At 34.8% G+C, this 72,089-nt stretch overlaps 2 protein-coding genes across 2 annotated transcripts; both read right to left on the bottom strand.

Moving 5' to 3' along the window:
- Positions 1 to 22,472: 22,472 nt before the first annotated feature.
- Positions 22,473 to 23,822, bottom strand: LOC131632517 (ribonucleoside-diphosphate reductase small chain-like). Its single transcript, XM_058903263.1, has one exon. The coding sequence runs from the start codon at positions 23,669 to 23,671 to the stop codon at positions 22,679 to 22,681; it is 993 nt and encodes a 330-aa protein (XP_058759246.1). The 5' UTR covers positions 23,672 to 23,822; the 3' UTR covers positions 22,473 to 22,678.
- A 1,749-nt stretch (positions 23,823 to 25,571) lies between these two features.
- Positions 25,572 to 31,680, bottom strand: LOC131632518 (lycopene epsilon cyclase, chloroplastic-like). Its single transcript, XM_058903264.1, has 11 exons — positions 31,195 to 31,680; positions 29,337 to 29,508; positions 28,818 to 28,953; positions 28,590 to 28,700; positions 28,343 to 28,445; positions 27,676 to 27,819; positions 27,484 to 27,591; positions 26,782 to 26,878; positions 26,579 to 26,707; positions 26,204 to 26,336; positions 25,572 to 25,894 (listed from the first exon to the last, which is right to left on the bottom strand). The coding sequence occupies exons 1-11, from the start codon at positions 31,504 to 31,506 to the stop codon at positions 25,729 to 25,731; spliced, it is 1,611 nt and encodes a 536-aa protein (XP_058759247.1). The 5' UTR covers positions 31,507 to 31,680; the 3' UTR covers positions 25,572 to 25,728.
- Between the last annotated feature and the right edge of the window lie 40,409 nt (positions 31,681 to 72,089).

Genomic DNA, 72,089 nt, shown 5'->3' with positions numbered 1-72,089 from the left:
CCTTCCATACAAAATAACCATTTGTAAAGGTGTCTTAGAGGCTATATATTTCAGATTTTTCAGATTTTATTCTTTACCTCTTTCATTCAAATAATTCAAACAATTCAAGTGTCCATATCTTTCACAAAAATCATCAAGTGTCCATACTTCATTTTTATTTGAAACTTTGTTTATACAACTTTCACTCAAATACCAAAGTTTCATATCATACATCCATTGAACACTTGTTTATCATTAAAAGGAATTGTATGCTTGAAAGGGAAGATCAATCCAAGATTGATATATTATTCATCTTCATAAATTCTTGTATCATTCAAAAATTATTTCTCCTTACTATCCAGGATTGTTGGAAGTAAGTGTTGTGTTTGAAGAGGATTGTTCTTCATTCACATTAGTGTTGTTTTGATCTTAAAGGTGTTAAGAACCTTTGATCACCCTATAGGTTAGATAGTAGGCATAGGCTTGTACAATAATTCTAACTATAGTGAAATCTCTTTCGTGTTTGAAAGGGGACTGGAGTACTCTCGGATTGTGAGGGGAACCAGTATATATCGTTGCGTTCTTTACTTTTCCGCACTTTATCGCTTTCATCACCATTACCAAAGAAAAGAAAAGAACCTTACAAAAACCTTCAAACACTTAACCAAAAATTATTAGAAGTATTCTCATAAAACCGATTAAATTTTTGAAAACCTAATTCACCCCCCTCTTAGGCACACTCTTATACTTACATTTGGCATCAGAGCAAGTTATAGGTAACTTGTTCCTAAAGATCCAGAATGGCTTCCGCAAACCAAAGACCGGTTTTCAAAGATGGTGGTTCTAACAACAAGCCTCCATTGTTTTGTGGTGAATATTTTGACTTTTGGAAAATCCAAATGAAGGCTCATCTAGAAGCACAAGGAGAAGAAGTTTGGGAGACTGTCCTACAAGGTCCTCATGTTCCTACAACGGTCGTTAATGGTGTTGGATCGGAGAAACCTAAAGCGTCATGGGATGATAATGATAGAAAAAGGGTTCTTGCTGACAAAAAGGCGATCAGTCTTCTTCATGGTGCTCTTAGTATGGATGAATTCTTCCGAGTATCAACATGTACAACATCAAAGGAAATTTGGGATACTCTTGTAGAAACTCATGAAGGTACCGCTGAAGTTAAAAGATCAAGGTTGAATACTTTAAGCCAAGAGTACGAACTGTTTAGAATGAAGCCCGGAGAAACTATTCTCGATTTGCAAAAACGATTCGTACATTTGACAAATCACTTGAAGGCACTTGGTAAGACTCTTACTACCGAAGAACTTAATCTTAAAGTGCTCAGATCTTTGACAAGGGAGTGGCAACCAAAAGTGACGGCGATATCCGAAAAGAAGAATTTATCAAAACTTACTTCCGCAACACTATTTGGAAAACTTCAAGAATATGAGACAGAACTTGGAAGATTGGAAAAGCATGAGAACTTAGAGAAGAAATCCAAAGGCATTGCATTAAAAGTAGATTCAATAGAAAGCAAAATGAAAGATGCATCGGATGAAGATGAAAACTTCTTGCTTCTTGTAAAAAGGTTAGGTAAATTTTTTGGTAATAAAAATAATATTGATAATACTAACTATGTCAAAAGAAAGAAATTCTCAAAGCATAAAGATAAAGAAGCATCCACTTCATCACAAGAAGTTACATGCTATGAATGTGGGAAACAAGGACACATAAAGCCGGAATGTCCAAAGCTTTCGAAGAAGAATGGATTCAAAGGAAAAAGGGAGTTCAAAAATAAAAAGGCCTACATAGCATGGGAAGATAATGAAGTAAGTTCCTCATCGGACTCTGATAGTGACGAAAGTGCAAATCTAGCATTGATGGCATCACACCACTCCGATGATGAAGAAGGCGAGGTTAGTTACGATGATTCTCTTTTTAATAATGGTGCACAAGATGCAATAAATGAATTGTTAAATGAGTGTAAAATTCTCTATAAAACTATCTCATCTCAAAAGAAGATAATATCATCTTTAGAAGAGAAGGTTAAGATAATTGAAGAAGAACATAAAGATAACAAAGAAAAAATGATTAGTGTTCAAGAAGATAATGTTGCATGCAAGAATTGTGAATCACTTTCCTTCCAAATTGTCCAATTAAAACGTGTTTTAGAAAGATATGAAAAAGGGCAAATTGGATTGGAAAATGTTCTTAGCACACAAAGATACTCCAATGATAAGAGCGGACTTGGTTTCTCTAAATTTGATAAACCAACATCCAACAAGACTATCTTTGTCAAAGCTAGTAACCAACCAATTCAAGAGAAAGTGGTCAAGCCTAAAGTAATGCAACATTATCCTAAAAGGAAGAACTTTATTAAGAAGAAATCTTATCCTCCTAGATATAGAAGTAACTTTGAACCTACTTGTTTTTATTGTGGTATTATTGGTCACACACCCAATGCTTGTTATGTAAGGAACTTTAGTGTTCCTAGTGGACATTATGTATGGGTGAAGAAAGGAACTAACTATGATGGACCCAAAGCCATTTGGGTACCTAACAAAACTTAATTTGTTTTGTAGGTATGCTTGAAGACCACTTCAAACCTATGGTATCTAGATAGTGGTTGTTCAAAGCATATGACGGGTGACTTAAACCAATTTTCAGATCTAAGGTTAAAGGCCAAGGGTTTTGTCACTTATGGAGACAACAATAAGGGAAGAATTCTTGGCAAAGGCAAAGTTGGTGCACCACCTTTCACATCCATTGAAGATGTTCTTTATGTTGAAGGACTAAAGCATAATCTTCTAAGCATTAGCCAACTTTGTGACAAAGGCTTCAAGATCAAATTCACTAAGGAAGAATGCTTGATCATCGATGAAGTCACCAATGAGGTAAAACTCAAAGGTACAAGAATTAATAACATTTTTATGATTTCTTTAAATGATTTATCTTTGAAAGTAAAATGTCTTTTGGTAAACAATAATGAATCATGGTTATGGCATAAAAAAGCAGCCCATATTCATATGGATCATTTAAATAAGTTAACCAAACATGATCTTGTTATTGGCTTACCTAAGATAAAGTTTGTCAAAGATAAATTATGTGATGCATGTCAAAAGGGAAAGCAAACCAAATCATCTTTCAAACCAAAGAATGTGGTGACTACAACAAGACCACTTCAATTGTTGCATATGGATCTATTTGGTCCATCAAGGACAAGAAGCTTCGGAGGTAATGTATACGCTTTAGTTATTGTTGATGATTATTCTAGATATTCTTGGACTTTGTTTCTTGTGCAGAAAAGTGATGCTTTTAGAGCCTTTAAGAAGTATGCAAAACAAATCCAAAATGAAAAATCATTAAAGATTGTATCCATAAGAAGTGATCATGGTGGAGAGTTTCAAAATGCATCGTTTGAAGAATTTTGTGAAGAACATGGTATCTCTCATAATTTTTCAGCACCTAGAACTCCACAACAAAATGGAGTAGTCGAAAGGAAAATTAGGTTTCTAGTGGAACTTGCAAGAACAATGCTTAGTGATGCAAATCTTCCTAAATATTTTTGGGCGGATGCGGTTAGTACGGCATGTTATGTTGGAAATCGAGTAATCATTAGACCTATCTTAAAGAAGACTCCATATGAACTCTTCAAAGGAAGAAAGCCAAACATTGCTCACTTTCACATCTTTGGATGCAAGTGCTTTGTTCTAAACAATGACAAAGACAATCTTGGTAAGTTTGATGAGAAATCCGACGAAGGTATATTTCTTGGTTATTCTCTTTCTAGTAAAGCATATAGAATTTATAATAAAAGAACTTTAACTGTTGAAGAATCCATGCATGTATCTTTTGATGAGACTAACACTTCCAAAGAGGAAATAGTTGTTTGTGATGATGATGATCCTTTAGATTTACCCCCGGAAGAACCTTCAAATGATACAATTGTGAAGGCACCGGAAGAACTTTCAAATGATATAATTGTGAAGGCACCGGAAGTACAACAAGAAAGTGTTCAACAAGAAAGTGTACAACAAGAATCAAACACCAATGATCTACCAAAAGAATGGAGAACTCATAGAGATCATCCTATTGATAAAGTTATTGGTGATATTAGTCAAGGAGTTGCAACGAGATTAAATCTCAAAGATGCTTGCTTACACATGGCTTTTGTTTCTCAAATTGAACCTTCCAAAGTTGATGAAGCCTTAGGAGACGATCAATGGATAAATGCAATGCAAGAAGAATTGAATCAATTCGAGAGAAATCAAGTTTGGGAACTTGTGCCTAGACCAAGTAATAAACACATCATAGGTACTCGATGGGTGTTTAAGAACAAACTTGATGAGAATGGTATAATTGTTCGAAACAAAGCAAGATTGGTGGCCCAAGGTTACAATCAAGAAGAAGGAATCGACTTTGAAGAAACATTTGCTCTGGTTGCAAGGTTAGAAGCTATTCGTCTTTTACTTGCTTATGCATGTTCATTAAATTTTCAGCTTTATCAAATGGACGTCAAGAGCGCATTCTTGAATGGCTACATCAATGAAGAAGTCTATGTCAAACAACCCCCGGGATTTGAAGACTTCAAGAATCCTTCACATGTCTTTAAGTTGAGAAAGGCTCTTTATGGATTAAAGCAAGCACCTAGAGCATGGTATGATAGACTTAGCAATTTTTTGTGTGAAAAAGGTTTTGAAAAGGGTAAGGTTGATAAAACTTTGTTCATTAAGAAAATCAAAAGTAACACTTTATTGGTTCAAGTCTATGTTGATGATATCATTTTTGGATCAACTAACAAAGAAATGTGTGAGGAATTCTCATTAATGATGCAAGGAGAATTCGAGATGTCTATGATGGGAAAGATGAACTACTTTCTTGGACTACAAATTAAGCAACTCAAAGATGGAATCTTTATCAATCAATCCAAATACTGTAAAGAATTATTGAAGAAGTTTGATATGGATAATTGTAAAGCAATGAATACTCCAATGGGCTCCGGTACATATGTTGATCAAGATGAATCCGGTACTCCAATTGATATTACTAAGTATCGAGGTATGATTGGTTCTTTATTATATTTGACGGCAAGCCGTCCTGACATAATGTTTAGTGTTTGTCTTTGTGCTCGCTTCCAAGCAAATCCAAAGGAATCACATCTTATGGCGGTTAAAAGGATCATGAAGTATCTCAAAGGAACGACCAATGTTGGCCTATGGTATCCTAAAGGTAGTATTTGCAATTTAATTGGTTATTCTGACGCGGATTATGCAGGTTGTAAAACTGATCGTAAAAGCACAAGTGGTACCTGTCACATTCTTGGAAATGCATTAGTATCATGGGCTTGTAAAAAGCAAGCATGTGTTGCTCTTAGCACGGCCGAAGCGGAATACATAGCCGCGGGTAGTTGTTGTGCACAAATTCTTTGGCTTAAGCAACAACTTCGTGACTACGGACTTGATCTCGGATGCATTCCTCTTCGATGCGACAACACAAGTGCAATTAATATTACAAAAAATCCGGTCATGCATTCTAGAACCAAACACATAGACATTCGACATCACTTTCTCAGAGACCATGTCCTTCAACGAGATGTCGAAGTAACATTTGTGGATACTCATAACCAACTTGCGGATATCTTCACCAAGCCACTCGCAAAAGAACCTTTTTACAAAATTCGGCGAGAACTTGGAATTTTAGATGAAAAAGATATATGATTCTTCATTTGGTAAAACAAAGGTACACATATGATTAATATTTTTTATATATATACTAGCAATAATGTCTATGATTTTCTATGTGTAAAATGCTTCTTTTTATGCATTTTTTTAGCTTTTTTGGTTAAGGAACCCGGGTTCCCAAAAGGGGGAACCGGTTCCTAGGTTCGTCTGCCAATTTTTATTCCTTGTTAAGGGCTGGAACCCGGGTTCCCAAAAGGAGGAACCGGTTCCTGCGCAACATCCTCATTTCTTTTACTTTTTTATTTTTGTTTTATTCAAACATGTTATTTTTTTTTGTTTCCTCTTTTATGATACATTGTTCAAACATGTGACATTTTCTCTCTTTTCTATATGTCATAACTCTACTTTTATGTTCCCTTCTCTTTTCTCTATGTGTCATAACTTGTCTTTTATTTGAATTTATTCACTCCATCTCATAACTCATTCTCATTCATTTCATTCAAACTCTCTCCAACAACTTTGACCAACTCATTCATCTCTTTCTTAACTACAATATTCATCCTCTTAAAACCTTCATCCACTACCATTAAAACTCCACTAAATCAAGCTTTTGTTCCACCAAAATTAAAACCCACTCATCCAAACCCTTATATATACTCTCACACATCCAAAACTCATATCACAAAACTCTCCACAACATCAAATCCGAAAATCCCCTTCTCAAACCCTAACTTTCAAAAAGCTTCATCCATGGCTTCTTCATCAAGAGCATCAAAGGGAAAGAAAAAGGCTAGGAATGATTTTGATGAGCAACCTCTTCCAAAGAATCCAAAGCTTAACATTCGGAATAGGCCTCTCTTGATTTCAAAATATGGTAACCTTGAATCCTTTCCTTCTCATAGTTTTATATTTCCGGAAAAACTAAGATATCAAGGGGTTTATGATTTTGTTAGTGATTATGGAAAAATATATCCGGATTTGGTTAAGGAGTTCTATGATAATTTGACTATTGTGTTTGGTAATGATCTTTCTAACCTAGAAGAAATTAAGCTCACCTCTTCGGTTCGTAACAAAACTATTAGGATGGATGCTGCTTCGTTTGGTAATTGCTTAGGACTCCCTACTACCGGCCAAGTTTTGGTTGCCGGATATACACCCGAATGGGAAGGATTTAGCAAAACACAAAGCTTTTTAGATATGATCCGACCATCCCAAGCCGCTACCGTAACTCAACAAAACCCTCTCCCCTCAAAGTTTAACATGTTTGGATCAAACTTTCCGGTTAATGAGAGAATGCTCCATTTCATCATTGCTTATGTTTTGCTCCCAAAACATTCTAATCATTCTCGTGTCAATGAGGTGGAACTTCAAGTGCTTTATGGTGTCAAGAATAACATTCATATCAATTGGGCTGTCACAATGTTGCTCCACATGCATAGGCTTCAACACTTGAGTGGTGGTTTACCTTATAGTAGACCCATTACACATATCATGAAAGCTGCCGGTGTGAACCTTAAGAATCAACCTTCTTTACCTATGACTCCAAGGGAATGTGAGATCAATGATAAAACCGCTCTCAAGAATACCGGTATTGTCTTAGCTTTGGACGGAACTTTTGTTTACAAGGATGATGATGTTCCACCACCCATTCCGGAAGGAGGAGCTACTTTGGATATAGTCTTCAACAAATTGTGCTCTATTGAAACCACAATTGCTAATCACTATCAAGAACAACAAGCGGAAAATGCCTTCTTTCGCCAACAATTTGCTCAAATCCTCCAATACCATAACCAACCCAATCAAGAGGATAATGGTGGCCAAGGCCAAGATGATGAAGGGATTGATGGCATGGATGATGAATGAGCATTATGTGTTTCATTTGTTTCCTTTCAATTTACATGTATTTTCCGTTTAATGTCCTATTTCGTTTATGCATTTCTAGTTTGTACTATGGTTTAATTTCTATGTTATGTTTCATTAAATTTCAATTCCTATATTGTAAGACTTATGGTATGCTATCTTTATCATTATTTCTATGTGTTAACTTTTATCATACATGATATTGTCTATCTTTTATCTTCTTTCCCATTCCTTTTTGCTAATGACAAAGGGGGAGAAGAATTATATATATAAACTATATATATGCACATGTATGTTTGTATGTTTCTCTAACAATTTGTAGCAAGCAAATCTTCAATAAAAATTGGACTCAAGCAAAGCATCAATTATCATATGCAAATCTTCAATAAAAGAATGGACTTAAGCAAAAGCATCAATTATCATATTAAGGGGGAGCTTTGTCTTAGGGGGAGGAGATCCAAATGTTAAAGAAACATCATCATTCTACCAATTTCAAGTAATTTGTCATCATCAAAAAGGGGGAGAATGTGAAGACAATCTTTTTACAATTTGGTTTTGATGAAGACAAGATTTCAATTGCAAAAGGAATGGATCAATTCATATAAAAGCATAAAGATTCAAGTATTTCAAAAGAGCTTAAACTTCATTGATCAAAAATATTAAGGTATATGATATACAACTCTCTTAATGCATAAACAAGTGTTCTCAAACATTCATACATGTTCCATAATATTTGCAAAACATTAGAAAATCATTCAAGCTTTTAAAAATAAGTTTTTAGTGTTTTTTGCATGTGGGAACCGAGTTCCAGTTTGGAGGAACCGGTTCCCAGTTCCCTCTGCCCAGCATATTTTCATTCATCAAGTCCAGGAACCGAGTTCCACTTTTTAGGAACCGGTTCCCCAGTTCATTTTTTCAAATTTTTGTAACGTTACATATAGGGAACCCGGGTTCTGGTTTAAGGGAACCGGTTCCCACGTGAATTTTTTCAAAAATTCAGATTTCTTTTGGTTTTTCAAAAGGTACCTCTTCATTTTTTATTCTTGCATCCTTCCATACAAAATAACCATTTGTAAAGGTGTCTTAGAGGCTATATATTTCAGATTTTTCAGATTTTATTCTTTACCTCTTTCATTCAAATAATTCAAACAATTCAAGTGTCCATATCTTTCACAAAATTCATCAAGTGTCCATACTTCATTTTTATTTGAAACTTTGTTCATACAACTTTCACTCAAATATCAAAGTTTCATATCATACATCCATTGAACACTTGTTTATCATTAAAAGAATTGTATGCTTGAAAGGGAAGATCAATCCAAGATTGATATATTATTCATCTTCATAAATTCTTGTATCATTCAAAAATTATTTCTCCTTACTATCCAGGATTGTTGGAAGTAAGTGTTGTGTTTGAAGAGGATTGTTCTTCATTCACATTAGTGTTGTTTTGGTCTTAAAGGTGTTAAGAACCTTTGATCACCCTATAGGTTAGATAGTAGGCATAGGCTTGTACAATAATTCTAACTATAGTGAAATCTCTTTCGTGTTTGAAAGGGGACTGGAGTACTCTCGGATTGTGAGGGGAACCAGTATATATCGTTGCGTTCTTTACTTTTCCGCACTTTATCGCTTTCATCACCATTACCAAATAAAAGAAAAGAACCTTACAAAAACCTTCAAACACTTAACCAAAAATTATTAGAAGTATTCTCATAAAACCGATTAAATTTTTGAAAACCTAATTCACCCCCCCCCCCCCCCCCCTCTTAGGCGCACTCTTATACTTACAAGGAACACAAAGAACAACAACAATCACCACAAAGTCATAGTTTAAGTTTATATTTTTTTGCAAAAGTTTCAAGAAACTTGTAAAAATCAAGGCTCATTCAAATAGTCACTTTCAATAAATTTCAATCACTCTATTCCACTCTTGGGACATCATAGAGTAAGTACAATGTAATTTTTAATATGTAGTAGTGTTAGGAGTTCATGAATTAAAAACTCCATATTTATGCATATTTTCAATTTCTCAAAAAAAAATGTTTTAATTTTAGTTTTAAGTTGATAAAATGTTTATTTAATTTTTAACATAAAAATATTTTATTTCTTTTCATAATTAATTTATTTTGCTTAATTAATTAGTAATTATGTAAATATTGCTTTTTTTTAATTATTTTCAACCAATAAAAAAACTCCAAAAATATTTTCCTTTTAGATTTAGGTTTATATTTTTTTTATAATCTAATTTTTGACATATAAAATAATATTTTTCTTGTTAAGTTTGATTATTTGTTTAATTAGCTTGTTAATTAACTTAAAATCAATTCCAAAAAAAAATCACAAAAAGAATGAATTAAGTTTAATTTGTTTTATATTTATTTTTGTATATTATTTAATATTATTTCTTATCTTTTTCCTTTGTCCCGAATCAGAATAAAAGATCAAATATGGCAGAGATTGTATGCAGTTGATTTAAGACTTTTTTTGGAAATTTATCGTGTAGTCGCTATGATTCTATCAAGCTTCTGATAAATTTTCATTAACTTTAAATCCGAGATCATCATTCACTCACCATCGATCTTCACTAACATCGTGAATATACTTGACTAGCTTCAAGATGATTCACGTGCTAACATACTAACAATTGACTTTAATTTCCGCATTTTATTATATTGTTCTTTATATTTCTTGCTTTATGCTTTATTTTATTATTTATTATTTATGTTTCTGTTATTTTTTCTTTGTCCATTTGGACATATTATTTATGTTTCTGTTATTTTTTCTTTGTCCACTTGGACATATTATTTATATTTCTGTTATTTTTTCTTTGTCCATTTGGACATATTATTTATGTTTCTGTTATTTTTTCTTTGTCCATTTGGACATATTATTTATGTTTCTGTTATTTTTTCTTTGTCCACTTGGACATATTATTTATATTTCTGTTATTTTTTCTTTGTCCATTTGGACATATTATTTATGTTTCTGTTATTTTTTCTTTGTCCATTTGGACATATTATTTATGTCATTTTTTCTTTGTCCATTTGGACATATTATTTATATTTCTGCTATTTTTTCTTTGTCCATTTGGACATATTATTTATATTTCTGCTATTTTTTCTTTGTCCATTTGGACATATTATTTATATTTCTGCTATTTTTCTTTGTCCACTTGGACATATTATTTATGTTTCCGCTATTTTCTCTTTCCATTTGGACATATTATTTATGCTTCCGCTATTTTTTCTTTGTCCATTTGGACGCATTGTTTATGTTTCCGTCATCTTCCTTTTGTCCACTTGAACCATATTTTTACCTTTGAGCTAAAACATTAATAATCAAGATAAAACTTAAAAAAAAAGCACTTTGCACACTTGCACCTCTATGGTTTTCCCTCTTATTACTTTTTTTAATCATACCATCATTTAAGAAAAGTGTTAAATGCATAGGAAAGATCTTATAAATTGAGAGTAGATAACTCCTAATTGCGTGCTCAAACACTTTCATTTTTCAATCAACGTATTTTCAAAACTTCTCATCTATTTTCAAAATTTTCATCTGGTATTTGAAGGGCATTATTCCCGGTGAAACTCTTCAGAGACCTATGTGACCTATTGTCCATCTTCACTTCTTCTATTTTCAAATCAATAAAGCATTTAAAAAGTGAGCTAAGCAATTAAGAGCCCATGGATAACCATGGATACAAAGGGTGCTTAAAACCTTCCCTTTGTATAACCAACCCCCCGAACCCAAAATCTGTCAAAAGGTCTTTCTTGTTCTTTTATGCCTTTCCTAAATGTTGGATAAAATAAAAGTCGGTGGCGACTCTTGCAATAATAAAAAAAAAAAAAAAAAAAGAGAGCAAGGAGTCAGTTCGCCTCAAAAAACCGAGTTACAGAACTGGCGACTCTGCTGGGGATTTGAAAAATCTTTTTAAAAGAGGGGTTACCTTAGAGTTTTTGATCACTTTAATATTTGCTTATACTTGTTTATTTTATTATTTTTTGCTATTCTGGATATATGTGTGGTTCCTTCACTTGAGATACATTATGGACAAATCCTAACCCGGATTAAGTACACATAAGAATTAGGTGGAGGGTATAGTCATGTATGGCATACAAGGAGTTCAGTCCTTAAAAAGCTGGCATGAGAATCCTTCCGCTCAGTGGAGGTTCCTTGTTGGTAATATATGTTTAGCATGTTTCGTAGCGAAGACATTATTGCTTTCATTGAACTGTAGAAGCTGAGTTGGCCGTAGAACCCCAACCCATCCTGACCTTATTAGGTTGTGGCGCAGAAACTATTCAGGTGAAGACTTGGATTAGTTGTCATGCGGAGAGCCACACTCAGACGAGTTTTTCTTGAGAATATTATTGGCTCACAAGTTCAGTTGTGCAAGCCGGTAATATCCGAAAGAAGAATGTGGACTCTGACGTATCAGTAGAACATGTTGTGCAGGTGATTAACCCTTAGTACTATCCCATGTTTGGTTCTTTGACCTCATGCTCGTGACGTTGAAATTTGGAACCTACCTTATGTGCACCATGTTTGTGTTACCATTTCTGTATATGTGGCATTCATGCATTCATACATTCATAAAAATCTTTTCCTTTGATTTCCAATGAACTCAGAGGTCTTTTTTTGTAAACATCGTAAGTTTCATCAAACTCAATGGATCTTGGGTGTTGATGGGGTGAAAAATCTAATCCACCAAAATGGATGATTGATTTTGACGATAACTTGATCAATGCTTTAATCCAATGCTTGAATGTTTGCAAATTAATATCTTAAGTTCTTTGAAACTCAAAAAAAATAATATGAACAACAATTGCATCATTTGCATACATACATCCAGGTTATCCATGAAACTTATCCTTGTCTGTCTCCATCTTCAAAGTTATCTGTCTACCGTCAAGCTGATTCTTCCTCCTCGAAACCCTCTCCCTGATGGTTTCAGATCTGATCTTCATTGTCCTTTCCATCAAGGGGCAGCGGGCCATGATTTAGAAAGATGTTTCCCTTTGAAGGCCAGAGTTCAAGAGTTGGTTAGATCAAAGTTGTTATCTTTTAAGAATGTTGGTCCCAATGTTGTCACTAATCCTTTGCCGAATCAGAGTGGCTGAAAACGGGTCAGAGACAATTACCTCCCTAAAGCCAGTGTATCAAGGCAGGACAACTCATCCTCGTCATTGATTAGTCACTAGGCCATGTTTCCTTACTGTTTGCATTTCCTTAGTGGTATTTGTTTGCTTTTAAACTTTGTTTATTCCTGAATGTTAGTTTTAATGAAATGAGCATCGTATGTTTGAATTCATTTTCATCTACTATGTCTATGTTTATGCTTCTTTTACAAAAAAAAAAAAAATCTATTTTGCTTTCTCTATCAAACTTGTGTTTTATGCAAAGATTGGAGGGAGGTTGATGACAACGAAGTACCCAGGTTGTTGAACTGTATGCTTTCAAATAAAACTTTGCTGACGATGTACAGGCATTGTTTCAATTCCCAAACACTGGAGAAATAAGGAAGTTAATCCCTCGTCAACCCCTTTGAGCCTAGAAGTTGGTGTTTCTTTCTATACGAAATAACCCACATTTTAACCCGGGGCAGGGTAGTTCCCAGTTAATTTGGTTGTGCATTCTATTTTAAGAGAATCATTCAGTACACCTTTTAACAAGTGTTTTAATCACAAGCTTTCCTCCGCTTACATCAAAGAAATGTTGGAAACGCCGAGCAAAAGTCGATGATGGTTCATTATAATCATTAAGCAAGGTAGTCACTATCTTTCAGGAAAAAAAGTATCAAAAAAGAAAATCAACGAAAAGCCTGCTAAGTCAAAATCAAAAAATGGCTTAGGCAAAATTAAGGCATCCCGCTGACTGTAAGTTTCAAAATAAACAGTTCAGGCAAAAGTTAGGGATATCAAAAGAAAGAAAATAGAGAGAAGTCAATAAATTCTTGAACCACAAAATGTTGTGACTATCAAAAGGAAGAAGTGACTGCCATCACTAAGTTTTCTTGGCTTGTGAGCTATCATCATTACAACAAGTAAAATTCCAGAAGTCTCTTAGAACCTGAATGCATATTTTGAATTAACTGAGTTTAGGACTGAAGATCATCACGAAGATGGGGTGGGTTACAAATTTTTTGAGCCTATACCTTTTGTTTTTTAAACCGTGAACCTGACCACGTTACAAACTTCAAAAGCCCTAATTGAAGCAAGGTTTATTTTGAAAGCATACTACAACAAGGTTGCGTAAGCTGACTCCCAAGAGATTTACCAATAATTTATGTTGATACCATATCTTTGATTTATCTTTTACGTTGATTGTTTTAACCTTTATGTTTTGAACAGTGATTCCATTTTCTTTACAAAGTGACTTTGATTTCAAAAATATGTTTTGAGCATTGCATTAAAATTACCATTCTTGAATGAACACTTTATTTGCAAGTAAGCACTCATCTTCTAGGAAGTTCAAACAGTCGAGAAACTTGGTCAGTGATCCTATCAGGGGCACGTTACTTCAAGATCCTGTTTTTCAGATGTTTAATCAAGATTGTTGATCAGAATATCCTCTTCAAGATGTATACTATGGCAAGTCTTCCCAACATTCATTTCAAGAGTTGAATATGTGATCAGTTCATCCCCAACATAGTTCAACTGAAGCCATGATCAGTTAACTTGCAACAATTATTCAATCAGGGGCAATCTTCTTCAGCAATCCTCAAGCATAGTTTATCAGTCCTTCTCAAAGGATCATTTGTTTAATACAGTTATCAGTGTGACAAGAAGTTTATTCAAGCATCTTCCGAAGCAGAGTTGGTAGAATTTCCGTGTTGAGGAATCAAAGCTCCAATCTTGCCTCACAAAAGAGTCAATCCCAATTGTCATAAATAACTACATTGCATTGAGCATTCATCATGCATAGAAAAAATTCAACATCATGCATAGAAACAAATTCATGCTCATTTATATTTTTCCAAGTCTTGTTGTTATCAACATCTTACCTTGAGATCAAAGTCCAACTTACTTGGCATTGACCTTTAATAGTATTCAATCACGCTTTACTCTTGATTGATCTTTATTTATATTCAATCATGTTTTACTCTTGATGTTGTTTGATCGTGCTTTACTCTCGGTTGGTGTCTCAATCATGTTTTACTCTTGATGGCCTTTGATATTGTCCAATCATGTTTTACTCTTGATTGCTTTTGATACTATTCAATCATGTTTTAGTCTTGATTGCCTATGATGTTATCCAATCATGGTTTACTCTTGATTGCTTTTGATACTATTCAATCATGTTTTAGTCTTGATTGCCTATGGTGATGTTCAATCATGTTTTACTCTTGAATGCCTCTGTCAATTTATACTCCTTTCCAAATTTATTCATGTTTTACTCTTGAATTATTTTTGATATGGGTTCCAGAGATTTTTCTTTCTGAACGTCTCTATTGATTTCCTGTCCAGAGTTCCTTTCACGTTTTATTCCTGAAAGCTTCTGTCGACTGTTTATTTCTTTTGTGAAGTCCGATTCTATTCCTGGATGACTTATACCCTTTCCCCAACGGAGTCTGTTTACTTCTCCCCTGTGGTGTCCTGTTTCCATCTCGTGGAAATCATATGCATTCATAATCATAAGCATATTACATTGCATCTCAGGTTCAAAAATTGTGTTTCTATATATATTTAAGTCTCTTCAATCACGTCGAAACGAAGATTTCCAATCTTCACATCTCCGGATATAAGAAACTTAAATAGGGGCATCTGTTGCACCCCAATTTTTGACCTCTGAGATCCTATCATTTTCTAAGTGTTATGATCATTATTGTTATACCCCAAAATTTGCCCGCGTCTTTTTTTTCAAAGAGAAGTCAAAAGACTTCTGTCTAAAAATTTGGAGTTTTATACAATCTTGGATTTTTATTTCATAAATATCCTGATTTTATAAATACTCAATTTTTAGAATTTTTTATACAGTATTTTGGCTCGCTGTTAAATTTATTCTTACATAAACGCCAAATACTGTTTATCACTTCATACACTGTTTATTTCAGATTTATTTTCAGATAAATAATGCTGACGCAGTTGGTACAGAATTAAAATTTGCAGGCGCGGAGTCCGGGTTTCAGATTATACTGCTAGTTACCAGTCAAACCCGCTATCAGCGCAATTCTCCGTGTTTGTACCATCAGTCAAATCAATTTTTCGCACTTCAAATTTCAAGATTTTGTTCTAGAAGTCTTCTGATAATCACGTGATCAACAGAGACTCAACACTGCACAAAAATCAGGTACGCCTAACTGTCTCCTACACAAACAGTCCCTAACTAGGATTTTTTGTTTTTTTTTCAGGAGAACGAGTTTTTGAGACCTCAAATGGATTTCATGGATCTCCATATATCTCAAAGTACCACCAGGCAATTTTTTAAACTTCGATTCGCTCGGACGCACAGTCAACAGCTCAAACAGTCAATAGACGACCAGTTTGACCAAAAAGTCAACAGACAGTCAAAAATCCAATTTTTTGTCAACATCCATATTTTGTCAAAAGATTCATCATGTGATCAATGGTTGATCATAATTCATCAAGAAAAGTTCAGAAATCAACAAAACTCAAAATTGCAAAATTAGAGTTTTTTACCTAAAAGTCAACTGAACTTTGACCGACCATAACTCTCTCATAATTTATCAGAAAAATTCCAACCAAAGCTCATTCTCAAGGAAATTCAATTCTCTACAACTTTGATGTTGGGACCAAGGTCAAGAAATGCTTCCGCCTAAGAGATATAAGCCAAAACATTACAGGTCATTTTCAAAGTCAACAAAAAGCAGTTTTTTGTCAAAGCCCATATCATCAAGTTAACTTCTCCAAATGCAAAAACACTTCCAAAGTGGATTGTAGAGGACATCTTGGGCTTTCCAAAAAGTACAAGAACACTTTCATAGGATCAAAATTGAGGGATATATGCCTTGATGAAGTTGACCTTTTTTGGGAAAATGCATAAAACAAGTAATGACCAAAACTTGATTCTTTTTCAAAAAGGCCAATTCTTTTGTGATTCAATCTTGATTCCCATATGTCTAAAGGGCATCCACGACCTATCCATGATTCATGACACTTTTATTTCATTTTAATTAAATTTTATTCATTTAAAGTTTAATTAAAGTGAGATAATTCAAAGATATTATCCAAGATGCTCATGTGATGCAAGCAATGACCATTCAAGATGCTTAAATATATTATTGCAAGATTGAAGAGAATAATACTTGAGTGTTTTAACCATGGTTAAGAAATGCACTCATTGAAAATATTCCATTATCATATTTTTTCCACAAAATCAATCATGAAAATTCCAACTTGCAAGGGTTCAAGATCAAATCATTTGCCTATAAATAGAGCTTCATTTTCTTCATTCAAGAGAAGGAAAAAAAAGGGGAGGAACACAAAGAACAACAACAATCACCACAAAGTCATAGTTTAAGTTTATATTTTTTTGCAAAAGTTTCAAGAAACTTGTAAAAATCAAGGCTCATTCAAATAGTCACTTTCAATAAATTTCAATCACTCTATTCCACTCTTGGGACATCATAGAGTAAGTACAATGTAATTTTTAATATGTAGTAGTGTTAGGAGTTCATGAATTAAAAACTCCATATTTATGCATATTTTCAATTTCTCAAAAAAAAAATGTTTTAATTTTAGTTTTAAGTTGATAAAATGTTTATTTAATTTTTAACATAAAAATATTTTATTTCTTTTCATAATTAATTTATTTTGCTTAATTAATTAGTAATTATGTAAATATTGCTTTTTTTAATTATTTTCAACCAATCAAAAAACTCCAAAAATATTTTCCTTTTAGATTTAGGTTTATATTTTTTTTATAATCTAATTTTTGACATATAAAATAATATTTTTCTTGTTAAGTTTAATTATTTGTTTAATTATCTTGTTAATTAACTTAAAATCAATTCCAAAAAAAAAAATCACAAAAAGAATGAATTAAGTTTAATTTGTTTTATATTTATTTTTGTATATTATTTAATATTATTTCTTATCTTTTTCCTTTGTCCCGAATCAGAATAAAAGATCAAATATGGCAGAGATTGTATGCAGTTGATTTAAGACTTTTTTTGGAAATTTATCGTGTAGTCGCTATGATTCTATCAAGCATCTGATAAATTTTCATTAACTTTAAATCCGAGATCATCATTCACTCACCATCGATCTTCACTAACATCGTGAATATACTTGACTAGCTTCAAGATGATTCACGTGCTAACATACTAACAATTGACTTTAATTTCCGCATTTTATTATATTGTTCTTTATATTTCTTGCTTTATGCTTTATTTTATTATTTATTATTTATGTTTCTGTTATTTTTTCTTTGTCCATTTGGACATATTATTTATGTTTCTGTTATTTTTTCTTTGTCCACTTGGACATATTATTTATATTTCTGTTATTTTTTCTTTGTCCATTTGGACATATTATTTATGTTTCTGTTATTTTTTCTTTGTCCATTTGGACATATTATTTATGTTTCTGTTATTTTTTCTTTGTCCATTTGGACATATTATTTATGTTTCTGTTATTTTTTCTTTGTCCATTTGGACATATTATTTATATTTCTGCTATTTTTTCTTTGTCCATTTGGACATATTATTTATATTTCTGCTATTTTTTCTTTGTCCATTTGGACATATTATTTATATTTCTGCTATTTTTCTTTGTCCACTTGGACATATTATTTTTGTTTCCGCTATTTTCTCTTTGTCCATTTGGACATATTATTTATGCTTCCGCTATTTTTTCTTTGTCCATTTGGACGCATTGTTTATGTTTCCGTCATCTTCCTTTTGTCCACTTGAACCATATTTTTACCTTTGAGCTAAAACATTAATAATCAAGATAAAACTTTAAAAAAAAGCACTTTGCACACTTGCACCTCTATGGTTTTCCCTCTTATTATTTTTTTTAATCATACCATCATTTAAGAAAAGTGTTAAATGCATAGGAAAGATCTTATAAATTGAGAGTAGATAACTCCTAATTGCTTGCTCAAACACTTTCATTTTTCAAACAACGTATTTTCAAAACTTCTCATCTATTTTCAAAACTTTCATCTGGTATTTGAAGGGCATTATTCCCGGTGAAACTCTTCAGAGACCTATGTGACCTATTGTCCATCTTCACTTCTTCTATTTTCAAATCAATAAAGCATTTAAAAAGTGAGCTAAGCAATTAAGAGCCCATGGATAACCATGGATACAAAGGGTGCTTAAAACCTTCCCTTTGTATAACCAACCCCCCGAACCCAAAATCTGTCAAAAGGTCTTTCCTGTTCTTTTATGCCTTTCCTAAATGTTGGATAAAATAAAAGTCGGTGGCGACTCTTGCAATAATAAAAAAATTAAAAAAAAGAGAGCAAGGAGTCAGTTCGCCTCAAAAAACCGAGTTACAATATTCAACCTCTTGCATCATACATTGTCATTTGGATCAAGCTCTCATACTAGGGTGTGTGATATGTGAAGAGGATCATAATTGTGGTTAAATTTTTCTTTGAATATTTCTTGAGGACTTTAGAGGGTTTGCATCTGTGTGTATCGTTGGGGCTAGGATTGACAAATCCAATGGAAAAGAAGGAGGTTCTTCTCGCCATAATTACTTAATTTGGTAGATTTGTGTGGAAGCCAAGATACAAAGTTGGATTTTTTTCTCATCTTCAGATAGACCAAGGCTCAAGATACCAAAATAATTGAGTAAAGATCATTGCAGAATAGAGACATAAAACAGGATCCTTGGAGTTGGAATATCTTAAGATAAAGTTAAGTGAAGATTTTACAAGAGCTTAATGCCAGAAACTGTGTAGAAGTCAACGGGGATTCAGATCAAAGAGTTTTATTTTTAGCGTTATTAAAATTATGATTGTACATAACCATTATGTATAAATTTGTCAAAATCATAGTGGAAGAACAATAAATTTTGAATGGGAAACTATTGGAGACTGGATTAAGCGCAAGTGAGCACAAAAGCGTTGAACCAATATAAATCCTAGCGTAATCTTCTCTATCCCTATCTTTTTTAATTTTATGTATAGCTAAATGTTTATGTTTATCGCTTTCTAAGAATCACATGTGGTTAGAATTTATTGCATAATAGGGATTTCGTTCATAAGTGTAGGTTTTGTTAGATTGGGACTTCAAATTATTCTTGTTGTTGATTAAAACTCGAGATTGTGATAATAGATATCTTTGTTGTATTTAAATTATTCGATTACACACTTTGTGTAATTCGATTCTAATTCAATAAATACATTGATTGATTTTGGTTACTTGTTTCATCTAATTTCTATTTTGTATACCAATTGAGTGTTGTGTATATTTCGTCTAAAAGGATATATGTTATACGCACATTTTTCCGCCGCATTAATACTTTTCAATATCTGATTAATAAAAATAAACAATTTTTTAACAGGTCAATTTTTTATCACATTGATGCAGATCTTAATGTAAAAGGGAAGAGAGGTCTTGTAGCTATATTCAAAGATGAAAATAGGGAAATAATGACAACAATATTTTATTGCATGGATGGTAACAAGATCCTCTAAGAATTTCCTATCAAGACTATAAAACTAGGATTCCTAAATTAAAAGGGAAAGAGCATTAAAAATGACAAAACTTTATAAGCATTATGAAGTAATTAGAATTTGATTATGAACTAATTAGAATTAGTTTGATGTAAATTAATTTATATTTAAGTGACATTTAACTAAATAGCTCATTTAAATTATTTTAAATGTAACCGGTTACGTGAAGGATGTAACCGGTTACATGGTTACGTTATGCTCAAAAATTTCAAAATCATGAGCATGTAACCGGTTACCTAAATGGTGTAACCGGTTACATCATGTTGAAAAAGACCAATAACAAAGAGGAAAAGCTACTGTCAGCAATGTAACCGGGTTACATGGTTTTGGTAACTGGTTACATCAACCTAAAAACTCTAAAAACATGATTTTTCAAGGAGAGTGTTTATGATATGCTTTTGTTTGAAACTTTGATAATGCATTTAAATGAAAGTGTATCTTTTGAGCACTAAAACATATCAATGTAAAAGAGTTTTAACTTGTACCCATATTTGAAGATCAATCAAACCAAGACTTTAATCTTCGTGAAAGTTGCAACCTTTGATTCTTATCCATGACTTTTGCTCATCCTTTTTGAAATATGTTGTCTTCATCAAAACTAAGTCTTCAAGTAATTTTGGAGAAGCTTGAAAATACAATTCTTTCCATAATTACTTTCGTAGATTTGTATGGAAGCCTGCACACAAAGTATGAGTTTTTATCATCTTCGGACAGACTAACGCTTAGGATACCAGAAGGATTGAGCAAAGATCGTTGTAGAACAAAGACTTGAAACAATATTCTTGAAGTTGGAAGATCTTAAGATAAAGTCGAGTGAATATTTTGCAAGAGCTTAGTGTCAGATACTGTGTACAATTTAACGAGGACTCAGATCAAAGAGTTTTATTTCTAGCATTATTAAAATTGTGATTGTACATAACAACTATGTATAAATTTGTCAAAATCATAGTGGAAGAACAATACATTTTCAATGGGAAACTATTGGAGACTTGATTAAGCGCAAGTGGGCATAAAAGGGTTGAACCGATATAAATCCTAGCGCAATCTTATCTATCCCTATCTTTTTTTTTTTTTTTGTATAGTTAAATGTTGAAAAGATACATCAATATTGAAAAGAAATACAACGTGAAACATAATGAAGAAAAATGAGGAAAAACATAACTGAAAACAATTCGAGCAAATAAGCAGAGATCAAAGACATCAAAAATCCAAATGGAAGTCTCCTAAGCAAGGTTAGATAAAATAACATTGATGCAAACCTTAACGTAAAATGAAAACGAGGTCTTGTCGCGATATTCAAAGATGAACATAGGGGAATAATAACAATCATCTCTTATTGCATGGATGGTAGCAAGGATCCTCACATGGAGTAAATTATGGCTTTGAAGAAAACTAATGAGACAGTTACGGATTGTTGTTTCTTAGATATGAAATTCAAAACAGATAACCTTAGTCTTGCAAAGACGATGAAAGGCAACAATAAACCTATAATTAATTGGGGAATGGTTTGTAACTCTATTACTAAGAAGATGAAAAGTTTCAGGAGAGTTAAATTTCCCATTTAAAGAGAGAAAACAACAATGCAGCTCACACAGTTGCAAATTTGGCTTGAAAAAAACCCTAATTATACCAAAACTCAAATCAATTATGAGTTAAGGCCCAATAAATAAAATTCCTTTGTTTTTTGTCCAAAAAAAAAACTTATTTACAAAAGTACGTTATGAAAAAATACAAATTATTATCGTCAGTAGTTAAACTCTAAAACAACAACTCGTATTTATTTAGGTCAACCAGCAAATATCATTTTAGCTATCTTATCCATCTAAAGATATTACTAATTAAAAATATAATAAATTTAATAAAAATATTATAAAAAGTAGTATTACAAAATTAGCACTAACGTTTACACTTTTTTTAATTCATCATTCAATATTCAATATAAATTTTCATTAATACATTAATTTATAGAACTACTCAAACAAAATTTTAATTTTTGATGGAGAGCTCTATTTTTTTTCTTTTTACTCTTATCTTTAACAATCCAAATCCTATCCTCTCTTCAAATCCAAATCCAAACTATTGGCCATTGATATAACTTCTAGTTTTTATGGTGTGACGTCCATCAGGCCACTCAACCATTAACCTCCATTGAGGTTGGAGAGTTGTCAGTTGCCTCAGTGATCTCTTTTGTTAACCCATTTGTGTTTCAAACAAAGCTTTTGAATCTTAATCATTGACAAGAGATAGTTCAATTTCGGTTTAAACTATATGAACGAATTAGAATTAGTTTGAAGTAAATCAATTTACTATTTAACTCACAATTAATTAAAACAGCTCTACTAAAATTAATTTAACCACTAAACAAAGAAAAGTAATTCAACCAAAATCAATTCTAATTTCCACATAATCAAACACAGTAATATTTGAATCAAGTGGATACCCAGTACACTCCTCTAAAGACAACACCAGTAGCAAGATATATTAATAATTTAAAACATTTTGTTAAACTAAAAATCTTCATCCATGTTGAAAACATGTTGAGCAGCAGCATTCCCAGTCAAGCTATTCATAACAGAAGCTTTCTGATACTCCCCAACGCGCTTCTCAAAAAAGTTAGTCTTCCCTTGAAGAGAAATCAACTCCATCCAATCAAAAGGATTCTCAGCATTATAAACTTTCCCACACCCAACTTCACACAACAACCTATCAGCAACAAACTCAATATACTTACTCATGAGCTCCCCATTCATTCCAACCAAAGCACAAGGAAGCGCATCACAGATAAACTCTTTTTCAATCTCAACAGCATCCCGCACAATCATCTTCACACGCTCCTCGCTCAGTTTGTTCCTCAAAAGTGAATAAATCAAACAAGCAAAATCACAGTGAAGACCTTCGTCGCGCGAAATAAGCTCATTTGAAAAAGTTAATCCCGGCATTAAACCGCGTTTTTTTAGCCAGAAAATTGCACAGAAACTTCCAGAGAAAAATATACCTTCCACACAAGCGAAAGCGATAATTCTTTCCGCGAATGAATCAGACGATTCAATCCATTTCAACGCCCATTCAGCTTTCTTAGCGATGCAAGGAATAGTATCAATGGCGTGAAACAAACGATTCTTCTCGGTGTTATCGTTGATATACGTTTCGATAAGAAGACTATACATCTCGGAGTGGATATTCTCAATTGCGATCTGGAAACCGTAGAAGGCACGCGCTTCTGAAACTTGAACATCATTCATGAATCTTCCGGCGAGATTCTCCAAGACGATGCCGTCGGAGGCGGCAAAGAAGGCAAGAATGTGTGAGATGAAGTGGCGTTCGCCGTCGGTTAGGGATTTCCAGTGGTGGAGATCTTGGGAGAGATCGACTTCTTCGGCTGTCCAGAAAGAAGCTTCAGCTTTTTTGTACATTTCCCAGATTTTAGGGTATTGAATTGGGAACATGCAGAAGCGATCTGGGTTTGGAGCGAGAAGTGGTTCTTCTGGAATAGAAGGCATTGTTTGGTGTTTGTTTGAGAGTTGGATGGTTGAGAAAAGTGATTAATTGAAAAGAAAATGAGTCTGTGAAGAAGAGTGAGGGGATGGAGGGGTTTAAATAATAAAAGAAATTAGCGAAAATAGAGGCGGGTGAATTTGAAAATTTAGGGATTTTTTAATTCGAAGAAGCGTGCAGGAGAAGATGGAAAGGGCGCGGGGTTTGAAAAAAAAAAAAATAGGAAGCTTCCGTCAGAAGATTTTGGGAGAGAGAAATGGTATCTCGTAATAATTGTTATCAAACGGTGCGTTGGACTTAAAATTTGAGACGAGTTGGTAATTAATGAGAACTTTAGAATTGGAACGCTGTTTTTGTTCCCGTTTGGATTTGTTAAGCAAGAGGTGCAATGGCAAGAAGACACCTCAATCCAATTGTTATGTTTATTATTTTTATTTGTTTTTTTGTTTATCTTTAATATTTTTTATTAATTAATAAAGTGAAATAATGAAATGATATATAAAACTTTTAATATCTTTTTACCGCATATCTGATATAACAAAATTCACTAGTTAAATTGGAAGCTAGCATCATATAAATCTTATCCATAAAATTTAACATTAATCAAAAAATCATTTGATATGTTAGAGAGAATGATCATAATTAACTTTTAATCCAACAGTGGATTTTTTTTATACGTATATGCGATAAAGAGTTATACGAATATGTGTCATTTGATATTGTTCGATATCCTACAACTATGATTGAGAGGAGACTAAAATCACAATCTTCTCTCAATCATAGTTGTAGGATATCGAACTGGTGTTGAATTTGGTAAAAAAAATTCAAGTTCGATATTCTACAACTAAGGAGACTAAAATCACTTGATGTCATAATTTAGTTAAATCACTGAAACCCAAAAACATTCTTATTTTCATGTCTAATAAATAAGTAGGTGGTGTGATACCTCAGGTAGAAGTTTTAGGTTGGGGTGGCAAAAAGTGGAATCGGTCGAACAACTCAAATAAAAAAAGACAATTTTGGGTTCGGTCCGTTGGGCATTGCCCGTTTTGCCCTATACTTTTGTGCTGGGCAGATCAAAGTCTTAGACTTTCACCCTCTAGTGTGACCGCTCCGTCCCGCCCCATTTTTATGCGGACTTTTGCATGCACGAACATTAACATGAATTTTGTATTTTTAAGTTTAAAAAGTACAGTGTTCGCGGGCTTAACTCACCTCGCCCTCACTTTTTTGTTGGACATGATAAGGTTTTCGACTCGCACCCCAAACTATGACAATCTCGCCCCACTCTATTATTTTGCGGACTTTTATGGAACGGGCTTAAACAGGACAGACATGCCCGTTTGCCACTCTTAATTTTTTAAATAGATTTAGGCATATTAGTGAAAAGTTGCAACGGCCTCTTAGTGGTTGAAAATATCAGTGATTAGGCTTAGTGGAAAGAATTAGTTTTATCCCTTATTTTCATATGCGACATGCTAAAATTTTCACCATTATTTATAAAGATTTGGAGAAACTTCAAAAAGGATTTATATGGAAAGATACTGAGACAACCCGCGAGCTCATCTGATTAATTGAAAAGTATGTTGCATTGCCTAAAAAACATGTTGAATCTCTTACCATCTTATTAAAGGAAACGTTGCGAATTAACACAGAGAACAATGGAGGTAAAATTTTACGGTCTGTTGCTGGTACTTAATGGAAGTGGGGGAACAAAGCAACTTTCTAGTTTTGAATTCTTCTCTTGAGTAGTTCCTTTTCCTTCACATGAGTATTCATATCCTAGAATTTATTCCTTAATTCTTGTATGATGAATTCAAGACATATTTTAATGGGGTCGGTGAGGAAAACTAGAGATACACGAATTATACAAGATACACATCCAAAATAACACAGCACAAGGGATACAACAGAATCATAAAACACTATTGTATATAATAAAATATTAATATAAATATATGTACATAACCTACAAACTCTAGTATGGCTTCTAATATAATCTAACCTGTCTCCCAAGTCCCAATACAGGTACTTAACAAGAGGAAAAAGTTATACAAACATACTATATCGTCAAATAGGTTTTTATCATAGTCGCTCCTGTAGGATCTGAAAGCAGATGTCTGACAAGAGACATTCTTAAGTCATTTGGTGCTATTATGAACATATAGACTGCAAATAATAGAAGATCTTTCGAGGATAGTGAAGAACCGAGAAATCCTTGCCACATCCTGCAATTAAAATCATTTAACCATCTCTACATTCATTAAAGTGGGAAAAAAATAAGCAATAAGATAGAGTCAGAACCATATCACCAGAAAGCAAATTGGTTTATCTATACTAAAAAAGTAGCTTGAATGCATATATTTACATATTCTTACGGAAAGGGGATTTTAATGTTAACAATAAAGCAGGTGCCAAGATAGAAGATAGGACTTGACAAAAATGTATAGGACTCGAACATAAATTTGTAGCACATACTAATAACTACAACAAATTCCAAAACATGTACCACATATATGAGAGAAAATAGACCATACCACTCAGGTAAGCAGAAGAAAGTACGAAAGAATGTTCTAGTGCCCTCAATGTCCAGCTGTACAATTAGTGCTAATCCAAAAAGAAAGAATGATCTCTGTCGTTTCCTTTCTTGTGGCCAAAGTGTATTCCAAGCTGAAAGAAAAAGAAAATTTAAATGAACATACAAATCTAAAACCTTACATCAATGCTAAGTCTGACAACGTCGGATCTAAATTTTAGAATGAGCTCAAATATACATCTCAGAATTACACACAACTTTGTGCCAGATAGCAGAACTATTGAGGAATGAAAGGCGTAAGCATAGTTTTCTTAATATTGGAGGAATTGGGAACGTTTGGGTTTGAGGTTCTAAGTTTACGGGTATACTTGATTACCTCTCATGGATGGATTCTCCTTACTTCTTTCAAAGATAGCAATGTCCCTGGCATTACCCTCGTTCAAAATAGTAGCAATTACTGAAGCATATTCCGGAGCTTCCGACAACGATCTCACAACAGAGTAGCCTAATGGATGAAATCCGATATTAAATGCATTGTAAGTTAAGTTAAGCATATGCATATTACGGAAAATGTCATGCCTGTGGCTGGATGCACCATGCTGGCAGCTGCACCAAATGCAAGGTTTTTCTGCTCTGTGTTAGGTAAGGATCCACCAACTGGGATATAAGACCATTCCTACACAAATTTTGTAGATAAAAACACTCAAAACTCGTATCAGATGCAAAATATGTCTGAGTGCACTCAAAATTCACATCAGAAGCTAAATATGTCTGAATAAACTAAAAGTACATCAATAGAAGCACTGTTTTTCAACCCCTCAAAAGAACCGAATAAGTAAATTAAATTGATGACCAATGAATGTGGCACAGCAGTAATTATATTTTTTTCAGAGTAAAATATGAAATATTAGGACAGAGTGGTCATTTAACAATATAAATGGGCAACCAATACTCTCCTATACGGAAAATGGATGACCCCTTATTTGTTTTACAAGAGGATGAGTCCTTCTTGAACATATATGTTAAGTTAAAAAAATATACTAAAAATACTAGCAACACTCTTTTCAACTGTATTGAAATCATATGGGTAATATTAAATTTATGTTGAACCCATATAATTTTGAGAGAACTATTTCCAAAATAGCAGGAACCAATTAAATTTCAAACAGCAGGAAAAACTATGTTGAAAAAAGTCTATTAGAGAGTATATTACTAGTGGTCCTCAAAATATAACAGCTAATGACCAATCAACAATCAAACTAGCATTGCCAAAGTCCTTACTTCTTCATATGTTTTTGTAATTCTGATCCCCATTGTATCTAATCTTGAAAAGAGTTTTTTCTTTAATAAATCAAAAGGCATGGCATCTTTTGACGCCAAACAAGTTTCCTGCAATTGGAATTTTTATATAAATACAAACAGAACTGTAATAATCAATGTAAAACACTATACTAAAAAAAACATTGAACAAACCTCGAAGAACACTCTTGTTCGAGACATGGGCATCACATAAAGAAATGTTGGATAGCTCGCTTCTAGACTTTGAACATTTTTCTTCATATAGTCTCTGTAATCCATGAAAACCATCAAGCTTGGATCATAAGGATTGTTTTCCACCTAAAATTATAGTAAAAAGAAAAGTCATTATTACTAACCATCACATTTTATACATTATCTAAGACAAGGAAAGAAGAAGGTAGACCAATCTTTAGAGACTTCCTCGACTTGGTACGGTTTATCTGACTTGTTCAGAAAGAAAAAAAAAAACATTTTCTATTATTGCCATTCTGAACTTTTCATATAAGCACCAATTACTGATTTGCTTTAAACATATTTGAATATTGTTATAAAAACCTACAACAAAGAATTTCCAATATTGGTCTGATTTAAACAGGCTTATTAGTTACTAATTGAATTATTAGCAGAACTGTATTGAAACCAATGAGTCAAAATAGTGAAAATATTAGCCTGTCACCAGATTTCTTCCACTATACTGTACATCAATTCAATCATATTATGTCGGACAAGAAATAAGAGAAAGGACACTCACCATTTAATGTTGAAAGATAAGATATTTATAGGGAATAGTGATACTATCATAAGTAAAACCAAAAAACTAGAACCGTAGTCAGCTTCCTACCTCAACTTCCACACCATAAGCTGTTTGTACACACACCTTTGGCCCCCCAACCTCATACTGCAATAGTTTCCCTGAAGCTGCTCCTGATGCAACAGTAGCAAGCCTATAATAAAGGTCAGAAGTTTCAATATTTAATAAGGGTGACCTGGTCCTATAACACTACTTCCATAGCAAGGTCTGAGGAAGTTTCAATATATCGTAGATACATGGATAAAGTATAGACGTTATAAAAGCATGCAAATCATACCTGCAGGGCACAACAATATCATATTCGCAGACAACATGGTTATGACCATTGCTAGCCTCAACAATCCTTTCTACTCTTGAGCCCAGATACGAGACACCTGACTCGACACACCTAGGGAAAATTAATATGAATCACAAATCTATAACAGTAAATGAAGCATTTCTCACCAGGAAGTTAAATTAGAAATAGTAGTGATAGTGGTACAAAAGATATCACCAACAATTTTACCTTTTTAACAATTCCTCGTGAAGCAAATGCCGACTGACACGGCCATAAGAACGTCCAATAAACATGGGATCTTTATTATCAATATATACAGCGGTATCCTTCCAAACATGCTCAATACAACCTTCAAGTCCAAGACCTGAAATTATAATGAAGTGCACTTGGTAATTTGTAATATCAACTAAGGAAGCGAAGTATATATTCTCTTGTCAAAACAGAAAATATCAATTGTTTTTTAGGGAATAAATATCCAAGCTAGAGAGCAAAAACTATGAAAATGTCCAAGAGTTCATTGGTTATCAGAATAAAGAAGCAGACAGAAATTCCTTTAAGATCACTGTTTATATGGTTCATAAACAAAAGGGCAAGACAGAAGCCAAAAGCATTAAAAGATTTAGCTCCCAAACAAGCATGCAAACATTATCTAACACGTTTTATAACATTTTATCCAAGATAAGATCTAAACGAATAGCACAGTGATATAAATATAACGTAATCAGAATGATGGAGCAAGAATGATACCTTTAAATTCGTCCTCCCATACACCATAGTTGTTTGTAAAAGGGAGATCCGGTCCAATAAGTCCAACTTTTAATCCTAACTTGCTAGATTCAGCAGCTAGAGCAAGACCAGCAGGACCGCAACCAATAACAACTAGATCCAGTATTCCATCTCCAATAGATATAGGTGGCAACTACAAGAGCAATTAACCATAGATTCTAAAAGGAATAATCACACGCAACAAAGACAAGTTCAATAATCAATTTTGTCATCTTCGAAACGTCAAAACTGGTGGCTTTGTGCATGAAAGTTAACTATGCTTTTAAAACTATAAGCAATATTACCGAAATGACATTTCAAGCTTGAAAATAAATTAAAAACTGGTGCATATTAGTGTTGTCAATGGCGGATGGCGATCCATGGTGGAGAGCCAAAATCCAACCATAAGACGCTTTGCAGTGCCGTTATAGCGGATTATGGCGGAAAAAACTGCAATATAGGCTGATATTTACCATTGCGGCAAACTCAAAAACCGCCATGGCGCCGCTATTTGATAACACTGGTGCATATGTGCGTGAAAGTTAACAATGCCTTCAAAACTACAAGCAATATTACCAAAACAATGAAAACAAAGATGTGTATGCCATAAGAAGGCCTAGTTCACATCATTTTTATTCATAGAAAGAGCTACAACTTCTTCATCCATTGAATTTAAATATTTACATCATACAACTCCTAAAGAATGACACGCCATTTTAAATTGACATAGCATAATGCAATTACTCAAAAAAAGAAATTTTAAACACTTCTCAAACTACTTCTAAAGAAAACAATTCAATCAACAAATAACAGCTAATACCTAAAAGCAAAAAGCAAAAGCAAAGTAAGTCCATAACCTTATTCATATTTCATAACATAAAAAAAAAATTTAAAAGAAAGTAAAATCAAGCAAACACAAAGTAGAGCTGTTTGATAACAATCATTCTCTTACGAACTTGCATACTTTTCACTAGTATATAGCTTAATTTCAATACTATTTTAAATAGCATTTGAACTCAATTGAAAGAAAAAATTAAATAGTAATAAAAAATACTTTTATGTTATTTTTTATTTTTTATTTAGTTCAACAACTAGTTTTATCAAATACTAAATTAGGGTCCTGTTTGGTTAAACAGATTATTTGGAACTTATACCACAAGTAATTATCAAAATAAGCCCTTATGAATAAGCTTGTATAAGCTATTTTTGTAACAAAAGATAATTTAAATTGTTTTTATATATACACAAAGTTATTTTCGTATGTTATCTTGAATAACTTATAAAAATAAACTCAAAAAAGTTTAGGAAAAAATGTCATAAGCAATTTTGACAAGCACTGCAAGCAATGTCACAAAAGTTATGTCTCCAAACAGGCTCTAGATATGCTAGCATATTACTTATTAGCTATGAAGCACAAATACCGCAAACACATGACATTTGACACGGGTAATAGTTTGAAAAAATGAATAATTAAATGTAATTACGGTTTCAAACACCGACATGGGACATAGACACACTTTTTTTCAAAGGTGTTGGTGCTACATAAAGTATTAGAGCTTAATTGAAAAAATTTAAATAGTAGCTAAATCAAGTTTTATGTTATTTTATAATTATCAATAGTTCAACCACTAATTTAAGCAAATACTACAAATTGAGTATGGTATCATATAATGATATTGTCATTACTCATCACCTAAATTGCACAAAACCTAATCCAAACCTGTGAAACTTTTTAGAAAGGATTATAGCCAAACTCAACATACATCATCATCATCAATAGCTACAACAAGAATCAGAATCTGAATAAAATACACAGATGTGAGAAGTGAGAACCAGATACCTTATCCGCAAGCTTAGACTGCATTTCCATAGACTTTCTCTGCTGCATTTGAACAAAATCGAGTTCAGAGCCACCGGCCTTAACAAAATCCTCCTCATCTGCAAAATCCTCTCTGGCAACAACCAAACTCTCGCTTCCTGTACTTGCTTTCGCCTCCACCTTCAGAGAAGACGAACGTAACCGAATACCGTCCCTATACGACGACGATATTCCTCTTTTCCTCCAAAGCTTCTTTCTCCGTAACTGTAACCTAGAAGAAGGACTCAAGCAAAACGCCATTGCTGCTAGGTTTCTAGCTCCAACGCACTCCATTGTTGTTGTAATTTTCGTCGTTGTTTTGCGTTTATCAAATTATCACTGCTTTCACCATGGCGTTGAAGAAGTAGCTGCTTTCAAGCTGAGTGTTAAACGACGAGTCGTTAATACTGCCACGGGTTTCTTCTAGTTCACTTTTTGTGTGAGTGTTTTCCGTTTTGGGTTGAGAGTTTCATAGAGATATATGGTTTGCGAACGACATGTTTAACAATCATCCGAAGTCCACGTGGAGTTCTCTGATTGGGTGAAGCTACCCTTATCGCAAACGAGTCGTTGTATTGTAACTTGTAAGAGACAGTTCGTGTAATAATTGTGTAAAGAGGAAAATAATTAACAAAATTGGGAATATATTTTTTAAAATAACTAAATTTTTAAAAAAATTACGCAAATAATGAAAAAGTTTCAAATTAAGTATATAAATGATTAATTTTTCACTCATTTTATACATTATCGCCACCCTAGGTGGCGGCTATATTTAAATTTAGGGCAAATCGTCAATGTAGTCGTCACTACGAGTGGCGACTTGCCCTAAATTTAAATGTAGTCACCACCTACATTTGCGACTTGCCCTAAAAATTAAGTGTAGTCATCACCTAGGGTGACGACAATGTGTAAAAAGAGTGAAAACTAACCATTTATGTAATTAATTTGAAATTTTAATTACTTGAGTAATTTTTTTGAAAAACTTAAGCGAACTATCTTCACTGCTACTCTCCACGAGCGGACTAAGAAGTAATGTTTCTGTTTCCGTTCGCTACAGTGAATCAGGGCTTCGCGTAGAGAATTCTGCTTGATTTCGCTGGGCTCGCTGCTAGTGAATGATGCTCTTTTGCTTCTATTTGCTTCTGAGTGAGTTCGCTACAGCAAATCGGTGCTTCGCGTTGCGAATGTCCTTTTGCTTTGATTTCGCTGTGGCGAACCAGGACATCCTTGATTGAGCTTTTTATCCCTTTTTGTTCCTATCCTGCATAATGCAACATAATTCAATGTATGTAACATTTCTTTATCAAATTGTGCAAACAAACGTGAATAAGTGAGTTGTTAGTATGATAAATGGTGTTTTCGTGAGTGCTATTCTAACAACTTATGGCTTTTTATGACAACCCTAAACTTATTCTATTTCGTCTTCTTAAGAACTCGCCTGTAAACTGAAAATTTCAATATAACAAACTGTTTATCCTTACCAATGAACATCATCTTTCTATGTTTTTCTGATCAACATGTACACTCCCTATTTCAATCCAAATAAATCTAAAAAGTTCCTCCAACATCATAAGTACTCAACCTGCATCTCATATTTGTTATATCAATTTGACAGGGTAATCACACAATCAAGGTAAAAAAAAGCATTTTACCATGAGTTTATAAAATTTCTAATAAAGTCAATCAAAGTCATATTTAAACAGATACTTTTGAGGTCTTTTCAAGGTTGTAATGTAGCTTATGTCAAGGTTGGATATTTTTTTGGGGAAAGTATGCTTAAACCTTTGGAGTTAGGTACCTCGTTTTCCTTAAGTCCATGTGTTCTTTTCATCACCATCTCTTACATGTTCAATCTGTACTATAGAATGCAATTTGTTGGTCTTTTTCACATATATTTTTTCATACAATTTTTTTGAAGACGTCTTTTTAACTTCTTATTTTATTTTTTTCTTTTTTCTTTAATTTGATCATGCTTTTCTCTAGTACCTCAACCCCAATCTTAAATGTTGCTAACTTCCAAGAGCAACCTCAAACTTGTTATTTTGCAAGGGACAAGGAAACTAAAATTTCTACTTAACTCCAAAGAGGGTGGAAAGATTTGTTCTTTCAAGTCAAATTGTTATATAATAGGCTACATCATCGAACTAAAGGCTTGGGCTCAAATTGGTTAAACAATGGATATAAACATTTCATATAGGTAGGCTAGAAATGGCTCGAGTTTTTTAAAACAAATGCCTCAGTGTGTAATTAATCAAGCCAGTAGACTAGGCAGAAATATAGCAAATTATAGAAAATAACAATTGTACGGATACTCTCATAAGAAGGAAAAGTAAATAGTGAAATTCTTGACTAAAACCTTATTATCATAGGTATTTAGAGATTGAGTACAATTCAGTTGGTTTGCCCTTTCCTTAATCAAATATTAATAATTTAAATATTTCACACGAGTCATGCATAGATTTTGTATCTCTTTGCTCAAAATTGGATATTTCGGCCTTTCTTACCACAAACGGAGAAGTAGTGAAAAATATTTCTAAAAACTTGTCTTCTAACTCAGTCCAGGTTTGAATGGTTCCACTTGGTAGACAACATAGCCAATTTTTTGCCCTTCTAGTTAAAGAAAACCCAAACAACCTCAATTTGATATGACTCTCAGTTACTCCATATAATTTACACAAAGAAGATGTTTCATAGAACCAAGCCATGTGCTCCCAAAAATCTCTAATAGCTCTTCCATCAAAGTGTTTACCTCTTAAATCAACAAGAACAACATTTTTAATGTTAAAAGTAACAAGATTAGCCGGTTAAAACTTGAGAGATATTTGTCCAACGTCAATTCTCCTGCAATAGTCTTCCATGGGTTGCCTCGGTGGGTTGACCATGGCTCTTTCTTCTTGAATTTTTATTTGATAATAGTGTTAGCTAGGTTGTTTTATGGGTTGTTCTCGTTGTCTTCTTTATTCACAATCTCGCATAAGCAACCACAAAATACCTCAGTAGCACTACACTTATTCAAAATAACTAAAAAATAAAATTAAAAAATAGAAAATAAAAATAAAACTCTAAGTATTGACATAACCAACTAAAATAGAAAACAAAACAAACTAAAACAAAATTAAAGATATAACAGCAAATAAACAGCAACAAAGAAAATTCAAAATTAAACCTAAAACTTTTAAAATAACAAATAAAGCACAAAAGTTGTGTTGTCGAAATACTTCAACAATCTCCGACAATGGCGCCAAAAACTTGATCATTTTTTTAGCAAATGAACTAATCCAGTTGAAGTAATAAAATAAATATCATCTCCACAGGGATTGCAAATTTTAACAAGGTTGTAATTGTGTTTTTGAAAGTAAATACAAGGCGTTTTCATATTGGTTTTTTCAGAAAATAATTACAAGAATAACATTGGATAAAAGTTTAGATGATGCGAAAGCGATTAGATCTTATTCGAATCTCTTAATTTTTCCATGTTGATGATTATGCATTACTTAAATTGAAATGACTCTATAATTTTACGGTATATTAACAAACTTAGATCCTTGGAAAACAACTCATTAATTTAGACTACAATTCCATAATTCCTTAAGCGAACTCGAAGAAAACTAGGCTATTTATGTGCGTTAATTCGCTAGCCACAACTTATAATTATCTACTCCTAGTTAATTACTAAGTTGGACAATTGCTTTATTTCCGATCAGTAGACTTACGGTCCATAATCCTTACTTGAAATTCTGGTGACAGCAGACTCAGATGTCATATATGGATGTCGTGACATCTGATTTGACATTATAAAATAGACAAGGTAGGCAAAATAAAACAGTGCATAAAATAAAGAACACAACAAAATTGTTCACCCAGTTCGGTTCAATCAACCTACTCTGGGGGCATACCAAGCCATGGATGAAGTCCATTATTAGCAGTATCAATTCAGAGCTAAACTCCCAGTTTACAACTCCTCACTTAATCACTACCCAATGACCCCTCTACCTAGGTTCTCCCAAGATATGGAATATCTCCATTCCACTCCCAATCACAGCAATGATGTCTAGAAGTCAACAACTCATCCATTGCATCGACGGCCTAATTACCAACATTCTAAGCACACAAATAAACATAACTTAGAGTTGCTTCAAAGCTTCCTCCAAGAATAGAACACCTCTTACCTACAGGCTTCGAGATTCACACTAAACTTCTCTTGCTTAACAGCTTCGAGAATCACATATCAGTGACCATCCCACAATCCGAGTGGTTCACTTTACAGACTCAACACTTAAAGACTACATTGTTAAAATTATGGATGGTACTTAATTTAGGTTACAAAGCTTCTATTTATAACCTATTCCCAACTGGACTTGGGCTTACAATCACAGTTATATTTGCTGTTACAAATCAGCAAATATCTTCTGCTAAAATATAGATCTTCAATCATAAGTTTCCTAAATTATCTCCATAATTAGAAACTGCATAATCTTCAATATTCTGACTTGATTCTTTTGACCTTTAAATCATAACAAACTGTTGCTAAAATTGCTCCACAATATAAGCTTCAAGATATTCTCCACAAATATCTCCAAGATATTCTCCAAATAACAACAATAAGTTGTTACACTTTTGCAACAGATTCTCCTATAAAATCTTTCCACATTTAGTTTCCTAAATGCTCTCCTTAGATATAGCTCCACATAGGATTCAATGTTTTTAGGAATATTCTGTTTCTGTTATAACAGAATCCAAACTGTCAGCTCAAATCCGATGTCACGACATCGTCTTCGACCTGTTGTTCTAGTTGTTGAAACATTTCAACACAACATGTTTTTCCATTAAATAGAACTTCAACCTGCTTTCTCTTACAAGTTATAATTCTATTTAACCTATTGCTGTTAAATTAGTTTTACCAAACATAAAGCCAATCTGAAAACATCAATAATCTCCCCCTTTGGCTTATTTTGGCTAAAACTAATTTACATAACCTTTGTATTACAGAAGCATAAAAAATAGAAGGGTTTAAACATTACAATTCAGTGGCAGCAATTTAGAAGTCTTCAGTAGTAACTGTTTATGATATTTCAAACTTTCCAAGTGACGGTCTTCAGTTTTCTTTTATGATGTGGAAACATCATACTAGGACATCTTTCTGGCAGGTCCAACTCTAATGTTCTCTCTTTCTTTTAAGGATCCCACAGATCACACAAAGTTTCTCCCCCTTAAAAGTTGCTCTTCAGAGATAACATAACATAACCACTTCTCCCCCCTTTTTAGCCATAATAAGACAAAGGCTTTGTTGAAGGAGAACTCATTATAGCATAGGAAACATAACATCACAGATATCATCTTCATAACAAAGGAGAAAACTGAGTCTATGATGCACATGAGGAAGAAAATACTAAATGCTCCCCCCTCAAACTGAGAACTATGCTATGACACAGATTGACACAACATCCTATTTTAGGGCATAAGAGGATACTCACAAATGGAAATTTAAACACTTGGATTATCCATTTACAGACATAGAGAACCAGACCTCTATATTGGATAGTTCTGAACACAAGACAGTCAGTGTTCACGACACGAAACAAGACTCTTAAATGGAAAAAAATATCTTTACAAAACAACTGCAAAGAATGACCTCAGACTTAACAATGTCTGAACACTAGCCTTATTCAATATGCTTGTCATAATTTGACAAACATAACCTATATAGACTCTGAACTTACTCATATCTGAAAGAAGAAAATGAGAGACTCAAACAAAGAAAAAAATGAAAACGAAAAGACTCTAGAAACCTGAGCAATTTAAATAACATACCTAGACTCTAACCAATTTCTTGGTCAAGAGATATTATTTGAGAAGGAATTGCATCAGGTGGACTTGTGCAATGGTTGGAACATGCACTATATCAGAACAAGTGATATACACCATCAATACATGTTTTTAGATGATAATAAAGAGAATGATCCTTGCTGATTCTCAAGGACAAAACATGTTTTGAGTTATGTTCTGACATCTTGTATGACATTGTTTTTCTGGCTTGAAGATTAGTCTTTGAGAGACTTTCAACTTGATTAGAAGCAGAATAACATTGTCCTTGTTGATCTCCATATTCTCTTAATCCCCCTGAGATATACAAATTAAGGACATCTTTGACGTTCGTCCTTGAAGCACCCTTCTGTAGCAACCTGCCTAAAATTTATAACTTAGAGAGTCGCCACCTATTCTGAAGGGCGAATAGGAAACCCTACGCAGTATAGAGATCAGGGTAAGATACTATATTCAGGTCGAGGGAAGGTGTTAGGCACCCTCAACCCTTTCCTATTGGCTTTGAATCTAAGGGTCAAGTTTATGGCTAAAATATTCAGGTTTAATAGCTAAAGAATTGAATAGGGGAAAAATTGAGATTTTAGGGAGGGGGACTCGCCTTGTTGCCAAGTGCCTACGTACCTCCTTATGGAGGATCAGAGTCTACGTAGTTCGGGGACAGGGTTGTACGCCTTAGAATTAGAATTTTATGGTTTGAAATTGTTTTGAAGGCTTTTTGAGTGGCCTATCGTAGTTTTGAATAAGGATGAAAATCCGTAGTTTGATTTGAAGTGTTTTGAATGTTTTGAGTTTTGGGCGTACAACCCTGATTTAATTTGTTACCGTTAGTTGCAATAATCAATAGGTTTGATTACCATGGCTAACGGATTAAAGGGAGGATTGCTAACCACTATAATCGATAGATTGATTATCGCGAATAGCAAATGTGCGTGTTTTAATTATCGTTACCCCTCATAATCGATAGATTCGATTACAAATAATAACGAATTTGGATGAAGGGAAAATGCTAATCATCGTAACCAATAGCTTTGGTTAAAACCATTTAGCGAAATAATGTTATTTTAACTTATATTTAATTAAAGAATTAAATAATTAATTGATTATTACCCACCGCGATCAATTGATTTAATCGAAGCGAATAATAAATTAAATCGTATTATTTTGGCTAAAAAACTAATGGGATTGGACAAACCCTAATGTCTTGGTAACAATCTTCTAAGGTTTTTTGTGATTTTATGCGATCAAACCAATTAAAATAATTAAATCGAATAGTCGAGATAATTGAATAAATCGGGAGGAATCCCAAACCCTAGTCATTGGCCTAATCCTATTCTAATATCCTAATCCTAATTTCATAAATTAATTAAATTAAATTAACAATGAATCTAAACAATTAATCTAAAAAGATAAGTAATAAAATAAATAAAAGAATGTATAAAACCTGGCTTCTATTGCATGTGACAGCTCTGGAGGTCTATTGCATGCGCCTCCTCTTCAGGTGCGTTGGATCTGGACGGAGGGAGATCTAGTGGCTACTGCGTGAAGGTGTATGATATTCTGATGAACGCGCGTGCACAGGATTATTGACTAAGGTTTATCAAAGAAATAAACCAAAACCAATATGCAGGGAGCAGGGATCGATCCCACGCTCCTGCACCTGACTACGTTAACACCTCCTTAGACCACTGAGCCACCTTTAATGCGCTGTCAAGTACACCATTAACGAATAATATATAAAAACATAACGCTTCGAAATTCAAGACAAAACCTGGCGCCATACTGTTCATCTTCCTCATTTGTTTTTTTCTGGAAAAATAAAGACTTTTTGCTACGGATTGACTTGGAATTAACTACGACCGCATCCATAGCCAAACCTGCAAACACAAGCTACACGCGCCATTAATCATGAATAAAAGCCCAGATCAGTATAAAACAACCACACGAATTCAATGAAACCATTTATTTGGCCCGAAAACCCTTCCATGCAAAACCCCCATGTATGAAACCTCGAACCCTAGCAATGGTGGAATGCTTAACCTGCGGTAAAAACTCAATCAAAATATACAGACAGCATCTAAACGTTATCAAAAACACAATCACGTAATCAAATGAGATCAAAATCGCGTGTAGGTGTGAAATTGAAGTTGACAATTTTGTCACGAAAACGTGACTTAGCCTGCTCGATTCAGGGAGCTTTGGTCGTGTGTGATGATCAGTTTCGCTTCAGAGGGGGTCGAGGAAGATGATTTAATCCTTGGAATGGCTCGAATCGGTCTCCACACTCTTCTGCCATGGCTATCAATTTCACGATTTTTGAGCTCCACAAACCGGTTCTGCAGCGGCCAATCCCCCCCTTTTTGCATCTGTTGTGTTTGCTTATATATGACAGACTGAATTAGGTTATTTACATTCAATCAAATCCCTCTAAATTGTGAGATTGATATTTGGTTTAGAACTTGTATGAAATCTTTCCAAAATTGATGAAATCCCATCCAATCTTACCTAATTCAATTTGAACGAAATTGTGAGGAGTAATATGCCTTTTGAGAGATTAATATTGATTAGGAATCAAATCAAATCAAGTCTCTTTGTATTTTCTTTTATTTATTTGATTTAAACTAAATTTAAAATGAATAAAAATTCATTAAAATTCTAATAAAAATCATATGGTCGTGGCCTTGGATTTAGGGGTTCCTAGTGACCTTATAATCAAGTTTGGGTCATAATAAGATAGGCCCGTTTGGAAAAAAAATCATTTTGAACCACTTTTGTTCCGCATATTTCCTTCAAAATCGCCCAACTTTGACAAAGTATATCTCACTCAATTTTTAAGCTATGAATGAGTTCTAAGACTTTTTGGAAACCTCAAGAGGTCCTCTATAATCCACTTTGGAACATATTTTTCATTTGGAGCTTTTATCTTGATCATATCTTCTTTAACAAAAAACTGCTTTTGAAGGATGCCTGAAAATGACCTGTAATCTTTTGCATTGTATCTCTCAAATGAATCATTTCTAGCCCTGGCTTGTGAGAGACAAAGTTGTAGAGGATCCAATTTCCTTCAAAATAGGCTTTGAGTGGGGAATTTTTGATGTTCCATGTGAAAGTTATGTCCAGTCAAAGTTGGGTTGACTTTCTCCTAAGAAACCCTAATTTGAACCTTTTTGTATTTGTTCATCTCTGAGTTTCTATTAATGGAATCATGATCAATCCTTGATCAAATGATGGTTATACTTCACATACTTGATGTTGACCAAAATTGGGAGGCTTTGACTATGCTCTGATTATGGTTGACTTTTTAGGTCAAACCAGTTGACTGTGGATCATCTGGACTTTTGAATGAGTAATCTTTGGGACTGAATCTTGAACTTTGAATCATTGTGAATGAAACATGGAAGGCAAATTTTGGGGTATGACAGCTGCCCCTGTTCAATCTTCTTGAACCTGAAGAGGTAGAAGATGATTGGACACTGAAATGCCCTGAAATTTGCTTGCGTAGGGAAAGAGTTCTGTGGGAGATGGGCTTATAGATGCCATCTATTTGTTTGATAAGATGCTTGTCCAGAGCATATGCTCTTCATACCAGGATCATATTGATCGTATCTGAGGAGAGAGGGAGTATTGTCTTGCATAAGACTACCTGAAGAGGTTCCTGAATAGGGTATGTCGAAGGTTGATGCGAAGAAGCTTAGGCTTTGAACAATGTTTAGGAAGAATGTCTTGGAGAAGACTAACTGAGGAGTTCTTTAAAAGAACTAAGTGTGTCTTAGAAAAGATTGGATAAACATTTTAAAAAGGCTACCTAGAGAGGCATGATACGTCTTTTTTAAGACTTACCTAGAAAGGCTCTTTAAAAAGATATGAAACCTGGAGAGGTTTTTTTTGAAAGGATATGGAATGTCCTAAATAGGACTATCTAGACAGGTTATGGTACGTCTTAAACAGGACTCACCTGGAAAGGCTCTTAGATAGGATACGGGATATCTCAAACAAGACTTACCTAGAGAGGTTCCTATAAACGGAACGATACGTTTTAAACAAAACTATCTAGAAAGATTCCTATAAAGGGAGCGATACGTTTTAAACAAAACTATCTAGAAAGATTCCTATAAAGGGAACGGTACGTTTTAAACAAAATTATCTAGAAAGATTCCTATAAAGGGAATGATACGTTTTAAACAAAACTTATCTAGAAAGATTCCTATAAAGGGAACGATATGTTTTAAACAAAACTATCTAGAAAGATTCCTATAAAGGGTATGGCATGTTTTAAACAAAACTACCTATAAAGGTTCCTATAAAGGGTATGGCATGTTTTAAACAAAACTACCTATAAAGGTTCCTATAAAGGGAATGATATGTTTTAAACAAAACTACCTAGAAAGGTTCCTATAGAGGACATAATACGTTTTAAACAAAACTACCTAGAAAGGTTCCTATAAAGAGAATGATATGTTTTAAACAAAACTACCTAGAAAGGTTCCTATAGAGGACATAATATGTTTTAAACAAAACTACCTAGAAAGGTTCCTATAAAGGACATGGGACGTTTTAAACAAAACTACCTAGAAAGGTTCCTATAAAGGACATGCAACGTTTTAAACAAAACTACCTCGAAAGGTTCCTATAAAGGCTATAAAATGCTTTAAACAAAACTACCTCGAGAGGTTAGGATATGTCTTAAATAAGACTGCTTGGAAAAATTAGGATAATTGTCTTGGACAAGCCTACCTGGAGAGGTAAGAAATTCTTTGATTGCTTCTGGATTGTCTTTGAAGAAAGACTTGGAATGAGGTATTGGAATTGTATCTGTTAAGATTGAATCGTTGATACGATCGTATTTGCACTGTAATTGGATGATAACATCCTTTTGATTATGAAGTGACCTGAAAAGGCAGCGTTAGTTGTATGCAATGTTATGATGCATGTGTCATGTAATGAGATTCTCAAAATAAATGAGAATTATGCATGCATGCCGATCCCGCACTGCGGGACGTAAATAGTACAGACGTGGGAAGATCAACTACGCAACAATGTTCCTTGTGTTTGAATTCTTGAAAGATATGCCCCTAGTCAATAGGATTCTTGATTGTAAGTGTTGATTTGAATGTGAAGCAGATGCTTTTCAGAATGAGTCCTGCGTTTCGGTTGCGCCCGACGGACAGTGATTTTGCTGAGCACTCAGAATGAGATGATGTCTTCTATAAGATTACCTGAAGAGGTCCTTGGAAAGAATGGGAAATTGTCTTAAACAAGATTGCGCTTTAAACAAAGCTCGAAGGGGTATGTTTGTGCAGAGGGTAAAAAATATTCCTATAGAGGATAAAGACTGTTTTAAGGAATGCGGGGTTTTAAACAAAACTTAGGAAAAGACATCTTGAAGAAGATCACCCTAGAAAGGATGGTGAACTGTCTTAGAGAAGACTCTGTACTTTAAACAAAGTTTGACAAGGTTCTTGAAAGCATAAGAGAAGTTTGAATATGTCTTAAAAGACTAACTGAAAAAAAGTTAAGAGATGTCTTACAGAAGACTACCTAGAAAAGGTTCTTGGAAAGGAATATGTCTTAGAGAAGACTGTCTGAAAGGGTTTGAAAATAGAAAGGATAAGAAGGTGGGTCTTTAAAAGACTGTCTGAAAAAGGCTCCTAGAAAGGGTAAAAAGTATTTGAACATGTCTTAAAGAAGACTATATGGACAGATTGAGAAATATCCTATAAAGGTTCCTGAAAAGGATGTGAGAGTGGCATTGACACCATCTGTCACTGAGTGACCTTTGCAACGTGCCCCCAGGTAATGGGCTTGCCCCATGGGCTATTCAGCGTCTTTGAGAGATTTCATGGATCTTGATTAGATTTGCCCCATGTAAATGGGATAATGACGAGCTATGCCATGTGCACACATTAGCCATCCTGGTCATGTGTAAGAGATGTTTCTTCTTTTGATAAGCTTCCCTTTTTTGAAAGCTATTTCGTCTGTCGGTAGGATTTTTTTCAGTCATTAGCCATGCCCCATGCAACTTCTCCCTGATGTTTAAACATCTGAACCCACATAGACAAGTGTACTTTGTAATGAAATTCATAAGATGCGAATGCATATGTCTGTCTTGAAAGTTTAAAAACATTTTGAGTAAAATGAAGTTTTTTGTTTTGTAAGAAAGTGATATCAACTCAAAAGTTATAGTAGACCTTAAGGAGTCGGGATACCTTTGGTAACAGCATGCTTTCGAACTAACCATGTTTCAGTTAGGACTTTTAAGGGTTGTAACGTGGCCTGGTTCATGGTTTAAAGAAACAAAAGATAGAGGCTCAAAGTTTATTTGTACCCATCCCCATCTTCGTGATGTTCTCCAGTCCTATGCTCAGTTAGCTATGCGTTTAGTCTCCAAAAGAATTTGGGAATTGTGACATTGGCATTTATGATGGTTCAAAAACCAAAGGTTTATCTGCAAAGGCAGTCATTCTCCTTTTTTGTAATTTTTCCTTTTTGTCGAAGGTACATAGTAACCTTTTTTCGACTTTGTTATCCCTAACTTTTGCCTGAACTGTTTGTTTTAAAACTGCAGTCAGCGGGATGCCCCAATGTTGCCTAAGTCTCCTTAATAGGTTTTGACTCAGCAGACTTTTGCATTGCTTTCTCTTTTTTTCTTTGCGGATATTGACTGCCAGGCTTAATCATGACGGAGAACCATCGGTGGTTATGTTCAAAGGAACAGTTTGGAATAATTAAGTTAACTGAGCAGCTACCCTACCCCCAGGTTATATGTTAAGGGTTTTATTTTGTATGAAGGAAAACTCCTACTTTTTTGGGCTCAAAGGGGTTGACGAGGGATTAGCATCCTTATATCTCCATTATTTAGGGATTGAACAAATGCCTGTACATCGTCAACACGGTCTGTTCGAAAGCATAGTGTATGAAATTAGGGTATCGTTTTCGTCATTCTCCCTCAAAAGGTGTACGACTTTGATCGAGAGTTGAATATCACAAAGAAGAAAACCAAGTAAAAACATAGTTTTAAATATAGTGAGAACACTAGGAATGAATCAAGACAAACGTAAGCAATGCATTAATGATTATTGTAAAGTACACAGCATATGTCGTAAGACTAATGTTTAAACAAACGGAAAGAACTTACGAATGAAAACAAAACTAATGATCTAAGAAATCCTCCTTCTAGCCACCTATGGTATTAGACTTGCGAGGATCTTCGAACTCAATGAGCCCTTCTTCATTTAAATCTTGGATCTTGTGCTTCAATGGCCCACAATCCTCTGTATCATGACCAGGACTATCTGAATGATAAGCGCACCTAGCATGATGCTTGTACCCAGGAGCGGGGTTAGCTGGAGCTGAGTATGGAGGCAGCAGAGTTATCAAGTTCTGACTGAGCAGATGTTGCAGAGCTTGAGACAGCGGCATGTGCAATAGGGTAAACGATCGTTTTGGCTTGGACCTCCAGGGGCGCTGGCCACCCTGTTGCTTTTGCTAATCCATTGATCACTTCTGCTGAAATCTTGTTGGATAATATGGTCGGGATGTTAGGTTATCCTTCCCAATGGTCCCTTGTTCTGGAGATAGAAGAGGAATCTTCTCTTAATGTCATGAAAATGATGTGTATGCCATGCATGATATGTATGATATCCTTTTTTTTCCTTTCTTTCTGAATAAAATATGATGCAAGAATGCCCATGATGTATGATGAATGGAAAAAGGAATAATAAAAAAATAATGATCAACACATATATATACATATAGCACATAATCACATAGGTTCATAGGTCCGACGTAGCGGCTCTTGGGAGCCAACCTTTTTATAGGGAGGTTCTAGAAGGTCTCATGGGGTCGTTCGTAGCCTCTGAGACTTTTTGTCTCTTCGGATTTTAGAACAACTCATTTTATCCATGAGGTTCGAATTTTTGGGGTAGGTTCCCGGAGAGATCATCCAAATATCCCGTCCTGCCCTCAACAAAGTCAAGCCTCGTTTTGGACATTTCCGAATATTCAACCCACTCCGAGTGGAGTTATCAATGAGACTCGTAGGCGATTCATGCTCCCCTATTGATCTCAAAGTTAACTCCCACACTTAGGGTTTAACACAACATAGAAAATACCAGCAATGCATATAAAAATATAACAACAGGCAACTAGATATAAATATATTAACATAAATAATTAAATATAAACATATTATAAACAATTAAATATTTTTTAGATAAAAAACAAATAAACAAATTTTTTTAAAATAAAAAATAAAAAAAATAATTACAAACCCTAAAAAAAGCGAATTAGCCAAACCCTAAAAAGTTGTCAAACCTAAACCCTGCCAAAACCTAAAACCTATAGGAGCATAGTATTCACTATTAAGTTGTCCCCAGCAGAGTCGCCAGCTGTAGCAACCTGCCTAAAAATTATAACTTAGAGAGTCGCCACCTATTCTGAAGGGCGAATAGGAAACCCTACGCAGTATAGAGATCAGGGTAAGATACTATATTCAGGTCGAGGGAAAGTGTTAGGCACCCTCAACCCTTTCCTATTGGCTTTGAATCTAAGGGTCAAGTTTATGGCTAAAATATTCAGGTTTAATAGCTAAAGAATTGAATAGGGGAAAAATTGAGATTTTAGGGAGGGGGACTCGCCTTGTTGCCAAGTGCCTACGTACCTCCTTATGGAGGATCAGAGTCTACGTAGTTCGGGGACAGGGTTGTACGCCTTAGAATTAGAATTTTGTGGTTTGAAATTGTTTTGAAGGCTTTTTGAGTGGCCTATCGTAGTTTTGAATAAGGATGAAAATCCGTAGTTTGATTTGAAGTGTTTTGAATGTTTTGAGTTTTGGGCGTACAACCCTGATTTAATTTGTTACCGTTAGTTGCAATAATCAACAGGTTTGATTACCATGGCTAACGGATTAAAGGGAGGATTGCTAACCACTATAATCGATAGATTGATTATCGCGAATAGCAAATGTGCGTGTTTTAATTATCGTTACCCCTCATAATCGATAGATTCGATTACAAATAATAACGAATTTGGATGAAGGGAAAATGCTAATCATCGTAACCAATAGCTTTGGTTAAAACCATTTAGCGAAATAATGTTATTTTAACTTATATTTAATTAAAGAATTAAATAATTAATTGATTATTACCCACCGCGATCAATTGATTTAATCGAAGCGAATAATAAATTAAATCGTATTATTTTGGCTAAAAAACTAATGGGATTGGACAAACCCTAATGTCTTGGTAACAATCTTCTAAGGTTTTTTGTGATTTTATGCGATCAAACCAATTAAAATAATTAAATCGAATAGTCGAGATAATTGAATAAATCGGGAGGAATCCCAAACCCTAGTCATTGGCCTAATCCTATTCTAATATCCTAATCCTAATTTCATAAATTAATTAAATTAAATTAACAATGAATCTAAACAATTAATCTAAAAAGATAAGTAATAAAATAAATAAAAGAATGTATAAAACCTGGCTTTTATTGCATGTGACAGCTCTGGAGGTCTATAGCATGCGCCTCCTCTTCAGTTGCGTTGGATCTGGACGGAGGGAGATCTAGTGGCTACTGCGTGAAGGTGTATGATATTCTGATGAACGCGCGTGCACAGGATCATTGACTAAGGTTTATCAAAGAAATAAACCAAAACCAATATGCAGGGAGCAGGGATCGATCCCACGCTCCTGCACCTGACTAAGTTAACACCTCCTTAGACCACTGAGCCACCTTTAATGCGCTGTCAAGTACACCATTAACGAATAATATATAAAAACATAACGCTTCGAAATTCAAGACAAAACCTGGCGCCATACTGTTCATCTTCCTCATTTGTTTTTTTCTGGAAAAATAAAGACTTTTTGCTACGGATTGACTTGGAATTAACTACGACCGCATCCATAGCCAAACCTGCGAACACAAGCTACACGCGCCATTAATCATGAATAAAAGCCCAGATCAGTATAAAACAACCACACGAATTCAATGAAACCATTTATTTGGCCCGAAAACCCTTCCATGCAAAACCCCCATGTATGAAACCTCGAACCCTAACAATGGTGGAATGCTTAACCTGCGGTAAAAACTCAATCAAAATATACAGACAGCATCTAAACGTTATCAAAAACACAATCACGTAATCAAATGAGATCGAAATCGCGTGTAGGTGTGAAATTGAAGTTGACAATTTTGTCACGAAAACGTGACTTAGCCTGCTCGATTCAGGGAGCTTTGGCCGTGTGTGATGATCAGTTTCGCTTCAGAGGGGGTCGAGGAAGATGATTTAATCCTTGGAATGGCTCGAATCGGTCTCCACACTCTTCTGCCATGGCTATCAATTTCACGATTTTTGAGCTCCACAAACCGGTTCTGCAGCGGCCAATCCCCCCTTTTTGCATCTGTTGTGTTTGCTTATATATGACAGACTGAATTAGGTTATTTACATTCAATCAAATCCCTCTAAATTGTGAGATTGATATTTGGTTTAGAACTTGTATGAAATCTTTCCAAAATTGATGAAATCCCATCCAATCTTACCTAATTCAATTTGAACGAAATTGTGAGGAGTAATATGCCTTTTGAGAGATTAATATTGATTAGGAATCAAATCAAATCAAGTCTCTTTGTATTTTCTTTTATTTATTTGATTTAAACTAAATTTAAAATGAATAAAAATTCATTAAAATTCTAATAAAAATCATATGGTCGTGGCCTTGGATTTAGGGGTTCCTAGTGACCTTATAATCAAGTTTGGGTCATAATAAGATAGGCCCGTTTGGAAAAATAATCATTTTGAACCACTTTTGTTCCGCATATTTCCTTCAAAATCGCCCAACTTTGACAAAGCATATCTCACTCAATTTTTAAGCTATGAATGAGTTCTAAGACTTTTTGGAAACCTCAAGAGGTCCTCTATAATCCACTTTGGAACATATTTTTCATTTGGAGCTTTTATCTTGATCATATCTTCTTTAACAAAAAACTGCTTTTGAAGGATGCTTGAAAATGACCTGTAATCTTTTGCAATGTATCTCTCAAATGAATCATTTCTAACCCTGGCTTGTGAGCGACAAAGTTGTAGAGGATCCAATTTCCTTCAAAATAGGCTTTGAGTGGGGAATTTTTGATGTTCCATGTGAAAGTTATGCCCAGTCAAAGTTGGGTTGACTTTCTCCTAAGAAACCCTAATTTGAACCTTTTTGTATTTGTTCATCTCTGAGTTTCTATTAATGGAATCATGATCAATCCTTGATCAAATGATGGTTATACTTCACATACTTGATGTTGACCAAAATTGGGAGGCTTTGACTATGCTCTGATTATGGTTGACTTTTTAGGTCAAACCAGTTGACTGTGGATCATCTGGACTTTTGAATGAGTAATCTTTGGGACTGAATCTTGAACTTTGAATCATTGTGAATGAAACATGGAAGGCAAATTTTGGGGTATGACAGCTGCCCCTGTTTAATCTTCTTGAACCTGAAGAGGTAGAAGATGATTGGACACTGAAATGCCCTGAAATTTGCTTGCGTAGGGAAAGAGTTCTGTGGGAGATGGGCTTATAGATGCCATCTATTTGTTTGATAAGATGCTTGTCCAGAGCATATGCTCTTCATACCAGGATCATATTGATCGTATCTGAGGAGAGAGGGAGTAATGTCTTGCATAAGACTACCTGAAGAGGTTCCTGAATAGGGTATGTCGAAGGTTGATGCGAAGAAGCTTAGGCTTTGAACAATGTTTAGGAAGAATGTCTTGGAGAAGACTAACTGAGGAGTTCTTTAAAAGAACTAAGTGTGTCTTAGAAAAGATTGGATAAACATTTTAAAAAGGCTACCTAGAGAGGCATGATACGTCTTTTTTAAGACTTACCTAGAAAGGCTCTTTAAAAAGATATGAAACCTGGAGAGGTTTTTTTTTGAAAGGATATGGAATGTCCTAAATAGGACTATCTAGACAGGTTATGGTACGTCTTAAACAGGACTCACCTGGAAAGGCTCTTAGATAGGATACGGGATATCTCAAACAAGACTTACCTAGAGAGGTTCCTATAAACGGAATGATACGTTTTAAACAAAACTATCTAGAAAGATTCCTATAAAGGGAGCGATACGTTTTAAACAAAACTATCTAGAAAGATTCCTATAAAATGAACGGTACGTTTTAAACAAAATTATCTAGAAAGATTCCTATAAAGGGAATGATACGTTTTAAACAAAACTTATCTAGAAAGATTCCTATAAAGGGAACGATATGTTTTAAACAAAACTATCTAGAAAGATTCCTATAAAGGGTATGGCATGTTTTAAACAAAACTACCTATAAAGGTTCCTATAAATGGTATGGCATGTTTTAAACAAAACTACCTATAAAGGTTCCTATAAAGGAAATGATATGTTTTAAACAAAACTACCTAGAAAGGTTCCTATAGAGGACATAATACGTTTTAAACAAAACTACCTAGAAAGGTTCCTATAAAGAGAATGATATGTTTTAAACAAAACTACCTAGAAAGGTTCCTATAGAGGACATAATATGTTTTAAACAAAACTACCTAGAAAGGTTCCTATAAAGGACATGGGACATTTTAAACAAAACTACCTAGAAAGGTTCCTATAAAGGACATGCAACGTTTTAAACAAAACTACCTCGAAAGGTTCCTATAAAGGCTATAAAACGCTTTAAACAAAACTACCTCGAGAGGTTAGGATATGTCTTAAATAAGACTGCTTGGAAAAATTAGGATAATTGTCTTGGACAAGCCTACCTGGAGAGGTAAGAAATTCTTTGATTGCTTCTGGATTGTCTTTGAAGAAAGACTTGGAATGAGGTATTGGAATTGTATCTGTTAAGATTGAATCGTTGATACGATCGTATTTGCACTGTAATTGGATGATAACATCCTTTTGATTATGAAGTGACCTGAAAAGGCAGCGTTAGTTGTATGCAATGTTATGATGCATGTGTCATGTAATGAGATTCTCAAAATAAATGAGAATTATGCATGCATGCCGATCCCGCACTGCGGGACGTAAATAGTACAGACGTGGGAAGATCAACTACACAACAATGTTCCTTGTGTTTGAATTCTTGAAAGATATGCCCCTAGTCAATAGGATTCTTGATTGTAAGTGTTGATTTGAATGTGAAGCAGATGCTTTTCAGAATGAGTCCTGCGTTTCGGTTGCGCCCGACGGACAGTGATTTTGCTGAGCACTCAGAATGAGATGATGTCTTCTATAAGATTACCTGAAGAGGTCCTTGGAAAGAATGAGAAATTGTCTTAAACAAGATTGCGCTTTAAACAAAGCTCGAAGGGGTATGTTTGTGCAGAGGGTCAAAAATATTCCTATAGAGGATAAAGACTGTTTTAAGGAATGCGGGGTTTTAAACAAAACTTAGGAAAAGACATCTTGAAGAAGATCACCCTAGAAAGGATGGTGAACTGTCTTAGAGAAGACTCTGTACTTTAAACAAAGTTTGACAAGGTTCTTGAAAGCATAAGAGAAGTTTGAATATGTCTTAAAAGACTAACTGAAAAAAAGTTAAGAGATGTCTTACAGAAGACTACCTAGAAAAGGTTCTTGGAAAGGAATATGTCTTAGAGAAGACTGTCTGAAAGGGTTTGAAAATAGAAAGGATAAGAAGGTGGGTCTTTAAAAGACTGTCTGAAAAAGGCTCCTAGAAAGGGTAAAAAGTATTTGAACATGTCTTAAAGAAGACTATATGGACAGATTGAGAAATATCCTATAAAGGTTCCTGAAAAGGATGTGAGAGTGGCATTGACACCATCTGTCACTGAGTGACCTTTGCAACGTGCCCCCAGGTAATGGGCTTGCCCCATGGGCTATTCAGCGTCTTTGAGAGATTTCATGGATCTTGATTAGATTTGCCCCATGTAAATGGGATAATGACGAGCTATGCCATGTGCACACATTAGCCATCCTGGTCATGTGTAAGAGATGTTTCTTCTTTTGATAAGCTTCCCTTTTTTGAAAGCTATTTCGTCTGTCGGTAGGATTTTTTTCAGTCATTAGCCATGCCCCATGCAACTTCTCCCTGATGTTTAAACATCTGAACCCACATAGACAAGTGTACTTTGTAATGAAATTCATAAGATGCGAATGCATATGTCTGTCTTGAAAGTTTAAAAACATTTTGAGTAAAATGAAGTTTTTTGTTTTGTAAGAAAGTGATATCAACTCAAAAGTTATAGTAGACCTTAAGGAGTCGGGATACCTTTGGTAACAGCATGCTTTCGAACTAACCATGTTTCAGTTAGGACTTTTAAGGGTTGTAACGTGGCCTGGTTCATGGTTTAAAGAAACAAAAGATAGAGGCTCAAAGTTTATTTGTACCCATCCCCATCTTCGTGATGTTCTCCAGTCCTATGCTCAGTTAGCTATGCGTTTAGTCTCCAAAAGAATTTGGGAATTGTGACATTGGCATTTATGATGGTTCAAAAACCAAAGGTTTATCTGCAAAGGCAGTCATTCTCCTTTTTTGTAATTTTTCCTTTTTGTCGAAGGTACATAGTAACCTTTTTTCGACTTTGTTATCCCTAACTTTTGCCTGAACTGTTTGTTTTAAAACTGCAGTTAGCGGGATGCCCAATGTTGCCTAAGTCTCCTTAATAGGTTTTGACTCAGCAGGCTTTTGCATTGCTTTCTCTTTTTTTCTTTGCGGATATTGACTGCCAGGCTTAATCATGACGGAGAACCATCGGTGGTTATGTTCAAAGGAACAGTTTGGAATAATTAAGTTAACTGAGCAGCTACCCTACCCCCAGGTTATATGTTAAGGGTTTTATTTTGTATGAAGGAAAACTCCTACTTTTTTGGGCTCAAAGGGGTTGACGAGGGATTAGCATCCTTATATCTCCATTATTTAGGGATTGAACAAATGCCTGTACATCGTCAACACGGTCTGTTCGAAAGCATAGTGTATGAAATTAGGGTATCGTTTTCGTCATTCTCCCTCAAAAGGTGTACGACTTTGATCGAGAGTTGAATATCACAAAGAAGAAAACCAAGTAAAAACATAGTTTTAAATATAGTGAGAACACTAGGAATGAATCAAGACAAACGTAAGCAATGCATTAATGATTATTGTAAAGTACACAGCATATGTCGTAAGACTAATGTTTAAACAAACGGAAAGAACTTGTGAATGAAAACAAAACTAATGATCTAAGAAATCCTCCTTCTAGCCACCTATGGTATTAGACTTGCGAGGATCTTCAAACTCAATGAGCCCTTCTTCATTTAAATCTTGGATCTTGTGCTTCAATGGCCCACAATCCTCTGTATCATGACCAGGACTATCTGAATGATAAGCGCACCTAGCATGATGCTTGTACCCAGGAGCGGGGTTAGCTGGAGCTGAGTATGGAGGCAGCAGAGTTATCAAGTTCTGACTGAGCAGATGTTGCAGAGCTTGAGACAGCGGCATGTGCAATGGGGTAAACGATCGTTTTGGCTTGGACCTCCAGGGGCGCTGGCCACCCTGTTGCTTTTGCTAATCCATTGATCACTTCTGCTGAAATCTTGTTGGATAATATGGTCGGGATGTTAGGTTATCCTTCCCAATGGTCCCTTGTTCTGGAGATAGAAGAGGAATCTTCTCTTAATGTCATGAAAATGATGTGTATGCCATGCATGATATGTATGATATCCTTTTTTTTCCTTTCTTTCTGAATAAAATATGATGCAAGAATGCCCATGATGTATGATGAATGGAAAAAGGAATAATAAAAAAATAATGATCAACACATATATATATACATATAGCACATAATCACATAGGTTCATAGGTCCGACGTAGCGGCTCTTGGGAGCCAACCTTTTTATAGGGGGGTTCTAGAAGGTCTCATGGGGTCGTTCGTAGCCTCCGAGACTTTTTGTCTCTTCGGATTTTAGAACAACTCATTTTATCCATGAGGTTTGAATATTTGGGGTAGATTCCCGGAGAGATCAACCAAATATCCCGTCCTGCCCTCAACAAAGTCAAGCCTCGTTTTGGACATTTCCGAATATTCAACCCACTCCAAGTGGAGTTATCAATGAGACTCGTAGGCGATTCATGCTCCCCTATTGATCTCAAAGTTAACTCCCACACTTAGGGTTTAACACAACATAGAAAATACCAGCAATGCATATAAAAATATAACAACAGGCAACTAGATATAAATATATTAACATAAATAATTAAATATAAACATATTATAAACAATTAAATATTTTTTAGATAAAAAACAAATAAACAAATTTTTTTAAAAAAAAAATAAAAAAAATAATTACAAACCCTAAAAAAAGCGAATTAGCCAAACCCTAAAAAGTTGTCAAACCTAAACCCTGCCAAAACCTAAAACCTATAGGAGCATAGTATTCACTATTAAGTTGTCCCCAGCAGAGTCGCCAGCTGTAGCAACCTGCCTAAAAATTATAACTTAGAGAGTCGCCACCTATTCTGAAGGGCGAATAGGAAACCCTACGCAGTATAGAGATCAGGGTAAGATACTATATTCAGGTCGAGGGAAGGTGTTAGGCACCCTCAACCCTTTCCTATTGGCTTTGAATCTAAGGGTCAAGTTTATGGCTAAAATATTCAGGTTTAATAGCTAAAGAATTGAATAGGGGAAAAATTGAGATTTTAGGGAGGGGGACTCGCCTTGTTGCCAAGTGCCTACGTACCTCCTTATGGAGGATCAGAGTCTACGTAGTTCGGGGACAGGGTTGTACGCCTTAGAATTAGAATTTTGTGGTTTGAAATTGTTTTGAAGGCTTTTTGAGTGGCCTATCGTAGTTTTGAATAAGGATGAAAATTCGTAGTTTGATTTGAAGTGTTTTGAATGTTTTGAGTTTTGGGCGTACAACCCTGATTTAATTTGTTACCGTTAGTTGCAATAATCAACAGGTTTGATTACCATGGCTAACGGATTAAAGGGAGGATTGCTAACCACTATAATCGATAGATTGATTATCGCGAATAGCAAATGTGCGTGTTTTAATTATCGTTACCCCTCATAATCGATAGATTCGATTACAAATAATAACGAATTTGGATGAAGGGAAAATGCTAATCATCGTAACCAATAGCTTTGGTTAAAACCATTTAGCGAAATAATGTTATTTTAACTTATATTTAATTAAAGAATTAAATAATTAATTGATTATTACCCACCGCGATCAATTGATTTAATCGAAGCGAATAATAAATTAAATCGTATTATTTTGGCTAAAAAACTAATGGGATTGGACAAACCCTAATGTCTTGGTAACAATCTTCTAAGGTTTTTTGTGATTTTATGCGATCAAACCAATTAAAATAATTAAATCGAATAGTCGAGATAATTGAATAAATCGGGAGGAATCCCAAACCCTAGTCATTGGCCTAATCCTATTCTAATATCCTAATCCTAATTTCATAAATTAATTAAATTAAATTAACAATGAATCTAAACAATTAATCTAAAAAGATAAGTAATAAAATAAATAAAAGAATGTATAAAACCTGGCTTCTATTGCATGTGACAGCTCTGGAGGTCTATAGCATGCGCCTCCTCTTCAGGTGCGTTGGATCTGGACGGAGGGAGATCTAGTGGCTACTGCGTGAAGGTGTATGATATTCTGATGAACGCGCGTGCACAGGATCATTGACTAAGGTTTATCAAAGAAATAAACCAAAACCAATATGCAGGGAGCAGGGATCGATCCCACGCTCCTGCACCTGACTACGTTAACACCTCCTTAGACCACTGAGCCACCTTTAATGCGCTGTCAAGTACACCATTAACGAATAATATATAAAAACATAACGCTTCGAAATTCAAGACAAAACCTGGCGCCATACTGTTCATCTTCCTCATTTGTTTTTTTCTGGAAAAATAAAGACTTTTTGCTACGGATTGACTTGGAATTAACTACGACTGCATCCATAGCCAAACCTGCGAACACAAGCTACACGCGCCATTAATCATGAATAAAAGCCCAGATCAGTATAAAACAACCACACGAATTCAATGAAACCATTTATTTGGCCCGAAAACCCTTCCACGAAAAACCCCCATGTATGAAACCTCGAACCCTAGCAATGGTGGAATGCTTAATCTGCGGTAAAAACTCAATCAAAATATACAGACAGCATCTAAACGTTATCAAAAAAACAATCACGTAATCAAATGAGATCGAAATCGCGTGTAGGTGTGAAATTGAAGTTGACAATTTTGTCACGAAAACGTGACTTAGCCTGCTCGATTCAGGGAGCTTTGGCCGTGTGTGATGATCAGTTTCGCTTCAGAGGGGGTCGAGGAAGATGATTTAATCCTTGGAATGGCTCGAATCGGTCTCCACACTCTTCTGCCATGGCTATCAATTTCACGATTTTTGAGCTCCACAAACCGGTTCTGCAGCGGCCAATCCCCCCTTTTTGCATCTGTTGTGTTTGCTTATATATGACAGACTGAATTAGGTTATTTACATTCAATCAAATCCCTCTAAATTGTGAGATTGATATTTGGTTTAGAACTTGTATGAAATCTTTCCAAAATTGATGAAATCCCATCCAATCTTACCTAATTCAATTTGAACGAAATTGTGAGGAGTAATATGCCTTTTGAGAGATTAATATTGATTAGGAATCAAATCAAATCAAGTCTCTTTGTATTTTCTTTTATTTATTTGATTTAAACTAAATTTAAAATGAATAAAAATTCATTAAAATTCTAATAAAAATCATATGGTCGTGGCCTTGGATTTAGGGGTTCCTAGTGACCTTATAATCAAGTTTAGGTCATAATAAGATAGGCCCGTTTGGAAAAATAAACATTTTGAACCACTTTTGTTCCGCATATTTCCTTCAAAATCGCCCAACTTTGACAAAGCATATCTCACTCAATTTTTAAGCTATGAATGAGTTCTAAGACTTTTTGGAAACCTCAAGAGGTCCTCTATAATCCACTTTGGAACATATTTTTCATTTGGAGCTTTTATCTTGATCATATCTTCTTTAACAAAAAACTGCTTTTGAAGGATGCCTGAAAATGACCTGTAATCTTTTGCATTGTATCTCTCAAATGAATCATTTCTAACCCTGGCTTGTGAGAGACAAAGTTGTAGAGGATCCAATTTCCTTCAAAATAGGCTTTGAGTGGGGAATTTTTTATGTTCCATGTGAAAGTTATGCCCAGTCAAAGTTGGGTTGACTTTCTCCTAAGAAACCCTAATTTGAACCTTTTTGTATTTGTTCATCTCTGAGTTTCTATTAATGGAATCATGATCAATCCTTGATCAAATGATGGTTATACTTCACATACTTGATGTTGACCAAAATTGGGAGGCTTTGACTATGCTCTGATTATGGTTGACTTTTTAGGTCAAACCAGTTGACTGTGGATCATCTGGACTTTTGAATGAGTAATCTTTGGGACTGAATCTTGAACTTTGAATCATTGTGAATGAAACATGGAAGGCAAATTTTGGGGTATGACACCTTCATCTGGAATTGTCACAATTTCCAAATTTAGAATCTTCAGTTTGCTTACTACACAAGATTCAAGTTGCCACACTCTACAACTTGAAGTAGAAGAAACCATAATTGTATAACCATAAATCAATCTTTAGCAGATAAGTCTAAACCTTATCTCTCTGGTGTCTTCAATAGTAGTGATGATGTATTTTTAAGTAGATCTTTTTCTTCATCACATACTTCTTCTCTTCATACAGTTATTGCAAATGTCCAGCTCCCATCAAGATATTCAACAATAACATTATGCTTCACCAGATACCATTGCCACACTTCCTAAACTTGTGAAGATAACAGTGAACATTAACATTTAGTTCACACTAGTCCATGAATTCTTCATACAAATACTCAGCTCCCGACAGAGTATAAGAATATTGCATTCAGGCTACACATCTAATAAGTACTAAGTCTCCCGTCAAAGTACCTATCAGTTAGTAAGTTAGAATTGACTATTCACACTAGATCATTTTGACTGATTACCTCTTCACATTTATATATTTTTCTCTTGGCAAACACAATACAAAGAAACTGAAGATCTTGAGATGATGTTGTAACATCTGACGTGACATCATCCTTTATGGTTCTTGGTTAACATCTTTAACATCTAATTCATAGAACTTAGGGTGGAAACAAAAGAGTGAAATAATCAGCAACATCCAGACATATCAAGGAATAGAATAGCCAACATCTCAATAAGCTTTTCTTCAGACTTTTATTCTGATTTTGAGATGATGGATGCCATAGTCTGTACCTATAGAGGAGATTCCCTTATTTAGGTTTCTGGAACAGACTTAGTTATAGCATGACACTGAATTAGTCAGATTTATCTGACTTCCTTGATTCAAAACAATACTACCCTTTCTGGATGACAACTAGGGCAGTACACATTCTTGACCATATTTCACTGTGGTTGAGACACATTATTCAGCTCCAACAACTGCTCTATGGTTATGAATGAAAATACATATCTGATTTCATTGATCAGAGGAAAATCCCAGATATAGGCTCTTCTTAAGTACAACACAAAGGATCATAAAGGAATACCTTCATGAGTTTTCTTTAGCACTGAGCTTTTACTTCTAACCTCCCAACACATTAAGATTTGGAGTAGAAGTACAAGTTGATTGTGTCCTGATCAACTTATAATCAGATGTCTCCTCTTCCAAACCAGGAGTAGGTTCCAAACCAGTGTTCTCACACAACACTAGTTTAGCACCAGAACATCTGTTCTTCAGCTGGTAGCTGCATACCAGTACTTAATGTCCTAACATCCTGTAGGACATCTGTTCCTCCTTCTAGGAACACTCCAGTCTTGAAACTCTTCAAGGTTCACACTTGCAGATGATTATGAATATCATTGATCAGTTGTCATTCATCAGCTCTAATAAACCATGCCATTATGAGTGGACTTGAGAGATTACTCAAGTATCTTTGACAATTTAATTATAGCTGTAAGGTTTTGCCATACATTCTGTTGAATATAAATAACCCTAGAATCTTTCTTTTACAATAGGGGTTGAACCAGAGGCTAAGTAACAGAAAATAGCCATACTTCAACAGAATTTACACACTACTTACTCCATATTTTAATTGTAAGCATGACATCCACAGATTGAAAGTAAATCAACCCTACAATATGCTTGCTTATTCAACAAGCTACATTTTAGACCCTACTCCAAACATAAAATCCTGATCATAATCCTTAATAACAGAGATTACCTTATCAGAGTCTTCACTCCCGCATGAAGCTTTTGATAATACTCTTCTCTGTGTACAACGGCTCTGGTCAGGTTGGTCTAGTCTTCCACAAATAGGTCCATCCTCCACTTCAAGGGATCATACAATATGAAAACTCATTGTTCAAACAATCTTCTACCTTGTACACAACCAGAAAGTATCCCCCATGGATCTCATCCAGAAACAGACAGGATGCCTGCTCTGATACCAATTTAAATTCTGGTGACAGCATACTCAGATGTCATATATGGATGTCGTGACATCTGATTTGACATTATAAAATAGACAAGGTAGGCAAAATAAAACAGTGCATAAAATAAAGAACACAATAAAATTGTTCACCCAGTTCGATTCAATCAACCTACTCTAGGGGCATACCAAGCCAGGGATGAAGTCCACTATTAGCAGTATCAATTCAGAGCTAAACTCCCAGTTTACAACTACTCACTTAATCACTACCCAATGACCCTTCTACCTAGGTTCTCCCTAGATATGGAATATCTCCATTCCACTCCCAATCACAGTAATGATGTCTAGCAGTCAACAACTCAGCCACGGCATCAACGGCCTAATTACCAACATTCTAAGCACATAAATAAACATAACTTAGAGTTGCTTCAAAGCTTCCTCCAAGAACAGAACATCTCTTACCTATAGGCTTCGAGATTCAGACTAAACTTCTCTTGCTTAACAGCTTCGAGAATCACATATCAGTGACCATCCCACAATCTGGGTGGTTCACTTTACATACTCAGCCCTTAAAGGCTACATTGTTAAAATCACGGCTGGTACTTAATTTATATTACAAATCTTCTATTTATAACCTATTCCCAACTGGACTTGGGATTACAATCACAGTTATATTTGCTGTTACAAATCAGCAAATATCTTCTGCTAAAATATAGGTTTTCAATCATAAGTTTCCTAAATTATCTCCATAATTAGAAACTGCATAATCTTCAATATTCTGACTTGATTCTTTTGACCTTTAAATCGTAACAAACTGACATAACAAACTGTTGCTAAAATTGCTCCACAATATAAGCTTCAAGATATTCTCCACAAATATCTCCAAGATATTCTCCAAATAACAACAATAAGTTGTTACACTTTTGCAACAGATTCTCCTATAAATTTTTTCCAAATTTAGTTTCCTAAATGTTCTCCTTAGATATAGCTCCACATAGGATTCAATGTTTTTAGGAATATTTTGTTTCTGTTATAACAGAGTCCAAACTGTCAGCTCAAATCCGATGTCACGACATCGTCTTCGACATGTTGTTCCAGCTGTTGAAACATTTCAACACAACATGTTTTTCCATTAAATAGAACTTCAACTTGCTTTCTCTTGTAAGTTATAATTCTATTTAACCTATTGATGCTAAATTAGTTTTACCAAACATAAAGCCAATCTGAAAACATCTACATTACTCATCTAAATTCATTATGTACGTTCATCAACAACCAAAGAGCATTACGAATAAAAGCAATTAAATGGAAATTTTCTAATCAAAACATTCAAATAACATCAAACAATTGTATGATCCAACAGAGTAAAATCAAGCTCATATTCTAAGACCTAATCAAATGAAATATAGATACCCATAGTGTAACAAAGAAATATTGTGAGTTTATACAAAGAACACATGAAAATCAATGAAGAAATTTGGTTCTAATGACTCCAAAGCTCTCCACTAAAATTCTATTTTTTCTCTTTTTAAACAACTAAAATATGGGCATAAAGTAACCCTTCGTGCATACGAATCACCATCGTGCACATGATACCTTGTATCGTGAATGCGATGCCTTTTATTTTGCTCTCTTTGTGTGCACGATGCCACATGATTCACACACGAATTTTCTAGTCGCTATCTTTCTTTTTTGCTTGAAAATTTTGTACTTTTTTCATCTCTTTGCCTCTACTCTTCATTTGATCAAATACTGGCCACTTCTTCTCTAATTTTGTCTTGATTAATGCAAAATCACTTCAAATAAGTAAAAAGTTCTTATATAATTTATGTAATGATAGAGTCTTATCATACCCCAATGTCGGACCTTTTATAAAGGTGTCCTAGTTTTTTTGCAAACATCGGGGTTAGAAACCATCTCTAAAACTTTTCTTTCATCTATTTGTCGTGGATCACACCTCCCTAATGTTGAAGCTATATAGCAACGAGAAACAAAAGATTTGGAAGTATTACTCCAAGAATTATCGTGTCCACAGAGAATGGTTGGTTAGAATGTTGTTCAATGGTTTCTTCGTTTCTTAGCTCAGGTTAAAATGGATTGAAAGTAAAAGCGGAAAATAAAACATATGAACAGAATATAAATACATTCTTAGGAAAGAAATAACTTACCAGGCATGCAAATATACTCACTCCTCACAAACTTAAAATTATCAACCAGTTATACCCAACCTACAATACTCATCAATGTCATCACGTGTCAACCACAACACCCACTGTATCATCTCGGAGGCCATCTGTCAACACAACCTCAACAACATAGGAGACAACCGTGTTACTCGATTCGACTATCTCTCAACATAACGCAACCCACATATAGGCATTAAGCACAGATACCCAAGTGAATGTTAGCTCTAAATCTATCTCTAGAATCCAAAAACTAACAGATAATCATCTTAGATAAGGATTCGAGCAGTATATGTCTATAGCAACCCAAAACCCAAGCATAGAGCAAATATCTAAGATAACAATCGACAAAGATTTGTAAAGTAGATTAAATATAACACCATGGGCCACAAATATAAACGAGTTCAAAGTAAATACATAAATAAAACACAACTAATAGAGAATACACAAAGAAGAAGAGAAATGAACCGAAAATCTCCCAGTTTGTTAGTTCCGATCGACGATCAATCCACCTCCAATCATCGAAATGCAAGCTCCATAATTGTTTTCTAAGCTAATCTACCCTAGAAATGGAATTGATGGAGTTGGGATACAAAAACCCCCAAAGCCATAACCTAGAAAATGTCTCAAATGAGCTTAGCTGGCTCAACGAGCTTGCCTTTATTGACAAAATATCTAGTACAGTAAAAGAGACCTCGCTTAGCAAGCTAACCGCGCTAAGCTAGCTCACGAAGTCTATTCTACCTCTGTTATTGATACTTTAAGCGTGCTACAGCTCCGCTAAGCGGGCTTCTGTAAAATTTTCTCCTTATTGCTCCAAAATTGCATATTTGAAGCCATGCCTTCGACACTTTATTGCTTGAGGCTCTGATATGCATCAATACCTATAAAATGAATGAAAAATGGTCAAATGGTACATAAAACGAATAAAAACTCAAGTATATGAATATTTAGACAAAATTTGGGATTTTATTATAAAACAGAAAGAATAAAATCGATAAGTGCCACAAATATATACTTAAAATAACGATATTTTGGCACTTATCACCTGAACAAGATTTGAAACTAGTGTCTTATTTCACTGGGGGAAAAGGTTAAATGGTTTGGTGATTGTTCCAAGAAATCGGGAGACTTCAAAGGTCATTTCTTCTTAGTGCTCCCTGTTGAACATGTGACTCCATACGCAAGAGGTAGGGTGAATAGTGAAAGTTTGAAATTTTTTGGTTTAAAACAAAATTGCTTTCTATATCATAGTTTAAAAACATTTTGAAGAAACATTTGAATATTGTAGCATAAAAATAATGTAAAGAAAATATGAAGAAAGTAAAGAGATAAGGGAAAAGAGATAACACTACATATTATAAAGTTTCAGTCTAAATAAAGTGACATACTCCTATCCTCAAGAATTGATCTTGATAGTTTCCAATAATGCTTATAAGCTTTTAGAAGGTTAAGCTCACGAACCCCATATGCAAGAAAAAAATGAAGTTTCAAGTTAACTTCCAACCAAATAGCGAACAGTTGAATGAAGTTGTTAATCTTCCTTCTAAACACGAATAAAGCTTCAAGAGATTAGTTCCCAAGCTAAAATGGGATTTTATACATACTTATCTCGAACTAGTGCAGAGTTTTAAACTAGTTATCCTCTGAACCGAGCTAAGGCTTTATACGGGCTGACCACGAACTAAATTGAGATATTACACCATGTTGATCTCGAACCAACTAAACGTTTACATTGAGATGAGCTCAAGACTCGATAATAATATTTTTCACTATTTATCTTCAAGAACCCAAAAATAAAGCTTTTACTTAAGTAACTTAACTTACGAACCAAACAGAAACTTAAGCAAACACTTCCTAAGGAAGAATGATTCACTCAAGAGGAAAAATAACTATTGGTGTATTTTAAAATATTACCCTTTCTGGAACAATTTAATCACTTAAACAAATGAACTTTTGTCCAAGCACTATGGCCAAATTTATGTGAGAGAACGAGAAAATATTTTAGAGAGAGGGTGAGGAAGGTGATAAGTCTCATGTTTCTGGATGTGAGAAAGTGAAGGGGAAGACCTTTATTTATAGGCCAAAGGATAGTTGAAAAAAGGAAATGATCTATGGGAAAAATTAATTGTCCAATCGAATGGGTCTTTATTCCAATCGATTAGATGACTTAAATAATCAATTATTTGGGCCCATTTTATAAATATTTGATACAGATTTGTTACCCTTCATTAAGAAATTTTCACAAACGATTATAGACTCAATTTGACCTTATCTAATAGATTAGGTGTATGGTCTAATCGATTAGGCAGTTCAAAAATATTTCTTAATCATTATGACAGTTTCTAATTCATAGGCTCCAAAATATTTTTAGGTGATTTTCTTTGAGAAATTGAGGCTTTAAAAATAGTTTTAGTGAGTGTGTGATTTAGCCATGTTACTTTATGAAAATTTCCTTATGTTTTTACAAAACAATGATCACTCAGACACGATTAGGCGAGCTTTCACACTTCATATCTTTCATACTCTAAAGCTTTAAGTCTTTTTTCTGAATAACCCAACCACGTAAGCACCTCACTTGAATTTTCTTGGATACGAAGCTTCAGATATCATTAAGTCAGAGGCCATCATCAGAGGTTATCATGTTAGTCATTAAACCCTAACTCTTTGACTTTATTTGGAGGAAGAGCTTGATCTTGTGCATTTTTTTACTGCTTAAACAATTTTAGAACTTGCTTGTATTAATGATTTGTTGCCATCAAAGTCAAGTTACATCTTCATGAGTTGTCCTTAAAGTTATGTTGTGTCTTCATTGAAGGATAGAAAAACACTTAGAAAGGGGGGGTTTGAATAAGTGTAACTTTAAAACTTGTAAGATAAAAACAATTTGCACAATGATGTTTATCCTGGTTCGTTGTTAACTAAACTACTCCAGTCCACCCCCTTGGAGTGATTTACCTCACCTGAGGATTTAATCCACTAATCACACGAGATTACAATGGTTTTCCACTTAGACAACTTCTAAGTCTTCTAGAGTATACTGATCACAACCTGATCACTCTAGGAACAAACTGCTTAGATACCCTCTAAGACTTTCTAGAGTATTCTGATCAACAACCTGATCACTCTAGTTCTTACAAATAAATGTAAACAATTTCTTTTAAGAGTTACAATGCTTCTTATAAAGCTATTATCACAACTGTGATTTTCTCTTAAGTTTAAGCTTAACCTCACTAAATATATTACAACAGCAATGTAGTGAGGTTGAAGATAAAGTTTGAGAGCTTTTTGAATTTGACAGCGTTTCTGTATATTTGCGCAAGTGTTGTATTCAGCTTCTCATTGAAGGATAGAAAAACACTTAGAAAGGGGGGGTTTGAATAAGTGTAGCTTTAAAAACTTGACAGATAAAAATAAATTGCACAGTTATTTTTATCCTGGTTCGTTGTTAACTAAACTACTCCAGTTCACCCCCGCAGAGATGATTTACCTCAACTGAGGATTTAATCCACTAATCGCACGGATTACAATGGTTCTCCACTTAGTCAGCAACTAAGTCTTCCAGAGTCTACTGATCACACACTGATCACTCCAGGAACAACTGCTTAGATACCCTCTAAGACTTTTCTAGAGTCTACTGATCCACACGATCACTCTAGTTACAATCTGCTTAGTTCACTTCTAAGACTTCCTAGAGTATTCTGATCCACACGATCACTCTAGTTCCTTACAACTTAATGTAATCAATCTAAGAGTATTACAAATGCTTCTTGAAAGCTATAATCACAAACTGTGATATTTCTCTTAATCGTTTAAGCTTAATCTCACTAAAATATTACAACAGCAATGTAGTGAGCTTTGATGAAGATGAAGATTCTGAGTTTTGATTTGAACAGCGTTTGAGCAAGTTTAATATGAGTTGTTTTGGTGCAGAATCGTTAACCTTGCTTCTCATCAGAACTTCATATTTATAGGCGTTGGAGAAGATGACCGTTGAATGCATTTAATGCTTTGCGTGTTCCGTACAGCATCGCATTTAATGTTATACGCTTTTGTCAACTACCTCGAGCCTTGTTCACGCTGTGTCTACTGACGTAGCCTTTAGTAGCTTTCAACGTTCCTTTTGTCAGTCAGCGTAGCTTGCCACTTGTACTTTCTTCTGATCTGATGTTTGTGAATACAACGTTTGAATATCATCAGAGTCAAACAGCTTGGTGCATAGCATCTTCTGATCTTCTGACCTTGAAGTGCTTCTGAGCGTGATACCATCAGAACTTCAGTGCTTCTGTTCTCTTGTTCTTCTGATGCTTCCATAGACCCATGTTCTGATTCTGCTTCGACCATCTTCTGATGTCTTGCCAGACCATGTTCTGATGTTGCATACTGAACCCTTTGAGACAAAGCTTCTGAGCGCTGAATTATGCGTACTCTTTATATATTTCCTGAAAAGGAAATTGCATTGGATTAGAGTACCATATTATCTTAAGCAAAATTCATATTATTGTTATCATCAAAACTAAGATAATTGATCAGAACAAATCTTGTTCTAACAATCTCCCCCTTTTTGATGATGACAAAAACATATATAAATGATATGAATTTGCGATCAGAAAGAACAGACGGCAAAAGACAAATTACACAGCTATAGCATAAGCATATGAATATGTCTCCCCCTGAGATTAACAATCTCCCCCTGAGATAAATAATCTCCCCCTGAAATAAATACTCGAAGAACTTTAATAAAAGACTTCCCTGATTATTTCGGTAGAGACGATCATATAAGCTTCTGTCTTTAGAGAATTCCTAGCTTCTGACTTCTGCTTCCATTGGACAGCTTCAGAACTAGAATTTCCTTAGATCCCTAGAACACTCACAGCTTCTGATTCCTGCTTCCATCTAGGACAGCTTCAGAACTTGAATTTCTTTGATCTTCTGAACATTCACAGCTTCTGATTTCTGCTTCCATTCAGGACAGCTTCAGAACTTGAATTTCTTTGATCTTCTGAACATTCACAGCTTCTGATTTCTGCTTCCATTTAGGACAGCTTCAGAACTTGAGTTTTCTGGATCTTTAGAATATTCACAGCTTTGAATTTCTGCTTCCCTCGGATAGCTTCAGAGCTTGAATTTCTACCAACATCACTTCATGCTAGATTTGTATCAGAACATTGTTGAATGTACCAGAGCATCATCAGAGCATCTCTACATCCTGAAATGTTACAGAACAAAAACTAAACGACAAAAGTCAGCATGAACGAGTTAGAACATAGAATATATGTTTGAACACATTAAATGTATCAGAGCCATAACATTATATGTATCAGAGCCATATAGGCTAAAATAATGTATCAGAGCAAATAGAATTTTGTCAAAACAAATAGACAAATATGGATCAAATTCTATTATCAGTGCTTCTGATCTCTGAAGCTTGATAGCACTCAGCTTGCTTCAGTTTCCATGGTTTTGCTTCTTGTGTTTGCTTTTCTTTGAAGATTCTCTTCACTTCTTTATACCTGCAAAACACTTAAACCATATAGAACTTACAGTTCTTGTTAGTAAATGTGTGGGAGCTTTACCCAGCAACTGATAGATTTAATCAAATCATTTATCATTTATCTTCTCCCCCTTTTTGTCATATCATCAAAAAGCATAAATCAAACGATTCAGATGAATAAAACGACAAATAAAAACACTGGAATGTAAAACAAAGAAACTTTTTCATTTATAATCAAAAGATATTACAAAAGGTTCCTATGTTTAACAAGATGAGAAACATTCCTAGCAAATACATAAAAAGTCATCCCAAGAGGAAATGACTACAAAAATTAAAAACAGCACCCTAGCAGGACACGCTCTGTGTCAACCCATCAAGAATCCCTGTGGACTCTTGTCTTCCAGACTAGAACCTCCACTGTAGGAGAGATCCAAGTGACCAAAGAGGAAGAGAGGGACAGTTCACAGACAGAGAGCTAATGTTGCAAACGGGGCTTTCCCTTAACATAGAAGTTAAGAATATCATTCTTAACCTCCTCCCATAACTCAAGAAAGTCTTCTGTCTTTGGGTGAAAGTTGATAACAACATCAAAGAAGAGGTCTGACTTGAGAGGTATTAGGAGAGCCATCCCGAGATATGCAGAGATTTGTCGCCTTTGAGTCATAGATCTTCAACAGACTTAGGGTGAACGCTAGGTTTGAGCTAGGATTTTTTAAAAAAAAAAATTGTTTGAGCAAGAGACGAAAACGGAAGAGAGAGAGAGAAAAACTTGATGAGGAATGCAAAGAGATAGAGAAAGATGAGAGGGAAAGAGAAGAGTTTGAAGAGTATTTAAAAGAAAATAAAATGAAACGAATGATGAATAGCATTTAATGTTACGTGACGTGAGGAGAGATAATAAAGACAAATGAGGTGACTAGCACAGTTACCTATGGTCGGCGTCCCTTCAACTGCACGCACGTTTATCCATGAATAGTAACGACAGGTTTACCATCCCAAGATAAAACGTAACAGCTGTTTTGCTTTAAAAGAGGTTCTGAATCAACTTAGACAATGAAACGTTAGTAATAACCGAATCATAATTTCTAAAAGATTTCAATCAGAACTTCTGATATATAAAAAATAATCCATTTTCATTTCAGAAGATACTCATACATAAGAACTTCTCATCTTCTCATTCTGGGCATAAATCCATACTGATGTTCTTCAGAATGAACTTAAACCTATCTTCAGCCAGGGGTTTTGTAAAGATATCAGCCCATTGATGGTCTGTATCAACAAAGTTTAAAGATATAACACCCTTCTGAACATAGTCCCTTATGAAATGATGTTTAATCTCAATATGTTTAGCTTTTGAATGAAGAATAGGATTCTTAGATAAACATATAGCAGAAGTATTATCACAGAATATAGGAATGTTACTCTCAAATATCTGATAATCTTCTAACTGACTCTTCATCCAGAGCATCTGTGTACTACAACCAGCAGCAGCGACATATTCTGCTTCTGTTGTTGATAGAGCAATAGTTGCTTGCTTCTTGCTATACCAAGAGATCAAATGACTTCCAAGAAATTGGCAACTTCCTGAAGTACTTTTTCTTTCAATTCTGTCTCCAGCATAGTCAGCATCGCAGAATCCTACTAAGTTGTATTCTTTAGATTTTCTGTAAACTAAGCCAACATTAGTAGTACCTTTCAGATACCTTAGAATTCTCTTAACAGCAGTTAAATGAGATTCTCTAGGATCTGATTGGAATCTAGCACACAAACAAACACTGAACAGAATGTCAGGTCTAGAAGCAGTCAGATATAGAAGAGATCCAATCATACCTCTGTATAACTTCTGATCTACCTTCTTACTTACCTCATCCTTACCTAGGATGCATGTTGGATGCATAGGAGTTTTGGCGTCTTTGCAGTCTAGAAGATTAAACTTCTTCAGAAGTTCCTTCACATACTTGGTTTGGTGAACATACGTTCCTTCTGATGTTTGATTTATTTGTATTCCAAGGAAATACTTGAGTTCTCCCATCATGCTCATTTCAAACTCAGCCTGCATAGACTCAGCAAACTCCTTTCCAAGTGTAGCATTAGATGTTCCAAAAATAATATCATCTACATATATTTGACAAATTAAAATATCCCTTTTAAAGGTTTTACAAAAGAGAGTAGTGTCCACTTTTCCTCTAGTGAAACCATTATCCAGAAGGAAAGAACTTAAGCGTTCATACCAAGCTCTGGGAGCCTGTTTCAATCCATACAATGATTTCTTAAGTTTAAAAACATGATTAGGAGACATAGAGTCTTCAAAACCAGGAGGTTGATGGACATAAACTTCTTCATCTATATAACCATTTAAGAAGGCACTCTTAACATCCATCTGATAAAGAGTGATGTTATGTTGAGTGGCAAATGAAATTAATAGACGAATAGATTCTAACCTGGCCACTGGTGCAAAGGTTTCTGTATAATCAATCCCTTCTTGCTGACTATAACCCTGAGCCACCAGTCTGGCTTTGTTCCTTACCACTTCGCCTTTCTCACTGAGCTTGTTTCTGAAGACCCATTTTGTGCCGATTATATTGAATCCATCTGGTCTAGGAACAAGATCCCAAACATCATTCCTTGTAAACTGATTTAATTCTTCTTGCATAGCAATTATCCAGTCTGGATCTTCTAGAGCATGATCAACAGAAGTTGGCTCGATCAAAGATACAAGACCTAATTGACAGTCTGCATTATTCTTAAGGAATGCTCTTGTTCTGATTGGATCATCCTTCTTTCCAAGAATGACATCTTCTGAATGACCAGAGATGAGTCTGGATGATCTTCTGACAGATGGTTCTTCAGAAATGCTTAGATTTTCCAGAGAAGCTGATACTTGATCTTCCGATTCTTTTCTTCTGAGAAGCTCTGCTTCTGATGCGCTGCTTCTTGGCTCAACAACTTCTGATATATCAATATCACAATCTGCAAAATTATCAAACTGCTTTGGTTTTTCAGAACCAAGCTTATCATCAAACCTGATATTGATTGATTCTTCTACAATCAATGTTTCAGTATTGTATACTCTGTAGCCTTTTGAGCGTTCAGAATATCCAAGAAGGAAACATTTTTGTGCTTTGGAATCAAACTTAACAAGATGATCTTTAGTGTTCAGAATAAAGCATACACATCCAAAAGGATGGAAATATGAAATGTTGGGCTTTCTATTCTTCCACAATTCATAAGGAGTCTTATTTAGAATAGGTCTGATAGAGATTCTATTCTGAATATAACATGCAGTGTTTATTGCTTCTGCCCAGAAATGCTTAGCCATATTGGTTTCATTGATCATGGTTCTGGCCATTTCTTGCAGAGTCCTATTCTTTCGTTCTACAACTCCATTTTGCTGTGGAGTTCTAGGACAAGAGAAATCATGGGCAATACCATTTTCTTTGAAGAATTCTTCAAAGGATCTGTTCTCAAATTCACCACCATGATCACTTCTGACCTTTATGATTTTACACTCTTTTTCAGATTGAATCTGAATGCAGAAATCAAAGAACACTGAATGAGTCTCATCCTTGTGTTTCAAGAATTTTACCCATGTCCAGCGGCTATAATCATCTACGATGACTAATCCATATTTCTTTCCTCTGACAGATGCTGTTTTGACTGGGCCAAACAGATCAATGTGCAAGAGTTCTAATGGCCTTGAGGTAGAAACAACATTCTTGGACTTGAATGCAGGTTTGGAGAACTTGCCCTTTTGACATGCTTCACAAAGAGCATCTGATTTGAATTTCAGATTAGGGAGTCCTCTGACCAGATTCAGTTTGTTAATCTGAGAAATCTTTCTCAAACTAGCATGACCTAATCTTCTGTGCCAGACCCACTGCTCTTCAGAAACAGACATAAGACAAGTCACCTTCTGACTCATAAGATCTTGCAGATCTGTCTTATAAATGTTGTTCTTCCTCTTGCCTGTAAATAGGATTGAGCCATCCTTCTGATTTACAGCCTTGCAAGACTCTTGATTAAAGATTATATCATAACCATTGTCACTCAATTGACTGATAGATAAGAGGTTATGTGTTAATCCTTCTACAAGAAGTACATTAGAAATGGAAGGAGAGTTACCAGACTTTATAGTTCCAGAGCCAATTATCTTGCCCTTCTGATCTCCTCCAAACTTGACTACTCCTCCAGACTTAAGCACCAGGTCTTGGAACATAGACCTTCTTCCTGTCATGTGTCGCGAGCATCCAGAGTCCAGGTACCATGACATGTTGTGCTTTGTCCTTTTTGCAGTCAAGGATATCTGCAATAGGAATAATCTTATCCTTAGGTACCCACATTTTCTTGGGTCCTTTCTTGTTAGATTTTCTCAAGTTCTGATTGAACTTGGGTTTAACATTGTAAGCAATAGGAGGAACAGCATGATAATTTTTAATGTGAGTTTCATGATATTTCCTAGGTTGTGTCACATGCTTTTTGGTGTGTGTTATGTGAAAACTTTGAGCATGTGAAGTGTGCCTAATATCATGGGAGTGGCCATACTTGAACTGATCATACAATGGCTTGTATGTGAATTTCATTTCATCAACAGGTTCAAGTTTGTATGGGGTTTCACCCTCAAAACCAATGCCAACTCTTTTGTTTCCAGACACAGCATATATCATAGAAGCTAGCTGACTTCTGCCAATACTTCTAGATAAGAACTTCCTGAAGCTTAAATCATATTCTTTCAGAATATGGTTTAGACTAGGAATGGATTTTTCTGAATCAGAAGGAGATCCAACATTATTGGATAATTTTAAAAGTTTTTCTTTTAATTCAGAATTCTCCAACTCAAGCTTCTTTGTTTCAAATTCAAACAGCTTTTTCAGCTTTTTGTATTTGAGACTAATCTGAGACTTGAGTTCCAGAAGTTCAGTTAGACCGGAAACTAACTCATCTCTAGTAAGTTCAGAAAATACCTCTTCAGAATCTGATTCTAATGTAGATTCTGATCCGTCATCTTCTGTCGCCATCAGCGCACAGTTGGCCTGCTCATCTTCAGAGTCTGAATCATCTTCTGACTCATCCCAGGTTGCCATAAGACCTTTCTTCTTATGAAACTTCTTCTTGGAATTTTCCTTCTGAAGTTTTGGACATTCGTTCTTGTAGTGTCCAGGCTCATTGCATTCATAGCACATGACCTTCTTCTTGTCAAATCTTCTGTCATCAGAAGATTCTCCACGTTCAAATTTCTTTGAACTTCTGAAGCCTCTGAACTTCCTCTGCTTGGTCTTCCAGAGTTGATTTAGCCTTCTGGAGATCAGGGACAGTTCATCTTCTTCTTCAGATTCTGATTCTTCAGGATCTTCATCTCTAGCCTGAAAAGCGTTAGTGCATTTCTTGATATTGGATTTTAATGCAATAGACTTACCTTTCTTTTGAGGCTCATTTGCGTCCAGCTCTATTTCATGACTTCTCAAGGCACTGATGAGCTCTTCCAGAGAAACTTCATTCAGATTCTTTGCAATCTTGAATGCAGTCACCATAGGACCCCATCTTCTGGGTAAGCTTCTGATGATCTTCTTTACATGATCAGCCTTGGTGTATCCCTTGTCAAGAACTCTCAATCCAGCAGTAAGAGTTTGAAATCTTGAAAACATCTTTTCAATGTCTTCATCATCCTCCATCTTGAAGGCTTCATACTTCTGGATTAAAGCTAGAGCTTTAGTCTCCTTGACTTGAGCATTCCCTTCATGAGTCATTTTCAAGGACTCATATATGTCATAGGCCGTTTCCCTGTTAGATATCTTCTCATACTCAGCATGAGAGATAGCATTCAGCAAAACAGTTCTGCATTTATGATGATTCCTGAAAAGCTTTTTCTGATCATCATTCATTTCTTGCCTTGTCAGCTTTACGCCTCTGGCATTCACTGGATGTTTGTAACC

Source organism: Vicia villosa, unplaced genomic scaffold (genome assembly GCF_029867415.1).
Source record: "Vicia villosa cultivar HV-30 ecotype Madison, WI unplaced genomic scaffold, Vvil1.0 ctg.000955F_1_1_1, whole genome shotgun sequence".
NCBI classification, from domain to species: domain Eukaryota; kingdom Viridiplantae; phylum Streptophyta; class Magnoliopsida; order Fabales; family Fabaceae; genus Vicia; species Vicia villosa.
Note: the sequence above shows the minus strand (reverse complement) of the source record. Positions and strands in the feature narration are given on the sequence as shown.

What these genes read in the sequence shown, in the direction of transcription:
- LOC131632517 (XM_058903263.1), bottom strand. Translation starts at nt 23,671, where the DNA reads ATGCCTTCTATTCCAGAAGAACCACTTCTCGCTCCAAACCCAGATCGC.
- LOC131632518 (XM_058903264.1), bottom strand. Translation starts at nt 31,506, where the DNA reads ATGGAGTGCGTTGGAGCTAGAAACCTAGCAGCAATGGCGTTTTGCTTG. An exon ending in AGTCTAAGCTTGCGGATAAG is followed by an intron (nt 29,509 to 31,194) that starts GTATCTGGTTCT and finishes TTGCTCTTGTAG; the next exon opens with TTGCCACCTATATCTATTGG. An exon ending in ATGGGAGGACGAATTTAAAG is followed by an intron (nt 28,954 to 29,336) that starts GTATCATTCTTG and finishes TTATAATTTCAG; the next exon opens with GTCTTGGACTTGAAGGTTGT.